Source organism: Neomonachus schauinslandi, chromosome 7 (genome assembly GCF_002201575.2).
Source record: "Neomonachus schauinslandi chromosome 7, ASM220157v2, whole genome shotgun sequence".
In the NCBI taxonomy this organism is placed as follows: domain Eukaryota; kingdom Metazoa; phylum Chordata; class Mammalia; order Carnivora; family Phocidae; genus Neomonachus; species Neomonachus schauinslandi.
This window is the reverse complement of record NC_058409.1, coordinates 144,509,576-144,581,664: the sequence shown is the minus strand read 5'-3', so window position 1 is coordinate 144,581,664 and position 72,089 is coordinate 144,509,576.

The following is a 72,089-nucleotide window of genomic DNA, read 5'->3' as shown; positions in this document are numbered from 1 at the left end:
ATTTTAAAACAATCCTTAACAGTGCCAGAGTCTCTTAAGCCTTACACTATTTGATTTATCTTTAAAATCTCTTTCTAATTAAACATATTGATACTTGGAATTAAATAAAAGCCTCAGAGGGTAGGCAGTACTTTTGCTTTTAACATAATTTAAAATGCAGACACCTCAGATTTGCCAGAGGCAACTGAAGATTTCCTAAAAATAAATCCTCATATATATCTCCTCTTTAATAAGAAAGAGATAGCACTTGTTGTTATAAGCAACTCATGAATCGTTGAACACTACATCAAAAAAAAAGAAAGAAAGAAAGAAAGAGATATAATTCCAAGAATTATAATGTATTACATAGGATTTTCTGTTCTTTGAATGGTAGGACAGAACACAAAGATATTCAGGCAGATGAAAGGCAGCACTCTTTCTTATTTGCAGTTTCAAATAGAGGCACCAACGCCCCTCCTTTTCCAACCAGAACTTGAACTGAAGATGCCAAGTCCCCAGAGGTAATTTTCAGTGAATAAATAGCTTGATGTTAATTTTCCTGACTCAAGGAAAATTAACATCAAGCTATTATCAAAAAGAGAAGAGATAAAATGTGTTGGCAAGGTGTGGAGAAAAGGAAAGCCTTATTAACTGTTGGTAGAAATGTACATTGGTACAGCCCTTCTGAGAAACAGCATGATAGTTCCTCAAAAAATTACCAATAGGGCTAGCATATGATCCAGCAATTCCACTTCTGGATATATACCAAAAAGAATTAAAATCAAGATCTCAAAGAAATATCTTCGGTCCCATGTTCTTGGCAGCATTATTCACAGTAGCCAGGCATGGAAACAACCTTAATGTTCTTCAACGGATGAATGGATGAATGGAGAAAGAAAATGTGATTACACACACACACCGGACTATTATTATGTCATAAAAAAACATCTTGCCGTTCATAACAACATAGATGAATTTGGATGGCATCAAGCTCACATAAGGCAAAGACAATTACTGCGTGGTATCACTTATATGTGGGATTTTAAGAAAAAAAAAAAAAAGCCAATTTCATAGAAACAGAGAATAGAATGGTGGATGCCAGGGGCTGGGGGAAGGGGAAAATCAGGTGATGTGATGTAGAGGTCAAAGGGTACACATATTCAGTTATATGAAGAATAAGTTCTGAGGATCTAACGTACAGCATGGGGACTCTAGTTAATAATGTGGTATTCTATATTTAAAGGTTACTGAAACTGGATCTTGAGCATTTTCATCACACACACGAAAAGAACAATTACCATCAAGAAATATAGATGTGAGACCAGAAGCAGTAAAGTACACGGAAGATCTCTCTTTGGAGACCTACAGGAGATTTCAGTGTAGCAGAGACAGAAGCAATGATTTAAGACTCCCACCCTTCATCTTCCGGCCTCCAGAAACAGCTCTTGGATGTCTCTAAGAGCTGAAAATTTCAGTTTGCATAACAGTCTCTTACTAGCTTTTATCATCATAAATCTACATCGTTATGAAATACTCCTCAGCCCTCAGAAGAGGTTTATTTACAATTCAAACATTTTGCAGCCTACCATTCTGGCAGGCTAGCAAGACTGTGCTTTTTAGGGGCTCTGTCTACTCTCAAATCTAGCTTTGCCAAAACATCCAAATGTGTGTATAGATGTACCTCCAGAAGAGCAGCCACATTTTGTTTGCCTTCACATCCCCAGAGATATACCAGTGCCTGGCCCAGAGCTGGTGGGTGACCCATTCATCTCTGTAAAGGCGGTCCTTGAACATAAAGTCATGAGGTCCCATACTTTTGTGGTATCTGCTTTGTATCCAGTCATGTGCTGAACACCTCCTTGACTCACAGGAAATGTGATGGCTAATTGTTCTCCTTGTACATTTTTCTCAAATTATGATTTTTGTTCATTGCAATGCAAAGAAAACATAGCATACATCATCCACATTCCAGGTATTCATCAAATTCTCTCTATTTGTATATTCAGGTACCAAGAAATCTGGAGCTCCCGCCTTGGTTTCCTAGGAGTGACCTATGTAAAGCATTATCACATGTCCTGAAATGAAAATGGGGACAATATATAACATCTCAGCATTGCACCATGTCCAGGTGCAAGAGGACATGTCCATGAGACATGTTTTGGATGCTGATCATTGTCATATCTGATTAATTTTGTTGATGTAGGAAATGAAAGAATATTGTAAATTGGAACATCTCCTGAAATTTAGGGTTCAGAATATAATGTTACCATAAAATATAAAGATCTATTTGCAACAATTTTGAAGCATCAAGATTAGGCCAAACCAAAAAAAAAACAAACAACAACAACAACACAACAAACTAAACCAAACCAAACCAATAAAAAAACAGTCCAGACTTAAGACCAAAAGTAAGTAAGTACTCTTAAGCCTAAAATAAAAAGTTCTACCTCATCTATCTCCAAAGCACCTCCTCAAAGTAGAATGAGTATAAGTTAACTTCGAGGGAGGCTTGTTTATTTTTCTGTGATGTCATTAACACATTAAGATTCATTGGACAGAAATCAGATCTGGTTTTGGAGAATTTGAGTTTCCAGAAGCCTACATTGTGATTACCTCAGCTGCACATAATTAAACATGAGTTTTCTAATGAAATAGGAGATAGAAATGAGAAAGTGTTCTGATAAAATATGAAGTTGATACACTGTATCATTTTAATTTTGATCATGGTGCAGAAATCCCATTTAATTATGCATATATGGATGGAATACTCCACATTCACAGACTGTACTAACGTGAACGAGAATGGGCCGGTAACTCCACAGAAGAAGAGGAAACTCCTTCCTCTGGACTCCTGGAGACTCACTGCGGGGAGGTTTGCAGGAGGTGGGTGTGGCAGCTGTGGCCTTGGAACTCAGCCAAGTTAACTAATCCCAAGAGAAGTTGCTCCCATGACCGGGGCCCCTCGACTATAGGCCCCTCCAGGTCTTGGTCATGTTTGCAACTGCAGGGGATTTTCTGGGCCTGTTATTGAATAAATAGTTAAAGCTTGTATAGCTTGAATTTGTTAGCAATATAATGTGGTCAACACAGGACACATACATACTGCCCTCAAAGCCCAATGCTTTGGAAGGACATTGGTTTTGGAATCAGAGAAAATCAGAGTGGAGGACCCAAGGAAAGATCACAGTGAAAAGAATCACTGTGTTTCCGCTATGACAGTGGGGAATGCATTCCTTTACCATGCGGGTACGTGTGAAAGGTCAGTGTGGTGGCATTCTTGGTTAGCTAATCATCCCCCTTCACGTACAGAAGTCTAGGGCTTCCCAGACAAAGAGGGCAAACCAAGTCCATATGGTGGACATTCAGAAAATCATCTACCATCACTTGAATCCTAAGAGGGCGATGTCATGGGTATTTACTGTTTTGCTCAGTTCAATGTTCATTCTGCCTTTTTCTGGTAATAACGCCTCAGTCTTCAAAGGAGAAACAAGCCATTTTTAGGGTGAATGACGGTTCCCCACTTCTCACAGGTCTGTGGGAGTTCCCAGGATGCAGGACTTTCAGTGATAAAACTAGGAAGTCTCAGGCAAATAGGAAGAAGCAGTAACCCTACTTCTCCGAGATCAGGCCTACTAACACTATTCATCGGACTGCCCCTTCCTCCCAGGTTCAGAGGGTAGCATGTGACCCAAAACAGGCCACTCAGAATCTCTCTCTTCTGGGACTTGAATCTTGACTGGGAGAGAGAATCAAGGATCAAATATTTGAAACTCTGCATCCTGAAGGTGCTGTTCATCCTGTCTCAAGTCCCAGGACCCCTGTGTTTGCTGACTCCAGACCTTCTGAAAACTGATTGTTCAGCCACCCTGAATCATGTCAGCAAATTTCCCCTGTGCTCGAGTTAGCCAGAGCGGGGGTAGGTCAGTCACACCAGAAACTCTCACTGGTGCCGAGAATGGTCCCTGGAGCCGAGCGGGGACAAGTGAGAGATGCTGTCTGTGGGGTCTGCCGAGGCAACATCAGTGGAGGAGGCAAGAGTTCTCTTTCCCTGCTTTTCCCAAGGATGGAACGGGAAATCCTGCTGCAAACACAGCATTTTGTTGAAGTGTTTCTGTTGTGTCCTGTGACTCACAGCAACACCTGAGGTGGATGAACCTCAAAGACTTGACAGAAGAACGTGAAAGCCTTGGAAATAAATCAGGAAAGGAGGAAAGTTTTGCTCAGACGGGAGCTTTCTCCCTAGGGCCAGTACTCCCAGATGACCCTCGGGACCACAGTATTTAATGGTGGAAAAGCCCAGCTCCCCACCCACAAGCTGGCAATGGCTGTCAACACAGGCTTGGGGCAGGAACTAGAGGGGAGGAGAAGGGGACCTGCGCCCTACCTGGTTCTCCCAGAACACGCCCCCGGTCGGACGAATGTGGGATTGCACGCGGCCTCCCCTGGGATTCCTGCTCCGGGTAAAGTGCAGGCTCTCCGTTATTTTGAATTGCATGAAGGTGGAGAGCAGGATGCAGATTAAACTGAACATTGTGGAGCTGGGCCTGTACTCAGGTCTATTCTAAGTGGCAGAGTATCCCAGACTGGACCTCAGTCCTGGAACAACGTCTCGACATTGGTCCCTATTTAACCGACTTGCCCAAATGCAAATCGACGGGAATTCCGCTGCTCCTTCCCAGGAGCTGTGTTCTCAGAGATGCCGGGGCTCCCCTGCAAACAAGGAACTGGGGTCCCTTAGCCCCTCTGGTGACCCCGAGGCCCCACACCTAGGGGAAGCAGGTTTGTAGGTAGTGCTGCTCCAAAAGGGACAGCCTCCCACTGCATCTCTCCAAAGGGTGCTTGGAGAACAAGAGACAAAGGAGGGGATGCCAGTGGGCAGAGGCCCCACCTCCGACCCCTGCTCTGCCAGCGCCGTGAGTCCTGCTCTTCTGACGCAGCAGGATGTGGACACTGCTCAGGACCCATCACTGTCACCTGGGTCTGCGGGGTGCATCTCTTTCTCCTCAGTGACACCAGAAATAGTGCCTGGGTTCATGAGGGCTGTTGCCTCTGGGAAGGGTAGGAGAGGGAGGAAACTGGGAAAGGTTCCAGGGCTCTGGACAAAATATCGACATACGTTCAGTATTTGTGGTGGATACATGGGGATGGGGAACGTATTATTGCCTGCACATTCCTGTATTGAAAAAAAACATTTTTTTTTTAGAAGTTAGCTCAATTAAAACACTGTTACTCCTATCAGTAAGCAGCTATACATTATAATTCTCTGTTATTTGTAAGCCAGTCTTTCTGTCTGAAGTAATCATTCCAGATAGAGGCTTTAGCTGTCTCGTTCACAAAAAAGCCAGTGTCATTTGTAATTCACAACAACAGTTTATTTATATCTATATCTGTATCCATCTATCTCTATCTTTATATACATAGATATCACCATTCATCCAAGAATTCCTGGACAAGAATTAATATAATAATAATAATAATAAAAACCAAACCACTCTTGCTGGTCCCATCCTGTCTTCTCCTTTCCGGGGTGACCCGGCAAGGTGACAAGGTCGATGATCATTTGCTTCTTATCTTTTCCTAAGTGAAGATGTTAATTTCCCCTCACTCTCTTTAAGCTTCTGGAGAGATTTTTGGTGTGGTTTTAGCGATAAGACTCAGACAGAAATCAATTCACAAACTATGCAAATCAACTGTAAAATACTACAAGATAAGCCACTGCTCAGTTGTGTGGATGACAGCAAAATCTAGAGGAGTCAGAGCAGGCAATGATCTGACTGCAGGGGAAGGCAAGGCCATACAGATTGGGCGGCCAGGAACCATTCAAGTAGAACAAAGCATCCAAAGGATTTGAAAATGCATTTCCGGGGCACAGACCACAGAGACAGCTGAGCGAGCAAAAATGGGAAGCATTTATTCATTTGTATCATAGGAAAGCATCAGCTCCTTGAGCTGGGGTCTCATGTAGTAACTGCAATTACTCTTTGAGGACAAACCTGCTCTGCTTGTGTGGAAACATGGTGGGAAGAAACTGCCTCCACCAAGCATCTGCTTTGTGGTGTCGTCGAGGACAGCTCAACCGAGGAAGGGCCATCCTTCCAAGCTCACACCTTGATCTTCAAGGGCTTGGAAGCAAATGAAGACCACCTGAATAAGAACAAGCACAGGCTTGCGACAGCAAGGGAGTTGGCCACCATTACATGACCTTGGAAGAGACTCCAAGGCAGACGGGGAGAGTAAAAGCTTTGTGGTGAAAATAAGGAAGGCTTCAGGGGTGCCCTGATTGTAGGATGTTGGCGTGGGGAAGCTGGAGGTGGGCAAACTAGAAGACGGGCTCCTAGGTGATTGGTTTGGGGCATATATTTGACTTCCTCTGGTTGGTCCTGACTTGCAAGGGGGAGGCAACAATGAGAAAAGCTCTCAGTTATTACATCCTGGTTATTCTGGGCTGGTTGCTGCCGAGGTCTGAAGTCAGACGTCTATATTCATATATGGTATGACAATTGTCCCCTTGTATAGGTAGTCTATCATGAGGAATCAAGTTTTTCACCATCATTTTATAAAATATGATCAATGCCCCAGGGACTACCCACTTGCATTGTGCACACATAATTTCCCATGAGAAACTGAAGGCTGATTCCCAGTTCAAGTCTATCTAGGAAAGCACCATGACAGTGACCTACAAAGCCTCCGACCTAGGAGGAGAACCTGGTTTCAAACCCAGCTCTGCCACCTCCAACTCAGGTGCCTCACTTGTGTGGATTGCAATACCTATTGGAGATAGCTGGAATACCAATAGTTGTATTATTATCGAGTGTTTGTATTATTATGCAACTGTAGACATGGGAGCTTAATGGAATGAAAAAATTTACAAGAGTCCCCTGGAACTGAAAAAACACAGCCTGGGGACCAGGTCTACCTGCAGCCAAGTTATTCCCTCCCACCAGGTACAGGACTGCGAATAAGAGCAGAGCAGGAGAGTGTTCTGCAGAGCCGAAGGCCCCGAACCCACATGCTCACTGCTATTGGATAGTTCCATCAAGAGGGACAGTACAGTGTGGAAGAGGAACCAAAGTTTATAGAGCACTTCTGTGACTCAAAAATAAAATAAAATTTGTGGATCTATCCCAAGAGCTTCTCTGTGCTAGGTGAGGGAATAAAATTCAAAAAGATTTGTAGTTAAGAAGAGGTTTAACCCCATTCAAACTTCTGTGGCTGGCTCCTTTTGGATCCTGCAAGTTTGATCTATGTTCAAGAGAGTTACTTGCTTTCAAAGCCATAGTAACTATTATTGAAGTGTGTATGCTAAATTTCTTTGAAGAAGACATCTAGAAAAAGAGACTTAGAACATACTGTATAACTCCACTAAGCTGCTAGAGGAATGCTAAAAGTCAAAATTCTCAAAATCCCAAAGAACAGAAATCATTCTCATGAGCTAATTCCCTTGCAAAGCTGCTAAGGAATAGCTCTGTCCCTCCCAGGGGTTGTGTTTCAGGAGGGACAGGGGTCTGAGCTCTGGTGATTTGCTTGGCCATGCCCAGTATCCAAAGGAGCAAATCACCCAGACTCAAACCTGAAGACCCTGGATGTGGTGTTTGAAGATAGGACTGACCATGTCCTGATTGTCCGAGGGCCTGTTCCACAGAAGAGAGAGGGGAGGGTGGGAGCCCTCTATGCATCAATCACCGCCAGCACCCCAACAACTTTGCCCTGGTCAAGGAAAGATGCTATGTAGAGACACCTCTCAGGGCTAGAGACCAGGAGGATACATGGTTGGCTTGGCAATTACAGTCAGTTTGCCGTGGGCAGGGTGCTGTGTGAGCATTTTATGCTCAGGACTGTGTTAATACCCAATTTACAGAGAACTAGGATGCTTATTTTGTTACTAACACTTGTCTAGTCGTGTGTTTGCTCACAGCTTCAGCTCTCAGTAAGATGGGAGTTGCTCACAGACTGTTTTCCAAGGCTACACTTGAGTGTCCTCTGACAATTAGAACTCTGGTAATTGAGTTCCCCAAGTAGTCGATTTGACATGCTTTCATCATTTCAGAATGTTGTAAAGAGAAAAGTAAAATTTACCCTAATTACATCTCCTAGGCACAAGAGATCCTGCTATTGTTTCTATCCTACTCTTGTTTCTAGACTCTCACACTCACAGTGTCTCAAGGGGGATGACACAACTGTGCTTGTATTTTTCAGCTGATCATCAACACGTGTCTGTGCCAATTAGTGGAGACCTGCATCTGTGTTTAGTGAGCTCAGTGTGTGGATGCTCCTCCCCAGTGGTGAATGGATTAATGCATTAAGAATATGCCTTTCAGTGAATGAACTCCCTGGGGAAATATATGTTTTGGCTGAAAAATTTATTAATTATTTGATAGATACAGTGTCAGAGAGGCGATACCCTGACAACTAAAAATTTGGCTGATCCATGACATATTTTGAAACACACTTATCACCATAAAGAAAGAGATCAACACGAAATTGGAATTCATGTACAGGCACATTATTTGTGTTCTGAGTACACTATCTAGCTTAATGAAAGGGGGTAATGTTTCCCTAGCATGAATATTAAACAGTGCTATATAATGAGGCCGATGTGGGCTGTGGACATGGAGGACCTGCATGGGATTCTGGAGATCCAGTTCTAAACTCAGCCCTGAGACACTGGAGCTCCAGCGGTTTTCCCCAGACATTGGAAAGAGTAAAACATAACTTAGTCACGGAGATAGAGTATATAAGCAAGACACTTAACAGGTGGTAGGTAAAACAAAAATTAATAGTAGAGTTTGTTGTGAAATGTCTCCCAGCCAATATTGTAAGGATGTACGTGAACAAATGCCCATAAGAAAATAAGGGATTTTTATTAGAAATTCCACTGGCTGGTGATGATCACTGACAAAGGACCTCAGAACTGAAAATGACGTTGCAACTGAAGAGGAGAAAATATGAACTATGTTAGCTACGTTTTCAAATAGAGTAAGACCTGAGAACTTTACTTGGAAATAATTACCGTAATTCTGTTTAATCTTTTACTATTTTTGACAGTGAACTCAGCAAGTCACTAAGCACATTTTTAATCTAATAGAAAGGTTAAGCAAAGAATAAAAAGTATAGTTTCTATAGAAATAATTTTCTTGTAAGTTGTCATAGCAATAGAACAATAAAATGTAATTATGGGAAATGAGTTATGTGTAACTTTAAGCAAAGCCTGCAGAAGATATTTTGTGACATAACATACACTATTATTTTTCTATGGCACACACGTACTACTTTGGCCAATTTATTCAGTCCTCCTCCTCACACCTAAGTTTAGAACAAATGATGCGGAAATATCAGTCATTGGCATTAAAATCAAGCAATTTCAAAAACAAAAGGCAAACCCTTTCACTTTGCCTAGAAATCTTTAGGGAGGCAAAACATGAGTACAATATCACCATCCAGGTGTCCCGAAATGCCAAGTTTCAATTTCCTCTCTCCTTACCATCCTGGATGTCTTCAAAGAGTTATTAGAGTGAGCTCCTGGTTTATTCCATGAAGTTGGAGAAGAATGCAATACACATATAGCCTACCATCAAGATTTTGGTTTCTAAATAATATTTTCTGCTGAGAGTGGTGTAGCCACTCTGGAAAACAGTATGGAGGTTCCTCAAAAAGTTGAAAATAGAGCTACCATATGATCCAGCAATTGCACTACTGGATATTTACCCCAAAGATACAAAAGTAGGGATCTGAAAGGGTACGTACACCCCAATGTTTATAGCAGCAATGTCCACAATAGCCAAACTGTGGAAAGAGCCAAGATGTCCATCGAGAGATGAATGGATAAAGAAGATGTGGTATATATATACAATGGAATATTATGCAGCCATCAAAAGGAATGAGATCTTGCCATTTGCAACCACGTGGATGGTACTGGAGGGTACTATGCTGAGCAAAATAAGTCAAACAGAGAAAGACATGTATCATATGACCTCACTGATATGAGGAATTCTTAATCTCAGGAAACAAACTGAGGGTTGCTGGAGTGGGGGGTGGGGTGGGAGGGATGGGGTGACTGGGTGATAGACAGTGGGGAGGGTATGTGCTCTAGTAAGCGCTGTGAATTGTGCAAGACTATTGAATCTCAGATCTGTACCTCTGAAACAAATAATGCAATATATGTTAAGAAAAAAAAAGAAGAAGAAGAAGAAGATAGCAGGAGGGGAAGAATGAAGGCGGGGAAATCGGAGGGGTAGACGAACCATGAGAGACGATGGACTCTGAAAAACAAACTGAGGGTTCTAGAGGGGAGGGGGGTGGGAGGATGGGTTAGCCTGATGATGGGTATTGAGGAGGGCACGTTCTGCATGGAGCACTGGGTGTTATGCACAAACAATGAATCATGGAACACTACATCTAAAACTAATGATGTAATGTATGGGGATTAACATAACAATAAAAAAATAATAATAATAAAAAAATATTTTCTGCTGAGAGGAACCAGGACTCCTTGGGAAGGTGCTAATTCCAGAGTTGAGCCAGGAAAAGCATAAGATGAATCTGGGACATTTTATTTTTTAATTTTTTAAAGATTTTATTTATTATTTATTTGACAGAGAGAGACACAGTGAGAGAAGGGACACAAGCAGGGGGAGTGGGAGAAGGAGAAGCAGGCTTCCCGCTGAGCATGGAGCCCCATGTAGGCTTCAATCCCAGGACTCTGGGACCATGACCTGAGCCAAAGGCAGATACTTAACGACTGAGCCACCCAGGTGCCCAAGAATCTGGGATATTTGAATGCACCAGAAAGTAAACAGGTCCCTAAGGAGTCGTAGGAACATATCAAAGGGAGTCAGGAGCTAGAAGAGCTGCCTTGGCCCAATCTATCAAAATCTGAGCATCAAAATAAATATTTGTTGTAATAGACAATGACCCATTGGATAAAATAAAAATATGTGAGTTGACCCTGACATAAACCAGCATATAAATAGGGGGAGGGAAAGCTCTCATTTGTAGTGCGATGCCAACTAATAAATACAGAAAGAGTGATGGAGTTATCCATTCATCAGTGGATGCTAAAACTAGTAAGTAGACAAAGTCTGATGAAGAACAGGGTCTTTTTACCCACTCCGAGTATCTACCCATGGATTACCTACAAAGGGAAATTTATGATTCTACAGTGGAGAATCTTGACTGGTAGCAGTAAACTAAGTTATTAAAATGTAATCTTTGGGAGCAACCATGATGTCCTTCAATATATGGATGGATAAACATTCTGGAAGAGGCAAAACTACAGAGACAGTAGAAAGATCAGTGGTTACCAGAAGTTTGGACACTGGGTGGGATGAATAGGATTTTAGGGAAGTAAGCATACTCTGTATCATACAATAATTAGGGGTACATGTCATTACACATTTGTCCAAGCCCACAGAATGTACAACCCCAAGAGTGAACCGTAGTATAAACTGTAGGTTGGGGGTGATCAGGATGTGTCAATGTAGGTTCATCAACCGCAGCAAATGAACCACTGTAACGAATGTACTACTCTGGTGGGGGATGTTGATAAGGGGGTGGAGGGTAGGCTATGCTTGTGTGGAGGCAGGAGTATATGGGAAATCTCTGTACTTTCCCCTCAATTTTGCTATGAAGCCAAAACTGCTTTTAAAAAGTAAAGTCTTAATGAAAAAAAAGGAAAATAAAGCTTACTGTCACCAATTTGGGAATAAATTGATATTAAGTGCTTCCTTAAATGATAATGCGCTGGGAAGTCAGCAGTTCAAAAACACATCAAATCAGATATATTAAATATATAAAAAGTAAATTGGAATAAATATCTTCATCACTTGGCTGTTATGAAACCGCGTCCCCAACCCTGCTGGGCGTGGCGGTCTCAAAAGCAAATACATCTTGACATTGCTAATGGTGGTTTTCAGAGATAACACGATTTTTCAGGCTTGTGTCATTGAAGTAAAAAAACCTTCACGTGGCAAAGTAGCTGTAAGGTACTGAAACTAGTTTCCGCGAGTAGTTGTGGGAACAGAGGAGGATGATATCAGGGATAGTTTGTAATGATGTATTCAAACTACAGCCATCACGTGAGTGCATTGATTCATGTTGGCACAAAATGTATTTGTTTAGAACAAAGGGTGTTCTAAGGCTTCACATGAGGTCAAAGCGTTTTGCAGATGATGTGGGGGGTGGGGATGCAGTTTCAGCAGGGAGGGTACATGAGGGGTTTCTGGGGAGCCAGGCAGGTTAATGGTGTCCTTGCTCACCTCAGCCAGGCTTCCTGGCTATGTGTTTGTAAGAACAGCAGCTTAATTCTCTGGGGTGGAAGTGTACCAAGACCAAACAGATTGGCTTCAGGGGATGAGTTATTTGGATCCGTCCCGTGGGGAGCCCTGCTCACTGAGCTTATATAGCCAAGTCTCCCTGGAGGCTCCTCAAGCTCAGAGTGCTTGCTCAGGAGCAGATCTTGCTGATCAAAGGTGCAACCCCTCCATTGCTCATCAAGGCATGGCAAGGCCAAGGACCTTCCTCGGTGTCCTTGGTGTCACCAAGCTTCGGTGCCAGAACCCAACAGAGAATGCGCTTCATGACTCCAAGATCAAGGCTCTTTTTACACTTCCTGATTTTTCTTTCTTTTTTTTTTTTAAAGATTTTATTTATTTATTTGAGAGAGAGAGCATGAGAGAGGGGAGGGTCAGAGGGAGAAGCAGACCCCCCGCTGAGCAGGGAGCCCGACGTGGGACTCGATCCCGGGACTCCAGGATCATGACCCGAGCCGAAGGCAGTCGCTTAACCAACTGAGCCACCCAGGCGCCCCTACACTTCCTGATTTTTCAATTCCGTCAGTAGTATGTTTGAAGATTCAAAACTTTCCTTCAATTGATTAAGAGATTAAGTAAACCATGTTTTTTTCTTGCTGTTGTCATACAAATATTTTGCATGCTGTTAATTATTATTAAATTATCCCTGGGGGCGCCTGGGTGGCTCAGTTGGTTAAGCGACTGCCTTCGGCTCAGGTCATGATCCTGGAGTCCCTGGATCGAGTCCCGCATCGGGCTCCCTGCTCGGCAGGGAGTCTGCTTCTCCCTCTGACCCTCCTCCCTCTCATGCTCTCTGTCTCTCATTCTCTCTGTCTCAAATAAATAAATAAAATCTTTAAAAAAAATTATCCCTGAATTATGCCTGAATGTACCAGGGCCTTGGAGGACCTTTCCAAACCTTTGAAGGCCACGTTTTGGGTGAGTTCCTTCAAGGAGACTTGGTTTTCCAAAGATGGATGTGGTTCTGCAGTTGTCAGCACTGGGTTCAGGAAGATGCTCCTGTGTGCTTCCCATCAGAAGTGTCACTAGGACCAGTGACGAGCCGGCAAGGACAGAAGGCATGGGACCAGCTCCAGGTAGGAAGACCACAGAATGAGCTGAGTCTGGGGCATCGTGCAGAAGGTCATCCCCAAGCCCTTGCTGCTTGGAAGCACCCATGGTGCCTCTGGTCACTGTGTTCTGGGCTCACAGAGCTCTTCCCCAAGGTAGGCAGCCCTCAGGTGGAAAGGTCTACACTGGTTATTTGCTTCACAGAGGAAACGACCATAAAGAAGAAACTTGAGGAAGGAATTTATGCTAAACTTTCAAAGCTATTGTATTTCTGCATGTGGGCAATTCATTTGCTACCTTTAGTTCCAGCTTTTTTGGATAAACATAGGAGTAGGTGGATTTCACAGATCTCTTTCCACTGTAGAATGAGAGAATCTAAAGACTGGGTCATAAATGGAATTATGGCAGGCTAGAAAATCAACTATTTTAAGTCTGGGTCTAACATGGTTTCCAGGGTGTTGGTACCCATGAGAAGAGGGAGGATTGACTAGTCCCATGTAAGGGAAAGAGGAAACCATAGGGTCTCATTTAGTAGTTTTAAAGTTAAACTTATTTGGGCAAAATTGGAACCAATATTGTAATCTAATAAATACAAGGATGAGATTTAGTAGAAATATTAATGTTCATCTGTGTTCTATGGTAAAAAGAAGACCTGTTATAGAGTAGGGATTTTACATATTTTGAGCATGGCAATTCAGCTGCTTCTAAACTAGAAGATTATTTTCTCTATATTTAATGTGATCTTACATTCCCTGATAATGAATTTAAATTACAAAATGCCCTTCGCTGAGAAAGGGAGTCTATTTGCTCTCCAGAAATACATACCCAATATTTGTCAGATAGCTTTTTGGGGGCAATCCAAATTGTATAATATAATCCCATTACATGATTGCAAGGGTGTGTAGTAGATTAGAATGAAGAAGCACATGAGCAAAAATATTGTTAGTATGCTGATTCAATTTTACCTAATACTCACTTTTTAAAATGTGCAGTAGTAGAGATGTCCAAACAAATGAGCGTGGCTGCAGTGTAATTCCGGTGATATATAGAAATCAAGGTCTGTTCTTATTATTTTCATTTAATTATATATTAGATTAAATTTCCAATTGACCTGCTCTATAAATAAATGAATAAATCTAGAGCTATTTCCCATGGGCAATCAATAGGTTAGATTATTTCTAATATAAAGTGTGTGTAGAAGCCAATACAGAAGGTAAGAAGGGACAGAGAAGAACTGTGATTATTCCTCAAAGGGGTTGGTAGGCACAGCAGAGCAAGAGGTTCCCAGCTGGAGACTGGCCAGCCAAGGCCTTGTTGCCATGTCATCTAGCATTAGGGCCATAGCAGAGAAATCTTGCTCTGGATATCAGGTAAATTTTAAGTTTTACTCCCCAATTCCTTGATCTTTGCAGTGAATATGATCTTGGTCACTGTCCATATCATCAGATGCACCTGGCTCAACCCAGCTGGGTGCTTAAAGCTGGCCATGGTCGAAATCTTATATCAAATTCATTACTGAGTAAATAAAATACTGATATTTGGGTTCAGTAGACTTTAAACATTAGATTCAATGGACTTTAAAGGTAGGGACAAGAAGTTGGGCAGGAGCTAGAATGGGGAATGGGTGTATCAGACACCCACTGTGAAGATACTTGATGCTGTTTAATATTCCTCTACAATCTCTTGATAGACGTTGGTCATTCTATATCAGAAGTTCAGTATTATGTTATTTACAAGGCCAGTTCTGGATGATACCAGGCAATGAACTGTGCTTCACCGACTTTGAATAATTAGGGCAGGCTTTGAGTTCACTGACTTGGTGGAGAGGCCCTTTGGTTTCTCTGGAGATAGACTACACCTAGGAGTCCAGAGATAAAAATGGTTTCCAGTTCTATTACTAAGTAGTTGTGTGATCTTTGGAAAGCCACTCAAAGGTGCTCTGTCTCAGTTTTCCCATCCCTAGAAGGGAGAGTGTATGTCTATTTTCCCACTTTCCCAGAATTAGCAATTATCAGATGAATTCTAACTATGGGTGGACATGTGAAAGGGAGAGCCAGGCTGGGCAAGTTGGAGATGGGAGACAGGGATAGGGTCCCAGGGCAGCCAACTCAACAGGTAGTACCAGAGGTGGAGGAGGTTAGAAATGGGCCCTTCCCCCTCAGTCCCTGGCCATCACACTCCCAGCACTGAGGATGAGACAGCAGGTGGATGTGACAAGGAATAACTGCTACCTGAATGGGGGGAGATGTCTCGGCCAGTTGGGGTTCAGGGGACAACCAATTCCAGACCAATCATCTGCAACGGATTCTATTACAACAAAATAAACCATTAAGTGGCAACTTACTGCACACAGGACTTTTATAAACTTCATCATTTAAACTAAACACATGTGACTCCCTGTAAGAGAACTGGGTAAAACCAATGAAGGTGGAATTCAGTTAGACCAGAAAATCTTTGTCCTGGAAGGAGCCGGCAAGAGTGTTCTCACCTTGACCAGCCTGTGAAGTTGACCACCGCCCATCCTGGGGCCAGGTGGGTTCTTCTGCCCCGCTCTGTGGTTTCATCGTGAAGGAACAGTTATTGCTACCCAAGAAGAAGGGAGAGGAAGATTCCCACTGGAATGTTCTTAACCGTAAAACATTACTACTCCACGTTTCCTAGTCTGGAAGCTCATTTTATTACCACACCTTTTCCTTATTTCCTTCTTTCTATCTTTTTTTCTATACTTTATCCTCACTGATTCATCAGTCAAACATCAAATGAGGGCTGATTTGTCAGACCCAGAGCAATGCTATGCAATTGCAAAGGTAAATGTAACAAGGTTTCCTCTGGGTGGGTGGTCATGGTTACTGAGGGAGACAGTAAGTGGGTTTTCACATCCCTGGGGCCACGTGGTGACAGCCGGAGACAGACGGTGCTGTGGAAAAATATGGGGGGACCCCCAAGTAAGTCTGCCGTGGTCAGGAGCACCTCTCTGAGTCCTACCTTAATGTACCTTAAGGCTGAGGAGAGCTTGTCCAGATGCAGGGAGGAGAATGACCCCGGAGAGGGAGCTGCAGCTGGTACACAGAGTGAGGAGACTGGAAATCCTTCTATTTCTAGGTCTCTCCCTCTCTCTCCCTGAACCTCCTCCATCCCTGCATTATTTTTTTCTTAAAGTTACTTTCTATTTATCCTAATTACTGCTCTCATCAAAAACATGATTATATCATTATAAGTGATGACAAGCATAACGATATTTTTAGTGTGATGGAAATGCTTGAAATACTTCTTTATATTTTAAAAATTATGGTTTGGGTTCCGCTTATTTTGGTATTTGGCTTTCATGAGGCCTCAGCCTAGAAAAATACCTAGGATATAAGTGTAAGATCCAAACGGGAGCAGTGTATTGACCAGGGAAATGGGAAGCTAACAGGAGCAGAGTAGATGTGGGATCCGCAGGACAGAGGAACAGAGGTAGGATACCAGAGAAGAGAGCAGAGCCCGCTGGTGTGCGGTTGTGTTCTTTAGGGAACAATGTGGAATGTGCACTGTGAGCTATTTCACTATCTACTATTTTACAGAGAAGGAAGGAAATAGAGAAGAAAGAAAGGGAAAGAACAAAATACAGGAGGAGGGAACACAGAACTGATCAGTGTCCAGCACGGCACCGGGTCGGGTGTCTTGGTGTGCACTATGTTTTTAATGAATCACAAAGCCTTCAGAGAAAAGTGTTACAATCCATACTTTATAGAGGAGCTAACAGAATCAGCGGCGCAAAATGAAGAATTGCTACTGTGTAAAATTCTGGTTTCTTATCTTTAACTGCTTTAGGCAGTAATCATCAGGGCTAAAAACATGTGACAGGACAAGTGTGATTTTCACTATTTAAATGATTGATATTCCCATAAACATATGATAATAAAAAATTCACATAGGCTCGGAAACATGAGACAGGTAGCAGTACTATTTAAACTTGTTGAACTCTTGTTCCTGAAACGTTGAAAAACTCCTGGAAGATAAAGATGTTTCGTTTAGGCTGATGAGCTTATCCTGCCTTTGTGTACAATATGGGATCAGACATTTGTTGATGCTTTTAAGTTGTAGATTGTTTAGATTTTTTAAAGTATTTTATATAGAAATTACAAAATTAAATTTTAATTTTCTGGAAAACTAGAAACCACTGTGTTCCCGGTCTAAATATCACTGCTATTATCTGTTTATTTACATGCTTTAGACAGTCGTCACTTCACACTGAAAATGTATGAAAAAGGACAATTCTGATTTTCACCACGTGGAAGATCAATATTAAGATTTGCATAGTATAATCAAAATTCCACATGGGCTCAGAAACACAAGCAACAGTAACGTCATTCTTTAATCCATTGAACTTTTGTTCCTAAAATGATGAGACCCTCCTCAAAGACAAAGATGTTTACTTTATGCCAATGAGCTTACCTTGCTTTTGCATGGAGCATGAAATCTGAATATTGCCTGATATATTTAAACTGTAGATTTAGATTGCTAGAGTATTTCATATAGGCTGGGTTTTCCACATGTGCACGCACACACACTTGTATGCGCACTGAATTAGAAATCACTGGGCATGTATTGTGCTCACAGCCTAAATTTTTGAGGTAATTAAGAAAACAATCATAGGAGAAGAGAGAGGACCCACTTCACACCAAACCCGTTTCGGTCCTGCCTGCCTAAAAAGCCCCTGAGCACAAGGTTAGGAGCTGTGCGTTTAGGGTGATGGCTGCGGTGCTTGTCCCAAGAGCACGGACACTGCCTATGGACACCTACTGTGAGGGAATGCTGAGCTGCTGTGGAATTTGACATTGAACGTTATAGAAAAACAATGAGGGACACCTGGGTGGCTCAGTCGGTTGAAGGTCTGCCTTCAGCTCAGGTCGTGATCCCAGGGTTCTGGGATCAAGTCCCGCATTGGGCTCCCTGCTCATTGGGGAGCCTGCTTCTCCCTCTGCCTGCCACTCCCCCTGCTTGTGCTTGTGCTTTCTCTCTCTGGCAAATAAATAAATAAAATCTTAAAAAAAAAGAGAGAGAGAAAAACAATGAGTCAACTTTATCTGGTGAGGTTGTTACCTGCAAAGGTTGATTTGACCAAAGTGCTTCACCAAAATGGCAGTGGGGAAGGTTGCCATATTGAGAATGAATTGGCTGAAGTGTGTGCTCTTTGACTGAAACCACACAGCAGAGATAGAACCTGAGAGCCTGGAGTGTGGCTGAGCCTGGCTGAGCTCTTGACCTTTCCCAGATCTTCTCTGAAGGGGCCTCTTATGAAGGGAATATGATGGATCCACTCTCTCCACCTGGGCTGCTCCGAGGAGGCATTTCTGGGATGTACCTGCCCTGCCTTCTGGGGCAGACACCAGCCACCAGCATGTGCATCTGGGAGAAGTCCTCTGAACCTTGTGGGATCCGGGTCTCAGAGCCTCCTGACTCTGCACTAACCCCTCGGGGTAACTGACCACACCCAGAGATGCTTACAAATGGTCGGAAGGTGCTTGCCTTGTCTTCTAACCCATTTAGTTGGGTTTCCAGTCAGTCCCTGCCCTAGTCCAAGTTGATCTGAAACTAACAGACACGTCCAAGCCCGTTAGGCACATTTTTGTGTGAGAGTACATGCGTGAATCCTACAACCTGAATCAACCTGGGCCTGACTTCCACAGTGAGCACAGCATACGGCACTTGAGATGGGGGAGCCGAGGCATGAGGGGATAGCACAAAATGGGACGTACATTAAAATGACTCCTTTCATTTTGTTAACTTGCAAAAGCAAATACAAAATCCTCTGAAATTTCCCTTATTTAAATTATATGTTATTTTTAAATGAAAGAAGATAAAATTTGTGCAGAGTTTCTTCTCTAATGATAGTGCACGTGGGAAACCTGTAATTCTGCTTAGCATCTTCCTTCTTTAAAGATATTTTTCATAAGCAGAAGCCATAAATTATAACCTCTGGGATGTCAAATCCATCCTTATTCATACAGAGTATGTGGCTCATGAAGATGAAGACATTTAGTTTACCCCAAGGCATGGGTTAAAGAATGCGCCTTCAGGAAAATGATGGGGAGAGGCAGTCTTCATTTCAAGGAAACACTCTCATGATCTAAAAATGTCACTGGCATTAAACTTCTAAGGGCCCCTGGCCATCCTCAGAGGACAGCTATCTTCATGGAGCTCAGTACCACATGGGATCACTCTCTCTGTGCCTCTGTGAGCCGGGGTGGTCTCAATTACTGTGAGGTTCAAGACTCTTCCAAATACCCCAGAGTTGTCTTGTACAGTGCTTGATAAAGAAGGATTCCCACCCCTGGTGGGATTCCAGAGGGTCAGTTTAGGAGGGAAGCTGGGAAATTTTACCCTGGCTTTATGTGAAATTATTTCAATCCTTCTGGAGATTAGAAACGAAATTGCTGGCATTATGAATTCTGTATCAAAGTTGCTACTCTGGGATTATAACCATGAAAACCCACAGGTGGAGTAGTTGCTACATACTGCTGATTTTAAAAGCCAAGAGAGTAAGAATGTTCTATAGCTATTGTTAATATGGCCAAGGAAATGTGGACAAGTGGGCAGCTGGCGACGATTTATTGAAATAATCTTGTCTCTACATTCTGAGGCAATCTGAGGCTACACACTCATCTCATCTCTGTCCCTATAGCTCCTTAAACCAAAGGAATCGTTCCATGCTGTGACCATCTTGAACTGCCGTCACACTGGGCTCCAGAGATCTTCCTTCTCTCCGTGGGATCACAAGTGACTTTGAATAATATGACAGCAAAAACCATCTCAAAATACCTTCCAGCAATTCAGTGAAACAAAACCCCTTTATCACAAATTCCACAGCCATTCTCCCACAAAAACGTGATTTGGTCCTTTCTGGTACATTGTTTAAGGAAATAAATAAAACAACACAAAGATGTGTTTTAAACCAGCACTGTAAATCCCTTTCACTTCTCATGTCAGATGCTATGCAAGGTTTTGCAAATCAGTCATTTAGATAAAATGTAATAAGAAAGCACTGCCATTTTTGTTTGGACTCTTTCTTATGCAATGATACCAGTTTTAAATCCCTCCTCCATGAAGCCATAAAGCTCCTTAGAATAATTCACTCAACATTTCTAGTAATTCTACCAGCTCTCAAAGCCCAGGTGCAAAGAGCCTCCTTTTAGATTAATTGCCCTCTGTGATATGTGCAATTTAGGAGTTAGAGAGCATGCGTCTCTACTGAGCAAATGAACTGCTGGGGCCCCCATTCTCCAGGCCTTCCCACCAGAGAGAGTGGGACTGTGCCCCATTACCACACAGAGCAAGAACACTGTGAATGCACACAGTCTGGAGGCAGCTCCCCAAGGGGAAGCAAGGTGCTGGAGCGGGTATCTGAGATGTCACACATAGCGTAGCACGATTGCTCAATGGACCCCTGAGCCTCCCATCCTGGTGCGGACAGAACCGAGGCAACACAGTCCTTTCTGGAGGGGCAGCAGAGGAGAACAGCTGCTCTCTGCAGGGAGGCAGACTGGGAGAGAAAGGGAAGAAGGTGGATCTGATTGGGTTGTCTTCTCACATTTCAGAAGTTACTTCTACTCCCCCACAAAGAATTTATGAAAGTGATGGAGAGAAAGCAGGAGTCTTACTCTGAACATTCTCTTCACATGAAAGTAAATGGTAAGGGTGGATAGTAAATATTCACCCTCTTCCATACATGCCCACCCCCCTTCCAAAAGTGTTGAAGTTAGTATAAAGGCCTGTGGTATCTCAGGTGTGGCCCTTCATCCTAGGTGAACACAAACAAAACAACCTTACTCCCATCTCACAAGTGTGCCCCCCTCCCCCACCCCGCACAACAACTCTTTTTCTTAAGGTAACTCCTTTAGGGTAGTCCATTGGAAACATGGGAGGGCAGCACGGATTTATCCCTCCTGACTCCCTGATGTGGGACTGAAGAATACAACTAACTAAAATGACTTCAGGGCTATTCTGATCCAAAACTAAGAATCACTTCTCATTCTACTTCTTATTCCAAATGTCATGTTCAAAATAGTCCATCAGGGGTTCTGCCAAGATACCCACTTACCATATTAAGAATCCACCACAATAAAACTTAAAGACCTTTCCATGATGAAATTCTAACTTTTGATATTGAGCCCCTCCCATTATTATGACTTTCAGAGAGATAAGAATTAAATCCCAATTTCTTATTTTCCTCAGTCTGATATACTGGCATTTTGCCGCCTTTGTGAAAGTTTAGGAATTTGCCGGGGTGGCAGCCTGAATCACTAGGTCTTATTTGAGGTGTGACTTTGCCACTAGGAATACTTGTTTCCATTCCCTCTGCCACCCGCTATCGAGGGGTGGCACTGACATTTTAAACTTAGAGCCTCACTAATGATCTGTGCTCTCTGTTGCACCCAGAATTCAGCTGCTTTGTGCCTTCAAAGGCACATATGTTGTTCTTCCCAACAATTCCTTAAAACCCAGTATGTGGAAAAATTATTTCTTCCCTCTAAGTGCTCTCTTGCCTCAGTTGTACATGCTCACTGAAGTCTGTGTGGCTCACCGATGTGTGTTGTTGTTCTTCACGGAAGAGCAAGTGAATGTGATGTGACTCACGTTGCTCCTGTCATTTCAGTCAAGCAGCCTGCCCCCCAGTGCCCCCACCATGGGGAGTCACAAACCTCCTTAAAATTTATCCTTTAGCTAAGGTTCCAATGGTGTTTTCTTAAGGTGTGTGTGAGTAATCATATCTCTGTTGAGGACAAAAAATAGCCCTCCCATTTCTTTGGTTAGTACAAGTTCTCCAAGAAGTAGACTCTAGGATGGGATTAGACATGCAAGAGGTTTATTGGGAAAAACTTCAGTGAGGGTAAAATGCACCCAGAGTCATTGAGATATGATCTGAGCCCTTGGAAATGGAGGCTGTCCTCTAGGAATAGAATTTCAAAGGAGAAGGGTAAATGATCCAAGATTGGGCCCTTCAACCTCACCATTTAAAAGTGAAGAGGAGGGCGCCTGGGTGGCTCAGTTGGTTAAGCGACTGCCTTCGGCTCAGGTCATGATCCTGGAGTCCCTGGATCGAGTCCCGCATCGGGCTCCCTGCTCGGCGGGGAGTCTGCTTCTCCCTCTGACCTTCCCCCATCTCATGTGCTCTCTCTCATTCTCTCGCTCTCAAATAAATAAATAAAATCTTTAAAAAAATAAAAAAAAAAAATAAAAGTGAAGAGGAGCCTAAAGGGTAGGAGGGAGCATCCCCCTAAAAAAATCCTAGAGCCGAGAGGGAGTGATATCACAGAGGCCAAGAGAAAAAGATCTTTAGCAGGGGCAGTTGCAGTGAAATAAAAACCAGAAAGTGACCATTGTAGAACAACATGGAGACTGTCTTGAAAACAGTCATTTTCAAGATGTAGGAAGGCCAGAAACCAGATTGTGGTCAGTTGAGGAGCAAATGTAAGATGCACAAGTGCAGAAAACACTTCTAGATAACTATTTAGAGAAACTTGGCCATGAGGGGGTAGAGCAGATGGGTCTGCAAAGGAATGGATGACCAAGGGAGATGTGGGGCTTTGTTTCATTTTGTTTATAGAGGACAATACTAGAACACGTTTACAAGCTGTCAGGAATAATCTGGAAAAAGTGTGTTGATTGATGATACAGGAAAGAGAGAATGACAGAAGGAGCAATACAATGTCAAGAGAGGAGACCTGGGGTGCCTGGGTGGCTTGGTCGGTTAAGCGCCCAACTCTTAATTTTGGCTCAGGTCGTGATCTCAGGATTGTGAGATCAAGGCCCCATGGAGCCTGCTTAAGATTCTCTCTCTCCCTCTCCCTCTGCCCCTCCCCTGCCCTATGTTTCTCTCCCTCTCTAAGGAAAAAAGAGAAAAAAAAAAATGAGACCTGCAGCACATCTAGAAGGAGTGGGTTCTGATAAAAGAAGGAACAGTTAATCAGTTATTATGGGAGGAGAGAAGAATTGGGCTGCAATGTGGACAGATTTATGATTTGGGAGGGAACAATAAGAGGTCTCCCGTCTGGTGACCTCTATTCATTCTGTGAATTATGAGGCAAGGTTTTCCACCAGGGATATGAGGAAGGAAAATTTATGAGATGGCCACCTATGAGAGTGGAATCCCAAGGGGAATAGATGTACAAGGTAATCGTGCCCACATGAAATCTGAGATAAAGACATGAGAAGGATATGTTGAGGACAGTTTGTGCACTTTTCTCTAGCAATGTTCAGCTGCTCTGCTGAAGGCTTCAGATATCAGATGGAAATGTCCATTCAGACTGGAGGGTTGCCATTCAAGTACCGGGCAGAAAAAGAGAAGGAAAGGAGTTGACAGAAGATGAAGGATTTTAACGATGACCCTAAGTTGTATAATGAAGGAAGGAAAGGCCAAAGGGATGGTGAGAAAATGAAAAGGTTAAGTGAGCTAAAAATTACATTAAGGCTCAGAAATTTCGCAGTGCAATATTCTTGGCCAAATATGTTGGTGGTTAGCAACTTGGGGAGTGAAATGTCAGAACTGATCATTTTCTGTTGTAGGACCCTGAGACAGAGTGGCCAAGTGCATTGTGGGAAAGGTCATGGAAGATGAGGAGGCACAAAGCTTCAAGGTCAAGGTATGAATGGCACATCCATGTGGATCATGGGGGGTACATGTGTGGGTGTTGGGATCCAAGGATCACACAGGGATGTAAGTACAAGGTATGATGTAGATGTAGGAATAGAGAAGAAGCCAGTGATCCAGAAGCTAAAATGTTCAATGATTGAAGGAAGTGACCAGGATGACGGTGCAGGCAGCAATGAGGAGGAGATAGGGTTGATTAATGGTGTTACTCTCACCGGGAGCAGGGCTTGTGAAAGCTGGAGATGAGTGATGGTCTGGAGGCAGCATGGGGAAGCAAGGGAGAGCCTAATGCCTTATCCTGGCCCTCAGGTATGGTGGGTGTGAGGGAAAAATAATCCTCTGTCTTAGTCACTCTGCTATAACAAACTACCACAAGCTAAGTAGCTTATAAACAACATAAATTATTTTTCACAGTTCTGGAGGCTGGAAAGTGGAGATCAAGATACCAGCACCATCAGGGGAGGCCCTCTACTGAGTCACAGACTTCAGGTTGTGCCCTTACATGACCAAAGGGGCTAGCTCTCCAAGACCACGTTTATAAGGGTGCTAAGCCCTTACCCTCATGACTAGTCACCTCCCAAAGGTCCCACATCCCTACACTGTCACCTTGGGCTTGTCAACATATGAATTTGGTGGGACACAAACTGAAGCCCACAGAATCCTCCACTTGAGAAGTGGGTCATCAAAGGGAAATGAGATTTCAGAGTGAGGAAACAGGAGGTTGACAAGTTACGTCAAGAAGTATCAAGGTGGACAGAAATGTGGTACCTTGGATGGAGAGTCTGGAAGACAGAAAAAAAAACAAAATGTAAAAATTAAAGAAGTCTGTAATATGTATGGGCTTTAATTATTAATAATGTATCAATATTGGTTCAGTAATTTTAACAAATACACATACTAATGCAAGGTGTTGATAATAGGAGAACTGGACAGGGGTATATGGGAACTTTGTGCTATCTGTGCAATTTTTGTGAAACTGCAACTTTCCTGTGAACCTAAAATTATTTTAAAATTAAAAGTTGAATTAACAATGATATCCTGTGGAAACATATTCAGGATTATTTTAGTACACGCAACAGGTAATGTACAGACCAAACTCAGCATACAGTCCAGTTCAATAGAGTCAGGAGCACTGTTATGCAGTTAACAATGTTTTGAACTTTGTTAAGTCTTACTTCTGGACAGAGGATTGTATGGTCTCCCTTCCCTCACTGACTTCTCCCAGTTGAGACCACAGAAAGTGACAGAGGCCCCGCCCGGGAAGGGAGGAATTTTCAACCATTCCTCTTGCCACAAAACATCAAAAATCCTTTAGAAAGGCCAGTCAGTCTTATGTTGCTGATGGTGATGTGGATAAATAGATGATAGATAGGTAGAGACATAGACATATAGTTCTACTCTGATGGATAGTAATCTGGAAATAGATAACAAAATTACAAATGCATATAGCCTTTGATCAAATCATTTCCATTTGAGAATATTCTGCAGAGATTCTTACATACATGTGAAATGGCATAGGGTGCATTATTACCCTCTATAGCACTATCTGTAATGCCAAAATGTTTGAAACAACATAAATGTTCATCAACAAAGGATTTAGGGAAGTCAACTTAACATGCAATGGAATACCATGAACTATAAAAAAGAATTTTTCACTCTAAGGCATATGTCTGTGTGTATATGTGTGTATTTTGTGAACATATCACCCCAAATTAACATAAACTAATTAATGAGCCAGTTCCCCACAAGAGGAAGATGACACAAAAAAATGGAATTGTGTGGGGAAAAAAAAGTGTTCAAATGGTCATATTTTAAAACAAAATGCACACGTTTCAGTTCTAGATATATAAGGTAGTGTGAAGAATTCTTCTTTAAACAATATTTCCAGTTGGATTAATTTAAATAAGCATGGTATATATACTTGGACTCCCTAGGTGCCATCTCAACACTTATTTTCCACTTTTTCTTCTTTCTGTTATAAAGAATGGCTTTAGTCCTTTGTTCCCTACCTTGATAGTTAAGAAATGTAACATCTTTGTCAACTCTTGGTGAGGATCTCGTGAAGCCAACTCTGAGTGAAAAAGCAATGTGATGAGTCAGTGGCTTTAAATTCCTTATGTAGATTAACAAAATTATTCAGAAAGTAGTGAAAAAATTCAGTTCTGTGAATGCTAAAATCTCTGAAATATGTAATTATATATAAAAATAGATGGCTTAAACATAGTTTTCATGATATTGGCAGAATTTGCAATAACCCTAGAGAACATGATGAGAAATTTCTATAAGCAGATAGTGAAAAAGGGAAAAACATGAAAACTATTAAACATGAGCCCTTATGTATCTTTAGAAAATATGTATATATATATAAATGAAACTGCTGTTAGCCAGTTCTGACCGTGTGTAGGTAGGACACAAAGGATTCTCTTTATAATACCCTCCACTAGTTTTCATGCTTGTTTTCTCAAAAAGAGTAAGTTTTTAAGACTAGTTGTTACCCCAAAAATGAATAGAAATGCTATAAAAATAAACTAGAAGGAAGAAAAATAAGCCAGTAAATTATATTTGGGGATAATGAAAGGAAACTGTCAACTAGAAGAAGTCAGGTCATAAGAAACGTCTTTGTGAAGGCAAACAGAGGGAGAGTGGGGTGGGTTAAAATACAAAACAAATTGCGAATGTCGGTATGGCTTTGACTGAGGTCTTGCTGTGCTGTGTACATAGAAAGAGTCTACATGCTGAGTGCCCCGGTTGTGCTGGGAGCTGAGCTGCATCCTGGGATCTGCTGGGGGTGGTGGCATCCCTGCCTGACCAAGTAAACTCACAATTGCAATACATGAAGCTCTGATTCACAGGGCTAGGAGAGGCTTCCTTTGGGGGTTAACACTTGAGATGCTTTGGAAAAGCGTCAAACATAGGGGATTAAGATGAAGAGTAGACAAGGAAAACGCTTCCCAAGCAGAAGCCCAGTGTGTGTCAAGGCTGCAGAAAAGAGCAAGTCTGGGGTGTGTGGAAGCTTCCAGCTCTGATGTAACTGGGAATGAGGGTTGAACAAGCAGAATGAGGAGAGATGGGAGTTGTGCTATGTTAATAGTCATAAAAGCACGATCTTATTCACATCGTCAAAAAATCAAGAGAGTTGGATTTGTCAGGTCAAAAAAGGAGAGAGTGCAAGCCCTGTAAGAGCCACTAGCCAGTAAAAGACATGGGGAGGGATGAAGGCAAGGCTGTGATGGTGAAAATAGGGAGGAAGAGGTCATTTTGAGCAGCAGGTAGGAGGTAGAATTAGCAGCAGTTAGAGACTAATCTGATTTGGGATGTGAAAGAAGTCTGGGGGTCAGTGGTGATGGGTGGGTCCCTGGACTAGGTAAACTGATGGTGCCATATACTGAGAAGGGGGCAATGCAGAGATGGGGGTGACCACATGTTGGTGGTAAAGATGGAAGGTGGTCATTATACAGATGTAATACAGGAGGCAAGGGGCTAAAAGAGGCAGGATAGGGGGTGTGAGTTTAGTTTTAGACATATCTAATGTCAACCTACTGTGGGACATTCATGTAGAAACTGTGAAATAATCTGGAAGATACTTCAGTCTGGAGCCAAGAGGGTGGTAGTTTTTAAAGGAGGGTCTATGAGAGCAGGCATTAAAAGTATGAGTGAGAAGAGAAAGGGATCTAGGATGGAACCCCTAGGAACCCCAATATTAAAGGTAGAGGAATTGGGAAGAGAGCTCAGAAAAACAAAAGGAAGACCAAGAAAAAGAAGTGTCAAAGGACTAATGTATTTGAGGAGAGGTAGGTCATTATGGTCACATTCTGCTGTAGGTTCATGTGTAAAGAGGTCATGGAATCTAGAAGCCAGAGGTCGCTTGGGATCCGAGAAGGAACAGATCACATGGAGACCCTGTAGGAGTGATGCGGAGGCTGAGGCAGTTGTAGATCACAACCCACCTGAAAACTGAAGCAAATGCCTTGGGCAACAGGCAAGATTGAAAAGCAGGACTGAAAGGAAAGTTTCTGAGAAGGGGATTCATAAGGACCTACGAATAGGCTGAAGTCGACCAGTAAGTAGAGAGGAGAGGTTGGAGATCCGCGGAGAGTGGGGACAGTTCCTGAAGAGGGGGAAAGAAGGGGCACCAGAGCACAAGTTGGAATTCAGTCCTTGGCTGGAGGAGAGGTTCCTCCTCTGAGCAAGAGGAAAGAAATGAGCAGAGCAGGCTGCCGGTAAGTGTGGAATTGATGAGGGGTGGAGAAGGGAGAGGAAAGCCAGGATCTGGGACGCTCTTACTAATCCATTTCCTTTATGAAATTGTAGGTGAGCAAGCTTTCTGGAGCAGATGTGGGGTAGAGTATAATAGCGAGGAATCACAAGATATAACTTTGGAACCATTTTTAATGAGAAATCCGAGAGGCAGGCCCAGGACACAGGAGGATTGTCAGGTGGCAATGAGGCTGGAGACCGTGATGTTTAGGGGTCCTAATCTTCAAGTACATGTCATACTCTCCAATGGTACCCACGGACCTCAGGCTCCAAGGGGAGAATTTGAAGAGATTGGCTAGTCAGAGTCAGGGTTTCCTGTTGGTGGGATGGGGGTGGGACTGGAAAGCCATGGAAATCAGGGAGTTGAGGTAGTGACCGAGAGTGGCTGTTAGGGTGAGGTGTGTGATATAGAGGGACAGGGGGACAAGTAAAGATGGGAGGAGACTGAAGAAAGAAAGGGGGAGGACAGGGTCTTGGGCATTTCAATACATTTAGAAATAAATTGGTAGAGAAAGGGAGTGGGGAAGTTAGAAATATTTTAAAAGTGTGGCTAAAAACTGAGTTAAAAAGTCCCCTTATATGTTTTACTGAGCTCCGATGGAGCGGTAAGAGTTCAACTCTGTCCGCAGTCGTACAGAGTGAACAGCAGGTGACATAACCCTCACCTCCCCAGGCAAAGGCCAGCCCATGGACTATTAGCTGAACCTTAATCATCTTCTTTTCCCAAGACTGACTAAGAATCCCACTTTGTCAATGGCAGGTGCCTGAGCTGAAAGTTTATGTAGGGTTGTTAGCACCACAGTAAGCAAAGGATGGTCAGGGGAAAGCACTGGGGAGCAGGAGCTCGTGGATAAGCAGAAACAAGAGTCCCCATGGCCCCAGAGGCAGATAGATGAAGCGCCAATGACTTCCTTATTCTAGCTCCAGCCTCCACAGGGGCCCGACAGAGTTAGATATGTCGAGAAGCCTTAGCTTCAGGCTCCCTCACATGCATGGCCGTCCCTGAGCCCCCAGCAATGTGTTCATGCAGAGACATGTTTAAGTAAGATCCAGAAGTGTACCGCAATTGGTTAAAACACCCATTGCTTTCCCCTCGTCTTCTTTCTACCACACTTCACTGCATGCCTGTTTGTCGTAGACATTTATGGAATCAGCTTTGGGGGGTTTGAGTGTAGAGTAGGGGTTACATTTAGTCTGGCTGTGTTGAGATGTATGTACATGATTCTTGTTGCGTCTGTGTATAGTAATTAGGCATTGCTGTGTATAAAAAGACCCAGGAAAATGTTTACTCAAAGCTGTGACATGAAAGTGCAGGGCCAAGGGCCATATAGTGATATGAACTTGTCCAATGACTCCAAGATCAGAAGCGTGTGAGTATTAAGGAGGAAAGGAAGCTTGAGTCCTTCAGAACTATAAGCTCAATATACCGTGTACTTTATGTATGCATGGGTTTGTGTTTGGATGTGTGTGGGAATATATGTGCTTGTTTATGTATATTTAGTGTCCACTTAATTATCGTAATTTATTCTGTTTTAATCCTGGGGGTAAAAGTTTGAGGAAAGGTTGATTAAGACAATAGAATCTTAATAAGAATTAAGAACAGAGAAGAACTGAGAAACCAATAGGGAAAGAGTTTCCCAGGGCTGATACACTGTCAGGAGCTTAAAACAGAAGAACTTAAATTTCTGGACATCTGCATGTAGACTTCTCACTTTTTGTCTCTGGCCTTAGAGCTTATAATTTAGGATACACCTGCACACTGACTCTGTCCCCAAATATTTGTCTTGATATAATATGCCCTTGATATGCCCCTGATAGGAAGCAATCTCCCCATACCATACATCACACATCACATGTCACACATCACACACGTACACACACACACACACACACACAAACACCTTGGGATCTGTAAAGCAAGAGGCCAACCTTGACTCTAACAAGTTGGGATATAGGCATGGGAATGTCATGGGTGGTGCTGCTTCTGGTGTCCAAAAGGAACATGGAGTTCTGAAAATAATGGCCTCCTGCTCTGCTCCTTGGATGAAGGCATATTCGTTATTTGTATAAGATTGGGTCAAATTAATCTCTTCAGTGACTTTGTGTAGACTTCCGTGAACCTTGATTTCACAAGGCATAGGAAACTCACTTGGGCTTTCTCTTTCAAGTTTTCCCCAGATCTCCAGTTCACCAATGGAAGCCATGGAACCCATGGAAAATGTTCATAATGATGAGACAAAGCATCAGTTGTACACACTTTAGATCCTAAGTGATCTAAGCAGCATGAAGTTCTCAGGTGGACTGAGTTCAGGAGGCCATCAGGGACCTAGACCCAGTGGACTAAACACAAGTTATATGATGAGATTCTGGTTTGGAATCTATAAGAAGCAACTCATTATAAGGTATTACTTCTGCTCTCATGGTCCACATGGAATCCTGGTCCATTACCCCAATCAGGAACCCATCAGGAGAAGCAGGAACTATCTGATAAGGATGAGGATTTCCTTTTTTTTAGTTATCACTTCTGCCAGTGGTTTGCCTTTCCTCATTAACTTAAATCCACCAGGGCGCCTGGGTGGCTCAGTTGGTTGAGCGACTGCTTTCGGCTCAGGTCATGATCCTGGAGTCCCGGGATCGAGTCCCGCATCGGGCTCCCTGCTCGGCGGAGAGCCTGCTTCTCCCTCCGACCCTCCCCCCCTCTCATGTGCTCTCTCTCTCTCTCTCTCTCTCTCTCATTCTCTCTGGCTCAAATAAATAAATAAAATTTTTAAAAAAAAAGAAAAAAAAAAAAACTTAAATCCACCAGCCAGCCATCTCAAATTTTCCAGGAAGAGAATGTAGTAGTAGATGTATGTGTTTTTGTTTTTGTTTTTACATATATATATATACATATATATATGTATATATGTATATAAAACTATCTGTGCCTGTATATATATATATATATGTATATATATAGGCACAGATAGTTTTATTCTGTATGTAATGGCACATAGGAGAGTTTTTCAACATGAGTATATTTCTTTACATATAAATGTTTTTGTGTTTTCAAAAAACTCCAGGCTTTCTTGGTTTCCTCTAGCAATGGTATCATGACACTTCTTTCTGTAACACTGTTGGGGACAAAAGGAATCAGGTGGTCCAGTCTCCCAGTTGGAAACTACAGTTCAGTGCATTAAATGATAATATTTTCTTTCAGGCAGAAATAATATGTGCCCATAGCAACGCTACAAAAGAAAGATCTATGTTCACTGAAAGGATTTTTCTTGCTGTAATTGAGAAAAGTCACTAATAGATAAAACATTTAGTTGTCTCTCCCACTCTGGGACCTGGAACTTAGAGTCAATAGGACAAATCCAGTGAAGTATGAGAGACATAATTCAGTTCCTAATAAACACCATATTCATCATTCTTTGGCTTGTTTAGGTATGAAGCAACCCACTCACTGGGCAGGATGCTCAAACTGTCCAGCAGTGAACATTCCTGATGATGAGTGCAACTTTACCATGAGCGTGATGACAACTATGTTCAATTGAATTAGAATTTCAGGCCGACCATTTCCATCAATAATTAATATGCTGTTGGGTCAATAAGCAAGCTGGGTTGTAATCAATATCACATCATAAGGCAGTAATTACTGAGCACCTCAATACAATTTTGCAGATCCAAAATGGATTGTAATATTTTATTTCCCAAAGCACTTACGTCAGCATTTTGCTGAAAGATGAAGTTGTTTTCTTAAATGCTTTAGGATTTGCTGAGGACACAGAGAAAAAGAGATGACAAAATTGGGAATACAGTTCCTATCTCCTGGAATGTAGTTCTGTGCTTGGTCCCCAGAGCATTCATTACTACTGACTCAATCAGATTAGGTCAGGCTGTGGGGAAGCGGACAACTATAGTAATGATTCTTAAATGGGGTGCGTGGAGAACCGGTTAGAAATGCTAACTCAGGAGCCTCTCCCCAGACCTATTGACCAGGAAATTCTGGAATTGGGGCCCCCAAAACCCATGTCTTAACAGGCCTTCCTGGTATTTGTGATACATGCTAACACTTGAGAACCAATGATACTGGAAATAATAAAACACCAGATGAAAAGGAAGCTAAGGTTATGTCTAGCCAAGTTACCTGTCATCACTCAGAAAGACTGACGTTTCCAGACAATGATCATAAGAACCCAGGCTAGAGCTTACATTCTAGACAGGAAGGCAGACAAACACATAATTCCAGATTTTACAAAGCAAAACTATGAGGTGTCATGGGCTCCATAAAATCATGGGAGAACTAAATTGTGGGGAAATCAAGGGGTTGCTATTTGGTTGAGACAGGAGGAATGAGTAGCTGTTAGGCAGGAGAAGTGTGGAAAGACACAGGCCAAGGGCAGTTGTGAAGGAACTAGGTGCTGGGAGGAAATGCTGGGAGCTTTAAGAAACAGAATAAGAAAGGCAAATGGGTATTCATGAGCAAGACGTGAGCAGTGAGAGATGAAGTTGACGTATCGATAACCAGGTTAGCAGGGAAGGTTAGACCCAAAGATATCTGCCACTGAGGATGTGAATAATAATAAAGAAGGAGATTGGTTAGATGTTTTGTTTGCTTTGCTTGCTTTTTGATGTGATTTCGGTTACTGCATAGAATATATGCAGTGGAACAAGGATGGAGTGAGGAGAACAGTTAGGGGACAATGACATGAATCCAGGTGATAGTGGTTTGAATCAGCCGATGGTGGTTTGAGAGGGTTTAACGCATCTAAAAAATACACAGGAAGTAAAATCAATAGGACTCAATGATTAATGGGATTTGTGAGATGAAGAAGATGGAGCTGCACAGAGCAATTTTGGATTTTCTGGCATTAGACACCAGATGGATGGTGGTTCCATTAATCTTTGTAAACGTGGTTACGGAGACTTAGTTCTGTGAGGTACAAACACAGAACAGGTTTTGTTCAAATAACCACTACCAACTTTTCCCTTCTGAAATCTGATTCTCATTTCACCACTCATTTTAGGCATCAGAGAGAAGAAAATTCTTGATCAACAGTGTAACAGTGTCTCAGTACTTAGTCACAAGCATCCTTTTTATTCTACATTGGGTCCAGATATTAAATCTTATCTTTATTTTGGTTGAATATTTCATTACATTTTAGAACCGTTACCCTCTCTTACTGCCTGCTGCACAATGAGACCTGGGATGGCATCCACTCATGTGTCTACCTGCATCTAGGTGGGACAGTAATGGGGGTCTCCCCTCTATTGATGATTGATTCCAGTTCTAGAGCAAGTGAAGCTAATTAAGCTACCAGCATCTTCATGGTCACATGGGGCTGTGCAATATGGATGTCTGACCTGGTCTCCCTCTTGGTTTAAGTGGTCCCCTCTTTGTCTCTGATCTTGGCTTTCTGATTTCAAAGTATGGTGGAAGCCCAGAGGGGAGCGGTCCCCTCAGCCCCCATCAGCAGTACAAAACCCTTACCCGATATTTGGTGATGAGCCCCACATTCACCTGGAATAGGTATTCTGGAGCAGCCTGCCTTTCCTTCATCTGAAGTTTATATTCACATAATAGAAATGTCTTCACAGAAGTAGGCTATCAATTACAATACACCTATAATGAGAGAGGGATACATTCTTGGGAAAATTGTGAAGCCATCAGCCAGGGTATCGCCTATCATCACCCTATTCATGAGTGTCAAGCATTCTGAAGGTTTAGGTGACAGATGCCCTCCTCTCCTCCTGGATAACTGAGTCCTTAAACTTCCTTGTAGGAACAAGAGATACAAGAATTAACCAGCTTCCATAATTAAAGAAGACAGAGATATTTTAAACAAAATGTGGGCAAGAGACAATGCTTGAGATTTGCCAAAAATTTTTGTTTCCATTTTGAAAGAGAACAAAGGGAGACTATAAATGCCACATAAAGAAAAAATAAACCAACATATCTGGAAAAACAGTCCAGACCTTGAAACTAGTTTTTTCAGTGATACTCTTAATCCTACGGCAGCTGATACCCAAATGATGGGAAAGCAAAGGGGAGCTCAGAAATGCTACCTTAGGGAGTCAGGCTCTGGCTGTTGAACACCATGGATTATTTTTCAGTGGTGTTAATTTACTTTAGAATATTTATAAATACCGGAAAAACCAAGGTCCAGTCATTTTTAGCAAGGATTGCCTTTTCATCTGCTTTTTGGCAGTGATTATTGTCAAACTTGAACACTTCTCAGGCTTCTTTAATATTTGGCAAGTGTATTTGCTTTGGGATTTTCTATAAGTCACTTGAAACTGGACTTGCTGCAAGCTATTTTTGGAACTCACTCTTGAAAAGTATATCCATTCCCAATTTTAAAGCATAGGGACTTTTGCACTGATCAATAACATCATAATTTATACTGTTTTGTCTATTCCAGCAATTAGTAAGAGAAAAGAAAACGTATCTTTGGACATTCATTATTGACATTATTGAAAATAAGATCCAATCAAACAGTTTCATTTGGGTATAAGAAAGCTTAACATCAGGGATGACAGAGACACAAAAGATGATTTGTCTTATAACGTAGCAATATTTGTATTCTAACGTTGAGAAGAACACAATAAGATATCCATTTTGACTGGATATTTATTTGACCCTTTGAAGTTGTTTTTTTTTTTTTTTAATTAAAAGGCAATGACATGTCCCTTTGGAAGATCAACAACTGGTTCTTTGGTCTTTCCTTTTTTTTTGTTTCTGCTTTTGTGTCTGTTGTTTGTTTATTCCATTTTCTCCCTGGGCATGGGGAGTGGTGAGCAATGGATGGCTTCCATGCCCCATCCAGCTGCACGTCTGCACTCTCCCTGGAGTTCCCTCCTGGGATTGCCCAGCAGCACAAAGAGCAGAGCTGAGAGGCCAGCTTCAGGTGACCCCAAGTCAAAATGCGGCCACCATTGGCTGTTTATTCAGGCTACCTATCCTTTAGGGCTCAGATCTGTATTTGTGAGAGGTGTATGATGATGACTCTCCAGAAAGTTGTTTTGTATAACAAGTTGAAATTCTATGCAAAGATTTGAATCCAGTGTCTGATGCAGACTAAGTCCAAGTAAATGGTGACTCCTATTTCTATGGTTGGTGTCAGATAACTCGATTCTGTGACCCCAGTGAGGATCCCTAGCTAGACAAATGGAGGCAAAGCCTTCAGTTATCTCTGAAGCAACTGGTTAGGCCACGATTTCCATGACTGGCTTAAAAGACTTTACAAATATCTTGCGTTTGTGGAAAATGTACATGCCGAATAGAAAGATTTGGTTTTTTCCCTTGTGTGTTTTTTTTAAGATTTTATTTTTTTATTTAGAGAGAATGTGAGTGGGGGAGGGGCAGAGGCAGAGGGAGAGAGAGAATCTCAAACAGACTCTGCGGTGAGCGTGGATCCTGTGGCAGGGTTCGATCCCATGACCCTGAGATCATGATCTGAGCCAAAATCAAGAGTAAGACACTTAACTGAAGAGCCACCCAGGTGTCTGCCCTTCTCTATATTTGAACTTGCTATTTTGAAATTTACATGATTTCAAGTTTTAAGGAAAAAAACAAACAAAAAACCAAAGATGCATGTTTTGAGAATGAAGAGAAGCCATCTGATGTATGAACGAAGAAGACTGACCAAGGCTAAATTGCTTGAGTGTGCCATCGAACTGTGGACATCTTATCATGACCATCATTAATGATGTGGGATGAAATACTCATCTTACAGAGTCAAAGAAAACCACCCATGCCCAGACTGCATTGGGATTACCACTGCCCAGCTTCCTTCTACCCGGATCCTCTGCTTTGCAGTCGTGTCATTCATACCTGAAAGTACAGAGATCTTTCGGGAGATGGGAGAAGGGGCAGCTGCGGCCAGCAGAGTGCTCTGCAGGATTTCTTCTCAGTGAGCAGGTGCCCATTTCTTCTCAAGGCCAACATAGGTAGGGTGTGTCAAACTTCCCTTCTGTCGTTCCATCCTCAGTCACGCTATCTAAGGATACACTAAGGAAGGAGGGAAATCAAGGGAAGAGACTGTGATCATCTGGTTTGTGGTCCAAACAGGCCTTTGCAGCTGTGCTTGATCATGATGCTTAGCCTGTCACTAGGTCGATAGTCTCTACATGTTCAGAAATAAAGGAATCTGAAGTGGGAAGGAAAGTGGCAGCGTAGGGGTGAGGAAATGCTGCATGCCTTTCATCCGGTGGAAAATGGGACCTGCCACAATCAGAGGTTCTTCGATAATACCTGTGGGCCTAATACTCACTGGCCAGAGGCATTTCCTTCTACTGATGACCTGTGTGATGCACTGATCTGAGCTCCCCACTCCCTTTCTTCCTGTTGACTGTCCTGGTCTCCATAGAATGGTCCATAGAATTGGTGCTTGCAAAGACCAAGACACATTTTAATTTTGAAATATATGTGGCAGAGGTTTTATTTAAAAATGAAAAAGAAAAACTTTTCTACAAAGCTTTTCTGCAATATTTTTTTATCCAAAGAAGGTTTGCTCTTAAAATCAGTTCCTCACCAGAATATAAACCTAAGATAATGAAGCAGTTGCTTTAAATGAATCAAGTATGTCTTAATAAGGCAACTGTGTTCATTGACATTTGTTTTCATTTTTCTGATTCATGATTCTTCTGTTTCCTTTGACCACTGTGGTCTGATAATGAAATTGTAATGTGTTCTTAAAGATTCTGATATCCAGAAAGACATCAGACTAACACATTTAATTGTTTGAAAAGACTCTTCTTATTGACTGACCCATATTTTTGTGTAAAGTGATCACTACACATGAAGGATGGCACATAAAGATATCAATAACCCAACCATGAGGCACATTTTAATGACTGCAATTAGGGAGTAAGGGGTTTACGAGGTCTCTCCCAGCATGTTCCTAATTCATTCTGGGTCCTTGGCTAAGATTTTAAATCTCTTATTTCTGATTGTCTGCCTGTCGCCGCCCCCCCAGTTTGGAGAAATAAAAAGGCTAATTCCTCACCAGGTGTGATGTTACACATGTAAGGTTGCTACGCCATCTCTTCTCCTGGCTTGGGCTTAGCGTGCACACCCTAGGAATCAAAATCCAGAAAATATCTACCTCTTGGAGTTTAGTTGAATGACGAAGAGCATTTTAAAGAGGACAATCCAAGAAGACGAGAGAAGTTTCTGGGAAGATTTCAGGGGAATGAGCTAGTGAGGACAAGTAGAGAAAATTAAGAATAAATGACTATCCTTCACTTTTCCTCACCTGTGGTGGTACAGTGTGGGGTTCCCACTTGTGAGAGCACCTCCACTCCCAACCCCAACAAGTCTCTCCGGCTTGCTGAGGTCAGCATGTTGAAGACGCATTTTGGATGTGCCTGGGGAGTGTGCCCTGCAGTTCAGTTCAACAGCAGTGAATCTGTATGTGGACTGAGCTTCAGGGACGGAGAAGGTCTAATGTGTGATAATGAACCTGTATCAGAACTTCTCTTGTCTCAGGGATGGGGAATTCTGCATGAATGGCAACATGATGTGTGCCTCTCAGATCTGCCCTTCAACTCAGTGATCCATAACTGCAGTCATGTGTCCGTCTAGTGGGAATGAGGGGGACTTAGAGAAAGAAGGGGAGGTATGTAAAGACGCTTCTTCCTGTGGCCCCAATGCCTGCTGGTCAACCTCACCCTCCATGGTCCCAACTTCCATGAGGTAGTCTCCATAAGATGATTCTAGCTGCTGGGCTCTGGAAATGCTCCTTGTTCCCGTTACTTGATCAGCCCCAGGAATGGTCGCAGCTCTCAAGTGTTTACCAACACCCTTGATTACCTTTCATTTGGCTTCTCACTCTCCTATGTCATGTATAAGTCCCTATATTGAATTGTCCTTGTTTGAAATCTCTGGGGTGCCTTCTCTTTTCTTGTGTGGACCCTGACAGATATAGAGAAAGTCCATTGGGGCTCACTTAAGTAAATCAAGTAAAAGAGGCAAGATACCAGTGAATTGGCCCGATCACTCTGAATATACACCTCTGTGTATGTAGACTGTTGAGGCTAGAAAACCTCAAAATTACACATTGTGAAACTTAGTGGCTAAAAACATGAATATGCTCAAAATTTTGCAATTTGGCCAGGTCTCAAGAATTAGGGACAATTCAACTCTGCTCCACATGGCATCAACTGGGTGTCCCAACTAGGGTTAGAAGTTCTGTCTCCAAAATGTCCTCACTTCTATGGCTTATTCCTGGCTCTTGGCTGGGTGCTCAGCTAGGGTTGTGGGTCTGGACTTCTGTTCTACCACATCTGGTGTCTTTATGTGACTATGTTGGTCTTCTCACAGTATAGCCATCTTGCATTAGTTGAATTCTTACACAATCCAGGTTTCCCTAGAGTACAAAAGCAGAAGCTTCTAGGTCTACTTAGTTTCTGTGTTCAGAAGTCCCAGAATATTATTTACATCACTCATACTATTCAAATTAACCACAGATTAACCAGATTCAAGGGGAGGGAAATTTTCCTTTATCTGTACATGAGGAGTGGCAAGATAACATTACAAAAGGGCGCTTGGGAATGGAGATGTATCTTTGCCATTTTTGCAAACATGATCTATCACAGCTGGTAGGTTGGATTTCATGCATTTTTTTGTGTTATTCCAGATCAGTTTCCTTACTGATAGGGCTGCATTGCATCAAATGCAGCTCAGCAAGGATATAGAAACTTATTCTCCAACTATATTCAGCTTCTTTCTAATTCTTTCTTCTCTGATGCTTGTGAACCTTTTCTTAACATGCCTCTCTTATATCCTTCTCTCTTCCAATCCACCACTTGTTGTGTTGAGCCATCATTGTCTTTTCTAACTGCAATTAAATGTCCTTTTTTTTTTTAACTTAACTTGCATTTATAATATTACTTTACCCCTCTCAGTTGTAAGGTCTTTTCTCTTTTCTCATCCTTCTTGATACCTTCTTTTCACTGCCTTTTCCCTGAAACCAACCATATTTCTCCTTTGCTAATTCATGTCTCAATAATTTCCCTTTTAAAGGAAGGTTGCTTCTATATACCATACAAATACCGCATTGAATCCCAAGCCAAATATTAAGTGTGTGTTTTGGGTGTAGGGGAGGTTATGGGCCAAGGTCTCTATAATATCATGTGCATTATTTAGTGAAGATTAAAGAGATTGTCAATTACAGTAGTTTTGCAAACACCATCAAAATGTCCTCAGGCTTGATCATAATTCCAAGTTTGGTCAACTTGTCTTCATATGCATTGGTAAAAAGAATCATGGTATCTGCTTCTATCCAAACTCCCTCAAATGTTTCCCATGAAAACGATTGTGTTCAGTGTTTTAAACCAACCACAATTTGGAAGAAAATCCATACAGACAATGATTACTTACTCTATATTAGGAATAGCCATATCTGCTGGCTCTAGGACAGAGGTTCATGGTACATGTAGCGGCGCCTTGGCTACTTGCTCATTGGGACTCTTAGGCCAAAAGAAATGCCTATGATTAAGTTAATTGTGTCATTAAATCTAAACAGCTTTGTAAGCTTTTGCACCTTGATGAGTTAGCACCTACTGGGCACTGAACAAATTCTCAATCCTTGGGATTATATTGGATACTGCCTTTCTAATTTCCTGCTCCACATTGATTTTTACTCAGTGCTTGCTTTTTACTATACCTATTCCCCAAATCCAGATTCACAAATGTGGGGATGTCACCAAAAGTAATATAACAACTTAATGTTAAAATTGTGAACTACCTCAGAGTAGCAGGTCCCATGGTGTCAGACAAATGTCACTGTGTTTCGCTAGATAATTTAAGATATGTCTTGGCACCCCTGAGTGTTTCTAGAGAGCCCAAGGAAGCTTAGCACAGAGTTTGTGCTAAGAGTTTGTGTTCTAGAACAGCAGTTCTCAACCAGGGGACACTTGAGCCCCAGGGGACACTTGATTGTCACAACCTGGGTGTTACTGGCATCTACAGGGTAGTGGCCAGTGATGCTGCCAAATATCCTGTAATGTACAGGACAGCCCCACAACAGAGACTGATCCAACCCAAATGTCAATAGTGCCAAAGTCAAGAGACCCTCTTCTAGATGTTTGGAAATGGTGTAGTTTATGGAAAGGAGATTTTTATTTTTCAATTTTCTAATCTTTGTAACCAATCTCCGATCGTTCACAAAAACTTGGGATCTGTTATACCCCCCTCTTTTGTAAAAGTGAGGATTAAAGAAAGAAAGGATAGGGTCACTGAAGACAGAAGCAAAGTGGAACATTTTTTCACCTGTTCAGCTCTCATGGGGCTTCTGTCTCATCCAAAATTACTTTTGATAAGAAATAAATTCTGTGAGCTAACACACTAGAATACATAGAAACCTCTTTTCCCCTTTCAAGCTCTGAATATCTTTTTATACTGGCTTTAAGGGCTCAACTTTGGATTGGTAGGTCTCTTAGTTTCTGATTCTCTTCTAAAATATTTTAGTTTGCAGAGAAAAAAAAAAAAGAAGTCTTCTTTGAAATCTGAGAAGAAATTATAAAATACCATGGAAACAAAAAGAAGCGGAATAAATAAGAACTGTTGAAGTTCTGGAGTGGCAGATACGGAGATGCTTAACAAATTTGACGAGAAGAGGTAGAAGGAAAATATGCAAAAAATCTTTGCAGTAGATGGTCATGGGGAGAACATATTTTACATAAAATATTGAACACTATGTGTCTTCCCACAGGCCATGTAGAGTTTGTATACAGTTTGGCATAGACAGGTGTATGAGTAAATAATCACAGTAAATGTGGTCTGTGGTCTCATAGAGCTGTTAGTGGTGCCATGAGACAAAAGATGAGGAATCTAGGAGCCTCGGGGAAGATTTCACAGAGCAGGTGGAATTCAGCCTGTGTCCTTGGGAGTTAGGGCATTGTCAGGAGCAACAGCTAAGAGTCTCTGTACTGCTGAAACAGTATGTGCAGAGCAAAGAGGCACCAAGAGCGTTGCCTTGTTAAGAGGTGGTTGACATTATGTGTGCTGGGAGCATGGGGCGCACGCACTGGAGAGGTGAGAAAGGAGAGTAGGACTCACACACCTGACAATCTTGAATAAGCAGGAACCCCTGGCCACCCTGGGAAAGAGAAATGTTAGAGCAACAAAGGTTAGACCAGAGATCAATCACTAACACTCAAGCTTGTATTGAGATTGGAGGGCAATGCATTGAGGGGCGGAGTCATCATGAAGAGTCCCAGGTTCCGACAGGTGCAGCAGCAGGAATGCCCAGAGACAAGGCCTTGGGCTCAGACTCTTCCGATGTTTCACTCAGAGACAAGTGGATAGTTCAGGGGCACCTACTGGTGGCACAAAAGTCAAGTCAAGACAACTGCCCCAAATCCATGATGTCCGGGGAGAGCTGGGGTGAGGGAGACAGAGAAAAACAGAGTAAGAGACATGGAAGCATGTGCTTGGGTTTTGAGGTACAAAATTATAGGTATGACTGGTCCATGGTACTTGCTCATTTCAAATATAATTTTTCTCTTTTGGGAAATGATTTTAAACTGAACATCATAAATAAATTCTAACTAATGTTCTTTTTCAGGTCAATTACTGTGAATTAAATGCAGATTTTTATAGGGTAAACAAATCTAATGATTTGTAAACTTCCTCCAGCCTGCTGTGCACTGTGCTGCTTCTCGAGACTGTCACCATTTTATTTACTTGTGCTGGCAACATTTTCCCTCCCGGAGAATGAAGCTATCAATCTGCAAGTCTGAGCTGAGTGGAGCCTCGTTTCTAATGTAGATATGAACTTTGCAGACAGGGGGCGATGGTTCTCCATGTCACCTCTACAGCTGGTATCCCCTCCTTTGTGAGAAAAGATACTGAGGAAACTTCCTTAAACACCACTTTCTCCCCAATTCCCTCCTGCCTTGCAGGAGCCTAACATCGTGACACCAGGTGTCTGTGACCTTAGAACCTGGTACCATTGGTTGTTTGCCTGTAAAGGACTTTGCTGTTGGTTGGGCAGCAAAAGGGATGCTCTGGGAGAGCCCCGGAAACCATGACTGCAGATTGCTCCACTGGCACCTTATCAGTTCAGTATGAATTAATGCCAGCTCTAGTCTTCTTTTCCTCCTCTTCCTCCTCTTCCTCCTCCTCTTCCTCCTCCCCCCCTTCTTCTATTACTGGTGTTATTGGCGTTATTGTTATTTGAGGGAGATGAAGAAGAATGCGGTGTGATATGGTATATAGGTTGTTTGGAAGCCAAAAAATACAGTTCTTATGGGTGGTTTGGGGAGACTTTGGTCATCCCATAATCAGTATAAACCTAAGCAACCAAAAAGCGTCTTAGAGCTGGTGTGTTTTCATCAGTGAAGCCAGGAGGCTCTCCTGTTGAACATACACAAATTCACAAAATGCTGACACCAGGCAAGATGTGTGATCATGATGGAGCGAAAAGGAAACCAGAATCTTCTGTTGTGGTGTCTGAGCACAACCCCCCCCCCCACACACACACACATGTGCAAGAACACTGCCCAAACCACAGAAAATGACCCATTACCCTCTCCCAGCTAACCTGAGTGACCACTGCTTCTTCCCACCTCCTAGGTAAGATGCACTGAGAGACCCAATTAGAGGATCTCTTCTGCCTTCTGACTTCACTCATCCAGAGCAGGATTACAGCTCCTTAATTACGTCTCCCAAGTGACCTAAGTAAACCCAACACCTTTCACAAGCCCTCTTACTGAGAAGCTCCAACGTCCTCCAAGGGCTGCTGTTTTCCTTGCTGAAACAAACCAGTACATTTAACTTTGATCAGAAAACATATTTCTTGTGGTATTTAGCTGGATGAAGAAACTGCCTCCCAATCAAGACACACCAAGCCAAATAAACCTACAATGTGGGGGTGGGGGCAGGCACCAAAACCATTTCAGGATAAGAACCCCAAACCACCTCTTTGTGTTCAGCCTGTTGCCTCTAAACCCCTCCCATATAGAAATTCCAGAGCGTCACCTGGGGCCAACGATGACAGGAAGCATGGATAAGGGTGGCATTTTTCCCTAGAGAAGCAGAAGTCCCAGCATTTGTCAGTGTGGAAAGGAGATGGTTCGGGTACAGCCAGCTGCTGCCAGCAAAGCAAGCTGACACCCTTGAGGGACACCAGCTCCCACATGGGGCCAGCCTGCTCCCTCAAAGACAGGTCCAGCTGAGCTGTTTTCAGGAATGTGTTTCTTTCATTCCGTGCTCACCCAGATTCTCCCCCAATGAGCCTGAGGTTGGTGCTTTCCTTCAGATATACTTGGCAGTCTGTTCATATGCTCTCTATAGACAATACTGTCACTCTGTTCTGTGCCCCAGATGACTCATTTTCGATTTTAACTAGGAAATGCCATGCCCACTTTTGACCACTCTCAATCCATAATTTATCTAAGCAAAGTATTTCACATCATTTGCTCATCACTTCAGCCTTCGCTTTGCCATATGACAACACCTCCCCTTATTTTTGTGATATAGTTGGAATCTCACTATGTGGTAACACGTTAAAGCTCAGGTGTTTGAAAGAATATTGATTGAATTGTGTCTCCGTGGATGTAGACGGTTAGGTACAAGCTCTTTCCACCTCCTGGTGTTCACTTCCTGGGAATGGAGCCATGAGTGGACTCGTGATCCAGCTTGAGGTGAGTGGGTCTGGTTTGGGACACCCTAGGCATACTGGGCTTGGCTCTGTCCTTATCTCCCTGTCCAGGGAGTGGCAAGATCCCTTCAGCTCTTCCACGCTACAAATCTTATGGTGCAGGCCCTCAGTGAGGCCACTCAGGCCAGTGCTAATGAAGCCTGGGTGGGAAAATTGGCCTAATTTTGAATTCAGTGAGCGGTCTCCTTTGGCTCTCAGGTGGAATGACACCTCCAATTTAGCCTTTATTTGTAGTAAGGATGATGCAAAACACTATTATTGTCTTTTAGAGCAAGGTGATTTTGAGCTCCAAGTGCTTAGTTTTTTTCAAGATCAAGGGTGTGGGAAATACATATATATCCCAGAAATGCTCCTTGGGCTGATTTTAAGGCCAATTCATGTTTAGAGTGAAGCATAGGGTAGCAATTCTTTCTAGAAGAATCAACTCTGAAATGTATGTGCATCTCTGTCATGATGTCTCTGAGTCATTCCTGCTTTCAGAGTTTCTTACAGAGGTACCCTAAGGGTCAACTACATTGATTGGTGATTGATGGGTTCATATGTGTGTGGGCCCCATAGGCCCACCCCAGTAAGGATCTGGTCGACCTCTGGGTGATGGCAGACTGCATTCTGTTCACTCCAGTATTTCAGAATTAGTCCCTGCCTCATTTAAATGCAAAACAGATGGTAGCATCACAAGTGGGCAGAAAGCAAAAAGAGACAATATTAATGATCCTAAGAAAGGTGAGTCACAGTATAACCTTTTGATGAAGTGAAGAATCATTGTTGGCTACGATGGCACAATGATGGTTTACTTGTTAATGCACCATGACACCATTGTAAATGCAAAAATACAGTTTCATGAAGCAATTCAAGTAGCTGGGGCTTTCAAAGATGCATCTGGAGTTTGCAGACTTCTAGGTGAGGTATAAAGCTGAAACAAGTAGAAATCTACACGCAGTGAGGGCAGTCAGTGGTGGTCGAGGGCTTTTGCCTAGGAGGTGGTTTTCATTGGGCTGCCGACCGGGCTGGAGCAACTGTAATGAGAAAGACAAGATGATTAAAACAACAAAACAAAACAACTGTAACATTCTTCATGGCACAATATATCGGAATAATTATTTTGTTGTCAAAAAAATGAGAATGGGAAAAAAATAGATTCTAGGGCATAAGAAAACAGTACTGAAGAATTTGTGGGTTTACCCAGTTTTGTCCAGGGAAAAGGTGCTTTGATTCTAGGGCACTGCTACTGGTTATCTGGACAGATAACTATCTCTCATTCTTTTATGGATTGACAGCAATATCCCTTTATAAAACATTCAGAGTCCTCCTTTCTAACCACCCTTAACCCCATCATAAGTGACTAAATTGTCATTCTGGTTTCTCTCCACACCTTGAAAAGATATTAGGTACTTTCCCTAGGCCTGATCACTTTGGGGTAAGCTAGTGGAACTGCCATTTTCCATAAAGAACCCACAAAGTCCTGTGCCTTGGGGCAGTTCTGCCTGCCTTGGCCAGTGGACTTTCTTCTTTGGCACCTCTCTGCCCACAGACTCTCTTTATGAGTCTTCTTGGGTTTCCCTATTAAGATCATATGCCTTTGTTATGGTAGTGGTCTTTCAATGTGGTTTTGGTGATGGAACCTGTCTTCCAACAGAACAGTTTGCCTGGAGGCAGCCACATGGGAAGAAGAAAGCAAGTGGGTCTGCCTTGGGGAGGAAGGGCAAGCCAACACTCACAGACACATCAGTAGGAGTGTTTTCCTGCCCAGCAGGGGCAACCCCTTTAAGAACAGGAGAGAACCAGCACCACCCACCCCCCCATACACAAACAAGAGCCACCTGACCCATGAGCTTTGGTGATGTAGCCAGTTTCCCTCTCATGCCTCGTTGGCTAAGGCACCTGTGGGCTGGGTCCATATCCAGGATTCACCCACACACCAGCTTCCAATGCTTAGAGCCTTGGCTTATGATCCTCTGTGATCCTCCAAGGCTCATCCTTGCTCATTAGCCAAGCCTTGATTCCAGCCTTTTTGATCAGAAATTTGGGGCTCTGCCCCACCCCTCTCTGCTTTCTGTGTCCTCCAGGCTGACTGTTGACTCTGCCACCTGCCAGCACTCTCATCAATGTTCATGCTAATTAAATGTTATGCCTCCTTTGTCCCATAAAGAGAAACATGACTGAGAGTCCCCACCCAGGAGGAAGAATCTTGAAGTATTACGTTTTTCCGAGGAAGTTTTCATGTGTAAACTGTTTGAAATATCAGGAAGGTGTTCACTGAGTTTCAGACTCTGTGTATGTTCTCTGGATATGAAATTAAAAGATCAAATAGCCTCCCAATTACCATAGTGGGACATGACTGCTCTCTAAATAGGCATGGATGTTTATATTTGTCTACTTATAATAAAAACATTATTTTTTTTCTTATGGATAGATGAAGAAACTATCAAAGCAATAACTTCTATAATACATCACCCACCTTTCTGAGACCTGAAAGGTAAAATGAAAACCTTATCAAACAAAACATCCAATAATGCAATATGTATTTCAATAAAAATAACTATTTTAAGGGTCATGGAGAGAAAGCAGGTTGGGGAATATTTTAAAAAGTGACAGCCAGAAAAGATTATTTTCTTATTTTATTAAATCACATGGTAAACATCTCTTATCACTCCTTAACAGGAACTTGGGAAGTTCTCCACCTGCGTTCAGTTGCTTTTAAATGGAAACTGCATGAAACAAAAATGGAAGAGAGCCAACTTCAACCACCAGCTACCCTAGAATACTCACCTGTGGACCTGCCTCCCAAAACTATGGCACCAGTGCAAATGACTTCTCAAAAAGTGCCATTCTGTACCCCTAGTATGCATGAACTCTCCCCCCACTCCCTGGGTGTCTTATGAAACACTAATCCTGAGTCTGTAGATCCCCCACTAGGTTGAGTGTGGGCATAGTTTTCATGTGGTCTCCTATTGTTTTGCATAATTGAAACATATCTACTCAGGGCTTTCTCATGTCTTTGGGGTCTGAGAGTTGAAGTAATCTCTGGGGTGCAAAATTCTCTGATTGCTTTTGGACAGCCCTTGGGCAAGGAAGTCCCTAATCAATCATGTGCTAAGGAGCTAGGACTGTCAACCTGGGATGGACAACAGTTTAGTAGATAGATTAGAGAGTAAAGCACCTACCAGAAGCTCTGCTGGTGATTTTTCTTTTCTGCCTCCATTCCTTGACAATTAATTAATCAAGTAACATGCATTTATTAAGCTCCATTATTAAATATCGATTATATTTGTCTCTGTGTGTTAAGTTCCATAGAGAACAGAAGATATATTGATGGGAGATACAATGATGATTACAAAATAATCACCAGGGTACTGTGGTAAAGGCTGCCTCTGTTTATTAATTACCTCCCATGTGCTGGGAAGGACCCTGGTCTTCACACATATCATCTGTACCTCTCTTGGAGGCACTACAAAGTGCTTGTGACAGCCCCATTTTAAACAGGAAGAAATCAAGGCTCATAGCAGTCACACTTTCCCCGAGCCTTTACATAGGGAATGAATAAGGCAGTATCACCATATACTAATTCTGAAGATGACATTAATTATCATTCAGTAAGTAGAAAGGGCCTAGTATGTGCAAGGCAGTCCTTATGCCACTAAGAGCCTTGGAAAATTAAAGAAGAGGAAGATTCAGTCTTTGTCATCCATGAAACCCAACTATCATCAGTTGGGATTACAAAATATGCATATCCACAGGCCCACCCTTGATTTAATAATGATCCCGATAATCTTTGCCTCAACGTGAGAAGCACATGAGAACATAAGGAGACAGGAATGGCCCTAAAAGAGTAACTATTTGGAGAGTCACATGGAATGGTTAAAGGAGCTCTGCCCTAGCACAGAGACTTCTGTTCCAGATTCTGTTCCTGAATCTGGAACAGAATATGGTGCCTTACGTATGAGCCTCAGTTCCCCTGTCTGTGTATGGGGGAGGGACAGGCTCCACCTGCCTCCCAACCCTGAAAGACTCAATAGTGTGGGACATGTTCTAACACATGTTCTAACAATGTTAGTCCTGTTGTACATACTCTACATAGTAATCCCAGGAGCATCTAGTGTTCAAATGTGTCACTTAGAGGAAAGCCAATTGGGTTGACCCTCTGCTTTATAAGCTTTCACTGGTACCCAAGGATGTCAGGCTGAGGGACTAACTCAAGCCCACCAAACAAACACATCCTCCGTGGACAGCATCATAACCCTGTGCAGACTGGCAGTTGCCATGTCCTCATAATCTCTCAGCATGTTCTCCCTCTCATTAGACTGCACGGAAAACAAAATCCTACTCATTGATAAAAATACAGGGTTCATTAGATTTTTCAAAAATCTCTTATGTGGGCAGGCCTATATGAGAATAAGAAATGTGTCTATTGATTTGGAATGAGAATAAGGAGGCTTAATTTACTTGAAAGATTTCATTTTTTCAGGCCAAAATGGATGGTTTTACCATTCGGACTAAAAATGAAATTTTTATCTAGCTACATGAGGAATGACCTTGGTAGTGACATTGGATCCCCAAAAGTCTGATGGCTGTTTTTTCTACTAAAACTGAATTCAAATGTTCAATTATTAGCTCTGGAATTCTACCTTTTTTTCCTTTGCTATTATGACAATTCCACTTTTTGGAGTTACTGATTTCAAAACAAAGCAAAACAAAAAACTAAGGTAGGGCCAAGGACAGCACTGTATTGTAGGCCATGTACCAGAAGTATAAACTCAGGCAAGATACTTACCCTCTTCTTCTTCTTTTTTTTTTTTTGATTATTTATTTATTTATTTATTTATTTGACAGAAAGAGACGCAGCGAGGGAGGGAACAGAAGCAGGGGGAGTGGGAGAGGGAGAAGCAGGTTTCCCGCTGAGCAGGGAGCCCGAAGCGGGGCTCAATCCCAGGACCCTGGGATCATAACCTGAGCCGAAGGCAGATGCTTAACTACTGAGCCACCCAGGCACCCTAATACTTATCCTCTTGAAGCTCAAGTTCCCCACTGTAGAAAGGGGAAAACAATATCTAATTTATACTATCATTGTGAAAATAAACGAGATAATATATGCAAGTTATTCAGAACCACTTTGAAACATAGAAAATACAATAGTTAGTAGATATTGGCTTTGAATGGAAAAATGAGTTCTTGGTTAATTGCCACCAAATGCAGCTTTGGCAATAGGAGAAAGTTCCTGAATTCTTTCTCTTGTAGAGAATTGTCTCCGCCTTAATTCCCCCAATTTCAGCAGGGCTAACTGCATCACATAGTCACATTTTTTTTAATCCTGATCAACTTTTAGTGAGTCCAAACTATTTAGAAAGTTTCTGAGTTATAAACTATTACTGGTTTTGAAGATTTTTTAGATTAACCCTATGGAATATTATTCACTCTTAAGAGTTTGCAGCAAATAAATATGCCACACACACACACACACACACACACACACACAGCTAAAATATGAAAAAGAACATGATACTTTTCATGAGGTTTAAGTCCGCAAAAAATTTAAATTGTGCTCTACGCTTGACCTCACAGGGTTTTTTTTTTTTCATATTAGAAGCAGTTATCAGTTCTTTAGGAAAAAATGAATGAAGTCTTTGAATTCTAGCATCTCTTTCTACATCTACCTTGAGGATAAAGTGACAAAGACTCAAGTCAAATCTTCGGATTTGGGTTCTAGCTTGGGGGTAGAAAATGTGAACACAACACTGAGGCAGCCTTCGATCAGCTCCCTCTCACACACGGTACTCGGGCCCAAGGTCCCCCATGAATAGAATTGGGTTCAGAGAGTAACTGGACTTCCAGTGCTCCTTTAGGATCAGATCAAACTTGATGGCACAATGGTGCAAATGGGCCTGATCCTACTGATGCGAAACCTTGTACAATGACTTTTCAATGACATCTTGTATTGTCTAAAATTCCTATAGACTCCAGAGTAACTCGCTCGAGCTATGCGACTAGGTTGTTATGTTGAAAATTACGTTTAAGGTCATTGAAATATCCTGTTTCTATTCCAGTCAAGGCAGGCAGTGCTCCCCTTTCTGTCGTTAACCCTGTCCCACCCGAAACAGAAGTCCCCAGCTGTTGGTAGTGGCAACGCCAGTCCATTCTGAATGGGGGACGTCGGTGGGGATGGGTTTTTGCTATTTGTTAATCCATAGTAGAAAATACTTACTAACTAACTAACTAACTAACTGACTAACTAACTAACTGTTAGCTTCAGTCTTTGCCCTCCAGAGCCTCAAACCATTCTGCGGTGATTACAAAATACTCCTCTTCTGCAGTCCCATCGTGGTTCTGAAAGGCGGAAGGCGCAGTGGATGGTTTGGATTGGTTATTTAGGGGAAAGCTGCCTGAGCTGACCTTCTATTTAGTGAGCCCTTGGCTTTTCTCTGTCCAGGGCTCAAGGAGCCCAGACTCTGAGAATCTGACTCAACCTCACTAAATACGCTCAAAAGGTAGTGGACAGTAATCTTACCACTCTTGCTACAATGGATTTAGGGTTTATTTATGTTTATTCTTTGATAACACCCTTTTTCTATTTTGCAATAAACTCCTCTGTTATTAAAAGGATTAAAAGTGCATGCTCCAGTCAATCTCCAACATTGAGTTTCCACATCTTAAGAAAATGGATAGTGACCATGTAACTCACATGAAATATTTTCCCATCCACCATGGGTGCTTGTAGTGACCTGACCATGTGAAACAGAGAAGACACAGATTGGACCCTCGAGTGTCTTCAAGTGTTTGAAGAAGGCTGTGTCCAAAATCAAATATGTGGAGCTGTGATGGTTGGGTTTACACCCCACTCTTCATGTTATGATCTTGTATTTAGGTCACATGATTGGCTCTCTACGTTAGTTCCTTTGACTTTGATTTCAGGTTTTCCTTTACAGGAGGGAAAAGTGAAACTGTTGTTCACGTGTTGGCTCCAAAGTGGGGAAGCATCCCAAAGTGTTGATGATGCCAGTTCAATATCAGTGTCATCAGGGGCTTCAGATAAAAAGTTAGATGCTTCTAATAATAAGTAGGGGTTTTCATCTAATACACAGATGCAAAGTAGAATGTGACAGACTCAATCATCTATTTGAACACAGTGTAGTTCCTGACTTTATGAATCAACTCTCCCAAACTGTCCCTCCTCAAGCTCATCAGTTAGTGGTTAGATGTAGTACAGGATTCAAGAATGCTTGTCACAGAAATCTAAAAATCCTTTCAAATTTTCTATTCTTTCTCTAACGCAGCTGGGAAATATAATGGAAACAGATCATAATGGTTTAGTTATATGGTGACATTCTGTTTATTTAGAGAATGAAAGATTAATCGAATCTCATGAAGGTGGACGAATGAAGGCTTCAGAAGGAGTTATTTTTAGTTAATTTTCATAGATCTCTCTGATAATCACTGGGAGGATGCTGAGGGAAGACCTTAGGGTATAGAATTGGTAGGAATCAGGGGAAATGGAGAATGATACTCATTTACCGGAGATGGGAAGATATACAATTCTAATATAATTCTAATATAACTGAGGCTTATCTATTTTTCTTTTTTTTAATCGAGGTGCAATTGACTTATGACAGTATTATTAGTTTCAGGCATACAACATTAATGATTCAGTATTTGTATATGTTGCAAAATGATAGTTTACATCGGTCATCATACATAGTTACAAAATTTTTTCTTATGATAAGAACTTTCAAGATCTCTCTTAGTGACTTTCAATATGCAATACACTATTATTAACTGCAGTCACCATGCTGTACATGACATCCCCGCAACTTATTTGTTTCATAACTGGAAGTTTATACCTTTTGATCTTCCTTTATCCATTTCACCCACCCCTGACCCCCAACCTGTGGCATCCACCAACCTGTTCTCAGTATCTATGAGCTTGTTTTCTTTTCACTTAGAATGGTGCCCTTGAGGTCCTACCAAGTTGTCACAAATAGCAAGATCTCATTATATTTTTTATGGCTGAATAATATTCCAGAGAGAGAGAGAGACATTTATCACATTTTCTTTGTCCATCTATGAAAATTTAAGTGTTTTCATATCCTGACGATTGTAAATAATACTGCAAGGAACATCTGGTGCATATATCTTTTTAAGTTAGTGTTTTCATTTTCTCTAGATAAATAGCCAGGAGTGGAATTACTGCATCATATGATGGTTCTATTTTTTAATTTTTTGAGGAAACTCCATACTGTTTTCCACAGTGGCTGCACCAATTTACATTCCCACCAACAGTGCATCAAAGTTCCCTTTTCTCCACACCCTCACCAACACTTGTTACTTCTTGTCTTTTTGATAATAGCCATTCCAACAGGTGTGAAGTGAGATCTCATTGCAATTTGTTTTGACTTGCAGTTCCCTGACGATGAGTGATGTTGAGCACCTTTTCATATACCTGTTGGCCATCTGTATGTCTTCTTTAGAAAAATGTCTGTTTAGGGGCACCTGGGTGGCTCAGTCAGTTAAGCAGCTGCCTTTGGCTCAAGTTGTGATCCCGGGGTCCTGGGATTGAGCCCTGTTTCGGGGTCCCCGCTCAGCGAGGAGTCTGCTTGTCCCTCTCCCTCTGTCTCTCACCCCTGCACACACACATCCATGCTCCCTCTCAAATAAATAAATAAAATCTTTAAAAAAAAGAAAAATGTCTGTTTAGATATTCTGCCCATATCTTAATAGAATTGTTTGATTGTTTTTTGTTTGTTTCTTTGTTTTTGCTGTTGAGGTGTGTGAATTCTTTGTATATGTTGGAAATTAACTCCTTATCAGATTTATGATTTGCAAATATTTTCTCCCATTCAGGAGTTTGCCTTTTCATTTTGTTGATTTTTTTTTTTTTTTTTGCTGTGCAGCATCTCTCTATTTTTTCTTATTTATTTTCAAGTTATGATAATATGGAAAGCATACACATAACTGCAAAATTTCCCCTTTCCCTGATGCCCCCCAATTTTTTTCCTTCTGAGCAAGCTTTGGTTTTAAGCTTGATGAGTGTTTTCCATATCTGTGTCTATGCATGCATACATATGTATAAATATATAGTTGGCTTGCTCATAACATTATGGAGTCACAATGTACATTTTTTTCTTGCCATGCATTTATTACTGAAGTTATCTTGGGATTATTTTAATATCAAAACATATGGATTTATTATTTTTTTCTTTCTAACCACTGCCACTATTCATCTTAATATTCCCTCATCGATGAACAGTTAGGTTGTTTGCAATTATTCTGCTGTTACAGGTGAAGCTTCCTTGACTATATTTGCATGTGCCCTTTTTGCACACATGTGAACATTTCCCTGGGAGGGATGTGAATTTATATTTAATAGATACTGACAGATTACCTTGTTAAAATATCTACACCAACTTGGAATTCCACAAATGGAACACAAGATTGCCATGTGCACCACACCCTCAACAACACACTGGATATTAGCAATTTCTGCCAATCTGAAAGGAAAATCACCTGCCATTTGTTGAATTTATATTTTCCTAATTTTGCATATTAACCATTATGTAAACCTTGTATATTTTTCTGCTGTTATCTTTTCTTATTTATTCATGAAAACTTTTTATATATTGTAGTTCACTACTTTTCTTTTGATTGTTTTATGGTATATTTTGTCACATGAAAGATTTTATAGGAGGTCATATCCTTCAATAATTTTGGTATGGCTTCTAAGGTTTGTGTAAGCATAACTTTCCTAAACCAAATTTGGCAGTCCATTTATATTTCCGTCTACTAAATTCTTTCTACTAAATATATATATATATATATATATATATATGTATATGTATATCCACTTTCAGTTTATTTGGATATTTTAGGGTTTATGTTTTAATGAAATAATTCTAACTTTGACTACAAAGTGAACATCTATATTCTCTTCCAATGCATTTATTATTTTTATTTATATTATTAATTCATATAAATTTATTTTGGTTCTTGATGTGTAGCAGGGATACACCATTTTGTTTATCAGATTGGTAGGTTTTTCCTAACAACATTCATAATTTCACTACAAATTTGAAATGTTGTCTTTTTATGTAAATGTAAGCATATTTTATGTGGCTCTGCTTCCGAATTCTCTTCTCTTTCACTGTTTCATTCTTCGTTCCTGAGTTACTGTAGTTTTAGACTATTCGTAAAAAAGCATACATTTGTAGGTGTGATAATAAATTTAGAGACCCATTTTTTTTCCTAAATGAGAAGAGTCAAGTTCTTGAAAATGTCTTCAAATGTATCTTTCCTCATACATGTGACTTCACTAGCACGTGTGCCCCTCCTTCCGTCTGCCGAAACCACTGGGGGCGGGCGGACTGGCCCTCAGACCGTCATATCCAAACTGTGATGATGCCGAAGCCTCACCACACCCGGAGTTTATGTTATGCTCCAGATACATCCCTATATGACTGCTGATTTGGTCAAAAAAGTTATGTTAGAAGTGAAAAGTCAGGGCGCCTGGGTGGCTCAGTTGGTTAAGTGACTGCCTTCGGCTCAGGTCATGATCCCGGAGTCCTGGGATCGAGTCCCACATTGGGCTCCCTGCTCAGCGGGAAGCCTGCTTCTCCCTCTGACCCTATCCCCTCTCATGCTGTTTCTCTCTCTCTCTCTCTCAAATAAATAAATAAAATCTTTTAAAAAAAAAGAAGTGAAAAGTCAGAGTTTAATAGCTCTGTAAGTTTGCACATTAAACTATTGATTTATCCATGGCTGAATGTTATTGGTGATAATTTAAGCACACAGCTTTGTTTTGTGCCAGAAGTAGGTAAATATGTAAAAGAGAGACAACTTCTATTGCTCTTATGACAAATTTTAACTGAAAGAGGAATCAGAATTCAGGAAACAAAAGATCACTCACTTATATGCTACTGAAAGATTCATGTCCTCACCTTCCCAATGATCCGGGAGACTGATTTTAATCATATCCCTGAAAGAGTGATATACTTCATGCATGGAGTATGTGTGCTGTAAATTTTGATAAGCTCACCCACATATTATTGCAAGCGGCTTGGAAAACATTTTCTCCACCAGCTTATAGTACAGGGCACAATACAATATTTGTTTCCATTTCTAAAGCTTTGCTTAATCTATTTGTTTTGTTTTCCAGGAAAATAATATATTTAAATAGACTCTATGATTTGGCAAGTTTTAAAAGCATACCATGCTTGGAGTTTTCAAGCCTATTAGAAAAGTGTACTAGTTATATAATATAGCCTCTATTTCAAAAAGGCTTGCATTTTTACTTATTTAATTTCATAAAAATGCTTGAAATAACATACTCCAACCACTAAAGGATACATATATCAGAGTTTAAAGAGTGGATTAATGTAGTGCTTTTCTTCCAAGAATCTCCAATGTGTCACACACATTTTCAGGACCCAACTCTTCATTTTCCCTCAGTATTTACCAGAGGTTTATGAAGTCTTATGTAACATGCAGATCGTAAGATCTGCAAAGTGTAGCAGTGTAGACATTCAGCAAACTCGCGGCATGGCAAATCTGGGAAAATTTCCTATAGTGATTTCATCAACTGAAAAGTACCATGTATAAAAATGCAATAACCAACCCACACAAGTACTCTGGCTATGAATAAGATCACTTATTGTACTGAAAATTATGGGAAATGAGCCAGGTTTCTTTGGCAGTACTTTGAACAAGGTTACTTTTTTTTTTTTTTTAACTATTCTATAAATATGCACAGGAAATAGTTGATGGACACACAACCAGTGAGAAAACAAAGAAGATTAACAGTAACATGAAACAAAAAAACCACTAAGCAGTAATCCTGTTGTCTCACTTCTCTGTGCTTTACTTGAAGAATGGGTTTGTTTTGTTAATAAATGTCACATAATAGGTTTGCTTATAACTCTGAAAGAAACAGAAGCAATGTTTCAAAGCCTGACACAGTGATTTGGATACAAATTGAATGGAGTTAAATACAGAAGTAATGTGAACAGCAATGACACAAATCAGAACTCAGATCTGTCCCTTCCCCTAACCTGGGGTAATTTACTAACGTGAGCAAGGTCAAGCCTGGGGAGGAATTCTAAACCTCAGGAATAAATCATGACTTTGCCAGACTGACTAAAAGGTGCATGGCCTCTGTGACTAGTGGGCCGTCCCTCGTGTTCACTGCATCACGTGATTTCAGGATCAGAGGTAAGCACTATCATTGGTTGGTTTCCTGACTTCCCTGCGAGTATTTAAAATCTTATTCATAGTTTGCTCTACAGACACGCCCTTTAGTCCTTTCTTTTGTTTGATAAAGTATTCCATTCAAAAAGTGTTTATTGGACAAGCACCACAAAAATGAGTGCTAATTTAGGGATAATAGGACATTTTCCTGGTTCTATCCATCTCTGAGTATCATCAGTTTAAGAAACACATATGTGTTTCTTAACACAAAAATAAATTGCATCGGGTACTCTCCTCAGACTGTTAAAACAAAAAATGAGGATTTCCTGTCTATGACAATCTTGATCAATGCATTATGAAATACACGTCTAAAACCTGGCTAAATTAAGTAATTTTTATGAAAATAGGATAAGCAGCCTATCTAATTGCTTTAAATATTGGCTTTATGCCAATCAATCAAGACAAACACCAAAGTCATATGGACTTGAATTAAATTACCTTATCATCTTAAAAAGTCTCTTTCCCTAGGTAACATGGCAAAGTTATGCCCAAAGTTATTATCAAAGGGTGTCATTTAAAAACAGCATATGAAATTCATTAGGGCATTTGTAGTAAAAATCTTAGCGCAGAAAGAGTCATTTTGGACCAGTGTCCTTGCTGACTGAGTAATCTCAGACAAAAGTTAGCTCAGGAAGGATTGTTCTGGACTGTATATGGGATCCCTAAACACACAGCCAAGAAAGACCTGGTTGGGCTGCACTATCCCATGATGCCCAGGTTCGGATGCCTGCAAATAACAGTGGTTTACCTTTTGTTTGGGGTGGACCAATGTGGGTTTCATGAGGGCTCTGTACTGTGCTGTCCCCATTCACTGTAGCTGACAGAGCCTCCACCTGGGACAAGCCTGACGATTGAGCACTTGCACACACACATGGTCACTTTTGCTCACATTTTATTGACCAAAGCAAGTCACAGGCAGCTCCTCATCTCAAACAGAGAGAAACTATTTTCAGAAGAATGGGAATTTGGAATACTGGTCCACAGTACTGATGGCTACCACCGCCCATGATGAAACATCATGGGAGAGACTACTAATAATTAAATAAAATATAAAAGGACTAGGTAAAACTATGATTCCCACCCCTTCAGGGAATTAAGATTTTTTTTTTCAATAATGAGGCTAATTTAACTCATCTCTCCCCCCCTCTCTTTTTAACTTCTATTCCAGGAAACTCAGTCTTGAAGATCTGCTACAGCTTCAATTATGGGACTCTGAAATTTGAGACTCTACTTCTATACATTTATAAATACATAAAAATTTATATATAAATTTGAAAATTATATATATAATATATAAATTTTATGTTATGTGTATTTTATCACTGTAAAAATTGCGGGGGGTGGATTATCCGAGAGGAGTCCCACAGGAAGCAGGAGCCCTGGGCAAGTAACCCCACTGTGCTCACTTGCTGGGAGTCTCGGGGAGCGAGAATTAATATAGGCTTTCAGTCATCTATGATGGTATTTTACATTATATAAATATGTATACCTGTCACATTTTAAGCAATATAAATGTCAAGCGAATGTAAGCCACAAGTCAGCTCAACAATGAACGACTGACAGAAATTGACTACTCAGTACTAATCGTCCAAGGTGAAATGAATGAACAAGCTCATTCACACTGCTCACCTTTATTTTTTTTGCAGCTAAAAGCACTTGTCTTAAAGCTTAATTTTTTTTCCATGAATCTTTTTCGAGCATAAAGTGATCTTACTTTAAAATGGACACCTTTAAAAAATTAATAAAATGGGGGCACCTGATGGCTCAGTTGGTTAAGTGTCCGACTCCTGATCTCAGCTCAGGTCTTGGACTCATGGTTGTGAGTTCGAGCTCCGTGTTGGACTCCACAGTGGGCGTGGAACCTACTTAAAAAATAATAATAATAAAATGGACACCTTAGTTTTTTTCTTTCCCCAAAGTTACTCTTGAACACCTTTGGGAATTACTTGTTGGTTAAAGCCATTGGACTCTCACTAAAATGTTTGAAGCTTCATACAAAATCTATACTTTTTTGCTTTAAGAATTGGCAATTCAAATATTCATCTTTTGAGGTATCTTTATGATGACACGTTCTCTTAGCAAATGGAATGACCATATGTGGCTGGAGAAAAAGTAGTTTTTAATAAAAAGGCTGGTCCTTCATCTCTGGGTGATATATTCAAGCTGTGTGACTGAAGAACAGCAAGGGACAGGGAGACATCTTTCCAGATGGCCCCTCAAACCCTAATAAGCCTGAAATGTCAGGAATGTGGCTTTGCACAGGAGGTTTTACCGTGTCACTACAGCTTTTGCTTATTTGCCACACCATGTTATTCTTTTTTTTTTTTTTTTAAATTTTATTCATTTGTTTGACAGAGAGACACAGCGAGAGAGGGAACACAAACAAGGGGAGCAGGAGAGGGAGAAGCAGGCTTCCCACGGAGCAGGGAGCCCAATGCAAGGCTCCATCCCAGGACCCCGGGATCATGACCTGAGCCTAAGGCAGACGCTGAACGACTGAGCCACCCAGGCACCCCGTACAACATGCTATTCTTATAATCATTCCTGACTTCACCTTAGATTGTCCCACAAGGGAAAAGAATACTAGTTTGGATAAAACCAGGAAGTTCCTTTCTTTAAAAGCTCTGGTTAATTGCACAGAGGGTGAGAAATGTTCCCTCAGAAGAGATGGAGCTCTGACGCCCACCGTCAGCACTGGGCTGCAGAATCCAAATGCGTGGAACTTCCAGCAGTTTCCGTGCCTCTCAGTTGAATCCAGAAGACCCCAAAGATGAGTGAGTTAGTTGCTTTATTAATGTTTTAATAATCCTAATATATTTCAGCAACTAAGTTAAAATTGTGGGTACTTCAAGTAATAAACAAATATTGTGAAAACTCCCTTTGGATAATAAGTGTGTGTGTGTGTGTGTGTGTTAGTACTAAAGAAATCTAGTGTTATATTCTGCTCCCAAAACACATATATGGGGATCTTACCTCTTCACTTCAAGGTGTTCATATGTTAGCAACCTAATTCCAGGAAAATGGTCACTTGAGGCAGCTAAAATTCTTGAGGCTCAGAGGACTGGTACCCATACCTAATTATCTAATTTTCTTATTCTTTTTCTTAAAGGGATGCTCTAAAACTGAATGAGCTGCAGGCCCCTAAACCTTGCTCACTCTGATAGTTACTATTTTTCCCCTGATGTGCTCTGAGAGCCCACTGAACCAAGGGGGTTTAAAACCTGTCCCTGCTTTGTGACAGGAGGGTCAGGTACCCCTCTGTGTTCATTAACTCATTCAGCAGACCCAAGACAACTAAATCATAAGCCAACAGTGGGGTGAACCAAAAAGTCACCCAATGGACACCATGCAGCCATCCACAGCGACTGGAATTTGTGGCACCCTATCTCTTTAGGTGGGGGTGAGACTAGAGCTAAGATAGAAGGTGGGCTGGACTTTTCCTTTATAAGGATCTGTACCTCCTTATTGTCTCCACCCCAGAATGTAGAATATCTCTTTTCTACACTTTCTGGGAATTTTATTACATGTGTGCCTTTCCATAGAAGCCACATCTTTATAGTATGCATTGGGTTCTTTCTATGAGAAACTCAGCATCCTCAGGCAAATTTAGAATTCGACCATGAGGACCTAATCTGGACTTTTAGCCAAGGCCTTTTTAGGGATGCCTGTGCACAGTCGTGTCCTGAATGGACCTGTGCTTTCCATGGGCTGCTGCCCTCCTGATTTTGCAAAGAACGTCTGAAGGATCATGTTTCTGCTGAAGACTGACTCTTGAATAACTGAATATGGGAAAATGTCCCCATGGATAAGCAAATGCCTATGAACCACCCCTTAAATATTTTTATTATGAGCAACACAATATATGCAGCCCCCCAAATCAAAAAAGTATTAGTATTAAGTATATTTGGTTAAATGTCATAACTATCCCAAAGCATAATCCTTTCCCAGCGATGTTTTACAAAGCATCGCTAAGCTACCCACTCCTGATTATAGGGATAGGAATGTAGTGTTGACAGAGTGACACTTGTAGAATTTATGACAGAATTCCTGTGTGAACTGATATTTCTAAAAGCTAAACCCCCCACATTGGCCTCATTCCTTTGTATTCAAAGTTCCTAGACCACTTCTTGGAAGCGTGCACATGAGTGACTGGTTAAATCATTTGCCTTTTCTGTATTTTAGTCGTACAAATCATGGTGAGAATATCTGCTTTTCCTTTATAAAAAATGACAGTTTTAGACTAGTGCATTTTTACATCTGTCTGCAACTGAGATTCGGAGAAAAAACAAACAAACAAACCTTGTAAACCTCCTTCACCGGATGAGACTGGCATTAAGGAGAAAGAGTTGTGTGTGCCTGGATTGATGGAGCTGGAGCAGGAATAAAATCAGAGATTTAGGGTGCCTGGGTGGCTCAGATGGTTAAGCGTCTGCCTTCGGCTCGGGTCATGATCCCAGGGTCCTGGGATCAAGTCCCGCATCAGGCTCCCTGCTAGGCGAGGAGCCTGCTTCTCCCTCTGCCTCTGCCTCTCTCTCTCTCTCTCTGACTCTCATGAATAAATAAATAAAACATTTAAAAATAAATAAATAAATAGGGCGCCTGGGTGGCTCAGTTGGTTGGGCGACTGCCTTCGGCTCAGGTCATGATCCTGGAGTCCCGGGATCGAGTCCCGCATCGGGCTCCCTGCTCAGTGGGGAGTCTGCTTCTCCCCCTGACCCTCCTCCCTCTCATGCTCTCTGTCTCTCATTCTCTCTCTCTCAAATAAATAAATAAAATCTTTAAAAAAACCCACAAAAACCAGAGATTTGTTTCCCAGACCCCTACGCACCTGCTCTCCAGCAGGCAGGAATGATGCTCTTCACCTGCACAGAGCCGGAACGTGGGCCATGGAGGGGTGAGGCACGTCTCCACCTGGTCAGGTGAGAGGCCGTAAGCCGGCACGTCCACCACCCAACAAACCAGACCTGGGGAAACAAGGTTCCCAGGGAACCGGAGTCCATTTGAACCTGACCTTTGGGAATAAAGGGACAAAAAGCATTGGGGGAATTTTATATGCTAGATAGCTACTCCACATATCACATCTGGATTCCCTCATTTACTGACCACAAAACTGCCATCAGGCAGCAGATGTTCTGAGAAACGGCCACCGTGGACTGAATCAAATTGACAACTTGCCGAGGTAGAATTAACATTCGTTAAAAAAACAAAACAAAACAAAAACCAAACCCACAGGCCCCAAATGACACCAAACCAGCTAACCATTTAACCTAATTGTAGTTTCAGCCTCCCCCAGAAATGTGTCTTAACCTGTCAATCAGAAGTTTTCTGTAAGCACCAAGGAGGTAATCTGTCCCCAGGGCCCTCTCCACCACCCAAGGGAAGATGAGACAATGCAGCTAATAAGACCTCCTGCCCCACCCCTGCAAGGTCAGATGACGTGACGAAACCAATCTTTTCTTTTCTTTTGCTGATAACTTTCTTTTTCTTTTTAAGATTTTATTTTTATTTATTTGAGCGAAAGAGAGTGAGTGAGACAGAGAGCGAGCACAAGCAGGGGAGGAGCAGAGGCAGAGGGAGAAGCAGACCCCCTGCCGAGCAGGGAGCCCGATGCGGGACTCGATCCCGGGACCCTGGGATCATGACCTGAGCCGAGGGCAGATGCTTACCTGACTGAGCCACCCAGGCGCCCCTTGCTGATAACTCTCATGCTGTGGCCTCCTTCCTCTAAAAACCTGCCATCTTGTACAATTCCTCAGAGCTCTTCTCAACTCACTATATGGGAGGTGGCCCCATTTGTGAATCGTGTCATAAAGCCAATTACATCTATGAATGTACTTCAGAGATTGCTGTTTTACAGCTGAAATCTAAGCAAGGGACATTCACTTTGGGGACACTAGTCGTCTTGGTATTTTTATAAGCTTTTTGAATTTCCAGTTCAGGTTAAGGAAAACTAGAACAGTATTTACAACAAGCACCTTACCTCAACTTCTGCAGTTTCTAAATTTAAAGACAGACAAATCTCTATATATCCCTACATAAGTAAGTGTATTCCCTAAACTCAAAGACTGTCATCTTTGCACGCACACACACACACACACACACACAGCATAAAGAAACAGAACATCCTTCAAAGTATAAGGACTAGGGGAACTCCAAAGTTGTTTCAGGGAATATGTTAAAATTTAAGAATCAACGTGGAAGTGTTTAACTTTCTAGATGGGTTCTTCCCCACCTTCACCTTTGACATATTCTGTGGTCTAGAAGCAAACACCAGGTGCCGCCCACATTGAAGGGGAGGGATTTACAATGTCTGAACCCCAGAGGGTGGGATTTGATAGGACCACTTTATCCTCTGCTTGGCCACCTTCGGCCTGAGGTCCCCAATGATTCCCACATACAAAATGCAGGCATCAACTAGAGTCCAAAATCTCAGCATCTAAATGCAGTCAAGGTGCAGATGAGTCTCCTGGGCCCTCAACAGATTAACATGCATTAACATATAAGTTGTTGAATATAGCTCCTGGGGCAAAACTCCTCTCCCGGGACCAGTGAAACCAAGGAGATAATGGGTGGGTAGGATGGGTACGGGCTGACAGTCTTGCCTTGTTAAGGTAGGACACTCTTAAAGGGGAATTGGAAGGTAGAAGGGAACCACTAGCCTATAGCAATTCTGAAATCCATCCAGGCAAATACTGGGTTTCTTGATCAGGTTTCAAGGCCTGGGACTAATTCTCTGTGATTCTTAACAACACATTTTATGTTCCTGGTTCTGTTTCCCAAATAATCCATCTCTCTTCACAGAAAGTATGTGATTGCCACTGAGTAGTTTGATAAGCCTGTTCATGGTATTAGCTCCACGAATGAATTCACGGAGACTCTTGCGAGTGGATTTTCTATCCATCCTTCCGAGTGAGACAGGGAAGCTGAAGGGACTCCATTTTAGAAACAGCTCTCTGCCGGTTTTCTGCTAAGCCTTATTTCTGAATAAGCCACAGAAGCTATGTTCCCACTGCAAGGGGAAAGCAAGAAAGTTACTCATCCTCTGAGTTTTGTCTTGGGGCCCAAACACCTGACAACATTCAAGAAGACCCAGATTCCAAACATTTCCTGGACATTAGCTTCGAACAACTCTCGGCTGACACGGACATCAATACCCCTGACTTTGGGTGATTTATGGCCTAACACCTATTCTTCATCTGACATTCGCCTTTGATTGGACCCTACCCTGGATTTCTGAAGGGAAACGTACCCTGGACCCCTTTCCAATATAAAACCCAAGCCCCAAACAATGACGAGACTCATTCTTCTTTCCTTTCCTGAGTCTCCCAGACACTCCATCTGCTGTTCTCTATCACTCACGCTATTCAATACACTGCTTTCACATTCTCTGGATTGTGTTTGATTTCTATCCTGTGCGAAGCCACGGACCCTCAGCTGGTCTCTCGGGACCCCTCCCTCTGGATCCTCGGACCCAGCCTGCCGGCATCACTGGGTTTTCATCTGTGAGGAGATACATGTCATTATAGCACAAATGGTAACATAAGTTAATTCTTTTAACTAAAGTAAATGCAATAAAAATTTTGAAAAATAGCACAAAAATTATAAAAACACCAATGGCTTCGTTTATTAATAGATAGGAAAATGTTAAATAAAATACGAGCAAATGAATTTATAAAATACAGTAAACAACATGTAACATCTAACTAGTATTTACTACAGGTATACGATAGTATAGCATCTTATTATCAGGCAAAAGGAGAGAATCTAAGAGATCATCTACAAAATACACTTGAAAAGATTTGATATCCATTTCTGGTTTTTTATTTTTTGTTGTTGTTTTCAAGAAAAATAAAAATATAATGAGATCTCCTTACTCTGATTTTAAATTTCTCAAAACAATATCACCATTATGTTATTCTGGAAATATTAGCCAATATTATTAGATATGAAATGAGTTACGAAGTATTATTTTGGAAGGAATGCAGTGAAACTATCGCATGTGCAGATGATATTTTGATCATCTAGAATAAGCAAGACTTTAATGTAAGCTGTTGCAGACAAGAAGTGGCTTCAAAACACATAGCAAAATCAGTAGTTTTCTTCTAGTTCAAAGCTAGTAGATGGAAAACATGGATCTTCCTCCTCCCACACAAAATCCCACTGAAATGTCGAGAAGTGTGTGTGTGTGTGTGTGTCTGTGTGTCTGTGTGTATAAATTTCATAACCACACTGGGGAAAATAAGAAATGAAGCTGTGGGGTGTGGGGAAGTTTTGATCAATTTTTTTCAGTAACGTTTGAAAGCAAATGGCATCAGACTGGGGAACCAGGGCCAAAAACACCAACCGACCCACTCCCAGCGCCTGCTGCTTGGAGTAGCTCCTTTTTCCCTCCCTGCTGCTCAGCATCCAAATCACAGAGCAGGTGTGGGCCAGGTACAATCAGGGTAATTACTGGAACAACTGCAAAACCCCTGAGCCAGTGAATTTGCAGCGCAAGGGCTGGGGTCCTTTCACAACCGCTCGGTTTCCCCAACCCCAGCACGGTATCGAGGACACAGTACTGTGTCCTTCGTGTGCTTGAAGAATGGATCGATGGGACGATCAGTGATGAAAGAATGAGTGATTGAGGAATGCCAGTCCCCCCTCCTTGTGAAAACTCCCCTGCGCCCGGCTCTGCCTGGGGGAACAGTAACACCACTCTCCTGGCAGCCCCGCTCTCCTGCTGTTTCCGGCTCTCCGCCCGGGGTCCTCGCTCTGGGCGCTCCATCACCCTGCCGTGCGCCCTTCCATCCCGCTCAGTCCTCGAACAGCCAACGAGCTTCTGCCACGTGCATAGCCCTGGGCTTATGCCACGGAGCCAAGACTGCAGTGACTTCCCATAAAGATTTGCCTGGGGCGCCTGGGTGGCTCAGTTGGTTAAGCGACTGCCTTCGGCTCAGGTCATGATCCTGGAGTCCCGGGATCGAGTCCCGCATCGGGCTCCCTGCTCGGCAGGGAGTCTGCTTCTCCCTCTGACCCTCCCCCTTCTCATGCTCTCTCTCTCTTAAATAAATAAAATCATGGGGCGCCTGGGTGGCTCAGTTGGTTAAGCGACCGCCTTCGGCTCAGGTCATGATCCCAGGGTCCCGGGATCGAGTCCCGCATCGGGCTCCCTGCTCGGCGGGGAGTCTGCTTCTCCCTCTGACCCTCCCCCTCTCATGTGCTCTCTCTCTCAAATAAATAAATAAAATCTTTAAAAAAAAAAAAAGATTTGCCTGAAGGAGATTTTAAAAATAAAAGTAGATTCTATCTCACTTAGAGTTGCTACTGGATGGGATTGAAATGATAAATTTGTCAGACTCAAATTTTTGGTTCTTTCTCAGGTCAAGCAGACTCCTTGCCCTCCACTGAAGTCGTTTGTGACTTTGCCAGAATTACAGAATGTGGCGTTGTGTGAAAAGAGCAACTAAGAAAGCCCAAGACAGATGCCTCCAGAATAAATCTACGGATACCGTGCAGACTTGTTAATTTTAACAGAATCCCATACAGACTTAAAGGAAAGACTTAAGGCAAAGACAGGACACTCTACTTAACATACAAGGAGGTTATTCTAAGGATTGTTTTGCAAATAAACCTCAGGACAAAAAGTTGTTGTTTTTTTTTTTTTATATTTGCCATTAAAAAAAAGAAAAAAAAAAACTGTGGCAGACAAAAATAGACTGCACACACATTTTTTACAACTCATTCCAGGGGAGAGAGGCCTAAAAGTGTTAAAAGAACTCAGGATTCACAGGCAAAGTGTGGAATAGAGATAAAACAGAGCCCTTTAAAACTGGGGACATTTTTAGTGATAGGTCGGTGTTTTAAAAAGCTAAAACTTCTACTCAGTATATATGTTATTAATCGTGAATTACTGAGTTCTCCTTTGTTTATTACTCTAATAATTTTATTCAAATCAGAGTTCCTCTGAGTCACCAAAATGAGGCTAATAAAAATGTATAGATAAGGAAAACAAATATATTAGCATATAGTCCCCAGTGAATAAAATATCACATTGTTTTTCAAGTGATAAAACTGGAAAAAAACACCAGCATGTCTTTGCCAATTATGGAGCTCATGGTTCGCAGGCTGTGATGGGGCTTTTCTCAGGCACTGGTGACCTTCCAAGGCTGACCTTGACATGCTTGCTTCGGGTTACTGTGACTCACCCAGGACAAGGGGCTTTGCTTGGTGTGTGTTTTTATTTTGGCCTGATGATTTAAAACCAGCCAGCTTCAGCGAGCCAAGGGGAGAAGGTTGGTTACTGACCACGACATGACAAACCTATTTTAATTCTGATCTAAAGGGAAGACGATGTGCAGTGCATTGGGTCTTCCGTCAACTATTTCTACACCAGCTACTTGATTTGCAATGATTCTTAGCTATTTTAGGGTCTACACAGAAAACAGCCTTCTGTCCATGCCACACGAGTGCTGTACTTAGCGATGCTCCTTCTTTTGGAAATGATCATTTGCTTAGTGTTTATCAAGTGTTTATTATGTGATCAGCATTATTTTAGAACTATACACAAATCATTTCACTAACAAGCAGCTGAGTGAACTGGGTGCTTCTCGTGTCATTACACAACTAAATGGGAAACCTGAGGCCGACGGTGGGGGAACGACTCACCGAAGCTTATACCTGAACAGATACAGGCCCAGGTGTGTGCACCACAAAGGGCTTGCTCTTAGTCTCTCCACTACATTCTCTAAACACCTTGTCCGAAACACTTCCATTATCTCCCATTGCTCTTGGAATAAAGACAAAAATCCCTAAAGAGGCCCCAGGACATTGCCCTGATGTCCTTCTCCAGCTCGCTCCGTCCTGGGGTCTCAGTGGCTCTGTGTTCCGGTGGCAGGGCCTTTGCACATACTGTTCCATCTAACTGAAAATGTTTTTCCTTTCCCATTTTGCCTGCTTAAACCCTATTTATTATGGATATTTCATCCTAATGGTGGCTTCCTCGGAAAGGCTTCCCAGACCTCTGATTGTATCAACCTTCCTAAGGTAATTTCTGAAGCCATCACATACCAGTTCTTCACTCACTTTGTAGAGTTGCCATTTAACATTTATTGTGGACTGCCCCAGGGACGCCTCTCTGCCTGGCTGCAGAGCCTGCACGGTGAGGGCTGGGACCACGTTTACCCATGATTATGTTCTTTCTCCCCCAGCATAGATCTCAGAAATGGCATGTGATAGGTATTCAACACAGACACTTGTTAAGTGAATGAAGAAATGAGAACATTTTGTGAAAAATGATTATTTACTTTTCTTCTTTCCTCACTGATAGAGGGCAGTGGTTCCACCACAAAGAAGATACTAGAAAGAAAAAGAATAAGGCCAATTAAGGCAAGACGAGGGAGAATAGGACAGTGGATAATTATACAGTGGAAATATTTTGGAAGAGTGAGACCCTTCAGACCGCAGAGAGAGAAGTATTAACATACGTCCATTGACAGCCATGCTAGAATTCACAGACACTACCTGAAGAAGGAGCCATGACATCGTAACAAGTACAAGAAAGGGACAAGACCCTTCTGTTATGCCCTAATAGTTCATTCATGTCATTCTCTAACCAAATCAGGGAACTAGTCCTTGGTACTTGAAGAGTATTCTGGGAGTATTAATATCGAAAAGCCCTGGGACGCAAGAAGGTATTCAGATGGTTGGTGTGGCCCTAGATGGAGAATATGATCATGGCAGGGGTGTTTCTTATATTTAGGTCTACATATTCTTTTTTTTTTTCTTTTTTACTTTTTTTTTTTTTTTTGAGAGAGAGAGAGAGCAAGGCAGGGTGGACAGAGGAAAAGGGAGAGAGAGAATCTTCAAGCTGACTCCCTGCTGAACATGGAACCTGACACGGGGTTCACGGACCCAAGATCATGACCTGAGCTGAAATCAAGAGTCAGATGTCAACTGACTGAGCCACCCAGGCATCCCTGGGTCTACATATTCCTAACTGTGAATGATTGCTGTAGGACTGAAATCAGCCTTCTGAGTAGAAAGCAAATGTATTTAGTAACCATGTTACAGAAGAGACAGAGCTGGTACCTTGCCAATGTCCACCTTAGATAGAATACTGATTTATAAGAAAAAAGAAATCCAGAGGCAAGTCTGATGATGACAAACTATAAAATTTCATATTGCTTGATTGGAAAGGGAAATACTGAATCAAGTTGTGACCATCAGGCTCTCATAATTTAAATTTCTTTTCTCATTTGCTGGATGTCCATCATGGTAAATATTATATCCTTAAACCCAAATGATATAGCATCCATATTGGTGAAATTATGGCTTTAAACAATATTAATGTGAAGGGTCACATATTTAGTGCAGATAAACATAAATTTCATTCCCATAACAACTTGCCTGACTTTAAAAACACTTATACAGAATTACTTTTTAATTGCATAAGACTGATGAATCACAGACCAGTACCCCTGAAACAAATAAATACATTATATGTAAATAAAAAAATAAAAGATAAACTGACATAAATGTTAGAATACAAATTTTGCATTCATGTGAACCTTTAAAACAGGCCCAGAGTGAATTCTAGTAATCCAGTTTTTCTTTGAAGAACCGAATCAGGACAAACTTGTCAAAATGTGTCATATTCAGGCTAAGTAATCCCAAGCCATTCATTCCCTACACTTGGATCATAAGTCTCATGACACCATTGTAAGTGGTACCATCATCTTCATTTACCCAGTGAATGAACTCTATCTAGAGCTTGTCTCACAGCAGTAAGGATAGGAATTGGATTTGAATCCAAATACGGACCTTCCAAAGCCCTCGGGATGATTTACAACTGCAGTATGTGCAAAGTGCAAAAGGTACATAGAGAAGAGAAGGAGTAATCTGCCTTGTCAAGAGGAAGGGATATTTCCAGCAGGACAAAAAATGACTAGTTTGCTGGGCAGAGAAGCTTGGGAAGTGATTATTAGGGGAGAGAGAAAGAGAGATAGAGGGAGAGAAAGGGAAGCATTCACAAACACACAGATGGGTGAAATTCTAAAGGATATTGGGAATTTATGGCATAATCCAGTGTGGCTGAAGCACAAGGTGCAGGGTAGGGGGTTTGGAAGGGTGAGGCCAGGGGAGGGCAGGAGGTGAGTGGGGCGAAGGGGACAACAGTAGCAGAGGACATGTGACATGTGGTCTGGGTGGAGGGAACAGATGCTGAAGATCCTTGTCTGTAAGAGGTGCCTTCCTCCACAGAGCTTCTAACCAGTACAAAGCAGGCACACCATCAGATCTGTGATTTAACTAAGCCCCTAAGTAACAGAGATGTCTGGACACTGGCTAAAGACTAGAGAGGAGGAGGAGGAGGAAGAAGAGGGAAGCAGGGGAGGGGGAGACGGAGGGAAGAGGAGAGCAGGGAAAAAACTACTGAAATGACAAGCTTAACTGACAGTTGGGATGTGTCACCTGAAGTTCCTGGCCTGGTCATGTCCCAGAAAGTCTCCCACCAAGACAGGAGCCCCAGCAGGCCGCCTGGGAAGGCAGCTTCAGCTTCGACCACGCTGGGTCAGACAGCTGACACATCAGAAAAGGGAGCTCTGAGCAGCCTGCACATACACAGATGTTGTTATATGTAGAGCACTTAAGAATAAAATAGATTTGGTAATTCTCAGTATAACTGTCTTCAACGGTAACTCCACAAGTGCTCAAATAGTGGACGAATGCCTGATTTAATGGATGAGTAGATTTATGGAGCCATAAACATTGGTAAGGCTGTCCTGGCCAGGGACAACGTGTGAAAGAAAGAAAATGTGATATTCTTTGAACAGGTTTGAAATGCCCAGGACGCACTAAAGCCAGCTTTCTGGTTTGGACTGCCTCTTGCCCTTGGGCAAGAGGGGGATGTGCCTCAGTAGGATGTGTAGGATTCTCGCTGAATCTATGGCTCTTAAAGAAGGGATGTGTTGCAGCAGTAAATTATGCAGATTTTCTTCAGTGTTCAGGCAAGCTAGACTCTAAAATGTATTTGTAAGTAATTGTTTGATATGCTGGAGGTCTTTCTCAAGAAGAGAAATATCATAAATGAAGGCTTGTTCCCAGGTCAACATGCAAAAGCCACTTGAGCCCATGAAGTGGCTGAAATAACACTCAATGTCTGAACAAAATGTTGGGACGCAAACATGTCGGAAGTAGCAGGGCAGGATTTCCGCTGCAAGGGCTCTTACGCATTGGGTGGTTCCTGGGGATAGCGCTTTAATAGATGCAGCCTTGTCAACCCAGCTCTAAACCCTCTCGTGTCAAACATGTAAGAATTGTCATCAAAGGGCGCCTGGGTGGCTCAGTTGGTTAGGTGACTGCCTTCGGCTCGGGTCATGATCCTGGAGTCCCGGGATCGAGTCCCTCATCGGGCTCCCTGCTTGGCAGGGGGTCTGCTTCCCCCTCTGCCCTCTTCCCTCTCATGCTCTCTGTCTCTCATTCTCTCTGTCTCAAATAAATAAATAAAATCTTTAAAAAAAAAAAGAATTGTCATCAAAATGGGACAACAATGGAGAAAAACACACGTGTAAAGAGGAAGGAAATTGGGTTTGAGAAAGAGGTCACTGAGGAAAGTGAATTCGATTTCTTTTGCATTTTGAAATATTTTGGGCACTCAATTCTTTGGCCTACATCTTGCTCATAGTAGGTGAGAGCATACAGCCACATTAGATTTGACTTCGAGGTACAGGCATCAGGTACAAAGAGGAAGTAGATAGGGAGCTCCGAGGAGGAGGCAACAGCAGTCTCAATGCATCAGTTTGGTGTGTGTGCGCGTGTGTGTGTATCGTTGTTGTTGATGTAATTCTTTGACTGCAAGAGTAAGAAGGAAAGCCCGGGGTATGTTTTTATGTTGCATGGTAGACTCTGGATTCAAGGGAGCATTATAGTTCAGATAACCCCAACAGGAGCCAAGAAATCTTTGTAACAACAGATCACATAAAACCAATTTAAGAATCCCCTCCGTATTTGATGTGATACCACACTACTATTTCTTGCAAATTCTCCCCTAAAATTATCCACCGCGTGTTACGATGGTGACAGTACCATTTCTAATTTCCATGCCCGTGAAAAACAAATGAATCGTGGAACGCTGAAACAATGCTTGTAGTAAGATCCGAGCTATCCTGGGTTTCCACAGGTGACGTTAAAAAGGAATCTTTCCTTTTTAACGTCACCTGTGGGATCCCATTAGGGCCACTCTATTTCTGATTTTCTTTGGTTGCTGTGGTATCATGGGATTTTCATAACTATTCCTACCCAGAAGAGAAACTAAGACTCAAAATTAAACACCACGAATCAAGCTGCGAGGGATTCTCTCTAAGAAGGCAAGTGAACATGCACTTGTGGAAGCTCTGTGTTTATTATTATGTTGTTGTTTTCTGCACCTTCTAGAACTGATAAGTGCAGAAAGGTGCTTTATACATTGCAATACTCTCTGAAGCAACCATGTGTCCCGAGGTAGTGTAAATGGTGAATTTTCAGGAAAGAGAAGTAAATCTACTGCCACCACTACCACATCAAAACCATGCATGCCCCATGTGAGCCCAAAGCTCACTGAAGCCCAGGGCCACCCCCCACCCCCTCAGAGTTTTATAACATTGTCCCCTGGTCTCACACTAACTTTTGCTGGGCCAACCCCCATTCCCTCTGCATAGACCTTGGGTTTTGTCTGATATTTAGTCGATCTACATACTTGTGTCCAGAGCCACAATTTTAATCAATCCTATAATGGCCAAAGACAATTTTCTTTTGACTGGATAGGTCACACAAGCAGAAACTAAATTCTGGGAATCTGCATGTGCCTAAGAGAGTGCCAATTTGAGGCCTTTGTGATATTCATTATGATATTCAAAGTATTCTTGCTATATACAACCATCTTCATGCTTTGCATTTTCAATATGGAAAAACTTAATGTCAAATAAATATCTTTCCTGCCAATACATGTCATGTGAACACTGACTCTTG